Source organism: Hemiscyllium ocellatum, chromosome 13 (genome assembly GCF_020745735.1).
Source record: "Hemiscyllium ocellatum isolate sHemOce1 chromosome 13, sHemOce1.pat.X.cur, whole genome shotgun sequence".
Lineage (NCBI taxonomy): Eukaryota > Metazoa > Chordata > Chondrichthyes > Orectolobiformes > Hemiscylliidae > Hemiscyllium > Hemiscyllium ocellatum.
This window is the reverse complement of record NC_083413.1, coordinates 65,543,068-65,615,156: the sequence shown is the minus strand read 5'-3', so window position 1 is coordinate 65,615,156 and position 72,089 is coordinate 65,543,068. Positions and strand designations below refer to the sequence as shown.

The window sequence follows — 72,089 nt, the reverse complement described above, 5'->3', positions numbered from 1 at the left end:
GAGATCTAATTGCCATTAGGGGGACATGAAGTTGATCTTTCGGCTGCCATTTGGGGAATGAGTACATATTATTCATGGACATATAAGTGGTTCCAATTTTGGTTCCCTTTTTAAAATGGTTCTTGGACTTCAAGATTTTTAAAAAGAGCAAAATCACACCGATATAGGCTGTGGCAGAACCACAAACCTATTTATTGAAGTAAGCATCCTGAAATTCTAAGCTAGTTTAAATGACACAACACCTTGACTGATCTGTCCAATTTAAATTCCTCCATGATTTAATCTTCACTTCGTCCCAAAACAAAGGTCACCACTATGTATTAGAAAAAAGAATCACCCAAAAACCTCATACTTTTGCCCAATCCTTACTCAATTCAGATGCAAACTCCCTTGGTTTGAATGTTACCCTTAAACTACATTAAGCTCTCAGCCCCAGTACCCCTCAGATTTAGCTGATAACTTACAACTCTCCATGGAGTTGGTTCTGACTACTGACTGCGGAGAATCCCTCAATAAAGACAAAGCTCAATATCACCTTTGCCATTAGTATGAACACTGATCTCAATGTGAATGCATTCTCTCACCCTTCAGAATAGTGCTTCCATGACCCACATGATTTTGTGAAGAGCTGTTGACTGTAAGATTCGACTGATTTTAAGGTCCATGACTGATTCCTGAAATGAGCAGATTATTGAAATCTGAAGAGAGGTAGTCTGCAAATTTTCCAGAATTTTCAGAAAAGTTGCATCATGATATTGCGAGAGCACCTCCAGTCCCACCTTCACCCCCAATTCTGCCCTGTGGAAATGCCATCAGCACATACTTGTACAATGTCAAAGAAACTCATAATCATCCTTTCATTTCAATCCATTGTTTCAGTAGATAGAAGAGGGATCCAGTTCTGAAAACATTCCTAGAGTTCTTTGAACGGTAAGCATGCACTTTTAAGAGAAAATCGCAGCGGTATCGGGTGATTTATGTACAAGATATACAATAATAGAATTGTGGAATGGTTTCAGCACAGAAGGAACAAATTCAGCTCATTGCTAGCTATCTGCAAAAAGGAAATGAGCTGAAAATTGGTTTAAACATAAACTCACGTGTTACATGTTGTTGATAAATTATGAGTGATTAACATGCATAGTTGTTGAGTATGGGTAAGGTGCTAAACAAGCAGCATCCCACATTAAGCCATGAGTATTTTACTGAAATAGTAACAACGGTCTTAATGGCAATGGCCACTTGAACAACACCAGGTTTACATTATAATGTTCCCCTGTGCTGTACTATTCTATATTCTATGTTCTAATACAGTAATAATCACCTACATTTTTAAGTATGCCCTATATTAACTGATGTGTTAGCATTTGTTAAATATTTTCTTCAGTTTGAAACAAACCCTAATATTTGCTCAAATGCATAAATGTGGTGTTACTTGTATCATTGCATACAATTCACTCTCAGCCAATGTGTTACAATTGTCCTTTTTCCAGGGTTGTCAGAGAGATAACAATTGTTGGATATCTCTGTTCAGTAAGGCAAGTCAGAAATTTCAAATGCTTCTTTCTTTGGCCATACTGAATCCCACTTTGGTGCCATTCATTTCAATGTCTTCTTTACCTATCCATCAAATTTTAACTCTGGACGATGTTATCGCCCCAAAACTGACTGTCAAATCTACATTACCTGCTGGCTTGGGACCAATACCTTTTTTCTAAAGTTGATAACGTGTGAACTCCCAAGTAGTTACTATGAAAATAAAGCCACAGCCTTCCACAGTTTTGAACAAACAATAAATGTTACTACACACATGTTGGACAATAATGCAATCTACTATATGTACAATTTTAAAATATTTTAACACCCAATTAGAACTAAACTTAGATAAATATGGGTAACAGACACATTGTGATCAAACACCCACAGTACAGCAATAGCAAGTGAAATCAAGACGGGTCCCACTTACATTTCGGCAACCTCCACATGTTAGTGGTATGGTGAATCACTGAATCTCTTAAAAACCTGAGAAAGAATTCTTACTCATTCATTTTCAAAAGCCTAACTTTAGAACACCCTCAGCAGCATCCACAAATGTTAACATTCTGATGATTCATTTTCAAAACCGGGATGATACTCCCCTAAATTCTGGAAACGTCACTCCAGTACCTAGTCACAGACACAATTCCTGCTATCCACAGACAGTTAGCTTCATTGGACTGGTGCAATCACTTCATTTTGCTGAGTTCTGATCTTGCTGAACTGAACAAAGCAAATGTCATTTCTTTAATCCTCATGCTCAGCTGCACTGAACTATTAATAAAACTCCACCGCATCTCCTCCACTTCCCGCTCCTCCGCCCTTGAGCCCCGCTCCTCCAACCGCCACCAAGACAGAACCCCACTGGTTCTCACCTACCATCCCACCAACCTGCGCATACAACGTATTATCCGCCGCCATTTCCGCCACCTCCAAACGGACCCCACCACCAAGGATATATTTCCCTCCCCTCCCCTATCAGCGTTCCACAAGGACCACTCCCTTCGTGACTCCCTTGTCAGATCCACACCCCCCACCAACCCAACCTCCACCCCCGGCACCTTCCCCTGCAACCGCAGGAAATGTAAAACTTGCGCCCACACCTCCACACTCACTTCCCTCCAAGGCCCCAAGGGATCCTTCCATATCCGCCACAAGTTCACCTGTACCTCCACACACATCATCTATTGCATCCGCTGCACCCGATGTGGCCTCCTCTATATTGGTGAGACAGGCCGCTTACTTGCGGAACGCTTCAGAGAACACCTCTGGGCCGCCCGAACCAACCAACCCAATCACCCCGTGGCTCAACACTTTAACTCCCCCTCCCACTCCACCGAGGACATGCAGGTCCTTGGACTCCTCCACCGGCAGAACACAACCACACGACGGCTGGAGGAGGAGCGCCTCATCTTCCGCCTGGGAACCCTCCAACCACAAGGTATGAATTCAGATTTCTCCAGCTTCCTCATTTCCCCTCCCCCCACCTTGTCTCAGTCGGTTCCCTCAACTCAGCACCGCCCTCCTAACCTGCAAGCCTCTTCCTGACCTCTCCGCCCCCACCCCACTCCGGCCTATCACCCTCACCTTGACCTCCTTCCACCTATCCCACCTCCATCGCCCCTCCCCCTAGTCCCTCCTCCCTACCTTTTATCTCAGCCTGCTTGGCTCTCTCTCTCTTATTCCTGATGAAGGGCTTATGCTCGAAACGTCGAATTCTCTATTCCTGAGATGCTGCCTAACCTGCTGTGCTTTGACCAGCAACACATTTGCAGCTGAACTATTAATAGCACATGGCTTCTTCCAAGTTCCACAGCGCCAAGGGATTTTCCTGAGCCCTAACCACAAACGTAACTTCACCTCCTGACATTCTGTACTCCTCCTGGGTTCTAACAGTATAGAGACTTCTTCAGCACCATCTTTTCCTAGGGAGCCTTTTTTCCTTGCTCCCAAATACCTGACTGATTGGTAACCACCTCCAACCAATTGATAAAACTGATTGCTCACTAACCCTTGAAATGATCCTGTTGTAAACTTGCAACAAGCCCTGCTTTGTTCCTAGGCAGCACTGAATGTGACGAATATGTGACTAATGTATGGGAACTTTCAAATGTAACAAACCTGTTGGAATCCTCCATTCCATGAATGTTACTATTTTCAGAAATTGCTAGCTTACATAGTACAAATAACTTTCAACAAAATGGCTTTCTTCACAAATTGATTACATTATAGAGTTGATGTTATCAGAGTATTGAGATAGATGTTGGCCTGCCAACTAGCTGAATATGCTGGACAAACACTTGTTAGCGCTAGCAGGATATCCATTGTGAGTGTTATGCCTCATTACCATGCCACTAGCAGGATATGGGTTCTCGAAAGGCCAAATTGGCCTGCAACATGGTAAATGCACATGTTTGAGGAGTGGAAGCCCAAGCTGGAACTAACCCATACATTGTAGGGAAGCCTGTGAAAGTACCTATTTCCTATCTGGCTCAATAAACATAGTTGAATAAATGCAACAAATGACTATTCAGAACTCTGAGGCAGGGGATTTCTAAGACTCACAACCCTCTGAGTGAATAAATGCCTCTTCATTTCTGTCTTAGATTAGCAACCAGTAAGCCTGATCGCATAGCAATATGTTCTAACTCTTCAGTCAAGAAGTGTTTCTCAGCACTTACTCTATCACACCCTCTCAAAATGTTATGTGTTTGAACAACATCACCAGACATTTTTTTTCAAAACTCAATAGAAAATAGGCTTAATCTAATCAAACATTTATTGCAGAAATTACTCAAGTCAGCTTACATTGTACACTCTCTTTGCAAATACATTCTTTCTTTGATCAGGAAACTAAAATTGTGCACAATATTCCAGGTCAGTATCTACTTTTCCAAGTAGCAATCTAATTAGTCCCACTGCTTTTTCTATAGCTTTGCATTTTTTTCTTGTCAATTATAACTTCTTTCCTATTTCAATTGAGAGATATAATGACATCTACTGCCACATTCATTCAGGCAGCACATAATCTTTCTCCATTAAAATATTTCAGCTTTTCTCTTCTCCTGTGCCATTGTCTTAAAGTATTTAACAACACAAAACATTGAGCCAGCAACTTCTGAATGCCTTCTGACCTGAGAGGATTTTTGAGCGAAAATGGCAGTACCACTGCAAACTGCATCTGAGATCATAAACATCTGCTTGAAGAGATCACAATCAGTCCTTGAAAGCACAAGCTGCTTTATTGGATTTACACTGTATCTAAACACCAGCATCTATCAATAGAGGGGCTTCTGGGAATGTTTTCATTCATCTGAGGCAGAAGCACCACACAGTGATAACAGTAGGCAGTGCATATCCAAATAGCTACTTACCAAGAACACTTTTGGGAAATTCAGGTCAAAACTTAAGTTTCCACTGGTTTGTCCTAGTTACCAATATCAACCCACACATTAGGTTGTTATGTAAGTGGAAAATTGTGTGGTATTGCAAACATGCAAATGCTTCCCCCTCCAAAGAATTGTATACATACAATACCTTCATATCAGATATTGGCAGATACTATCATGTAGAGTCAGCCAGTACTAATATTTGATGGTGGTAATTTAATAGATCATGCGTTTAAGTGGATTTAGAAAAGAAGTTGTTCTAAGTTGACATGTGCAGATTGTGATGCACAGATGAAAAATCTGAGTTTCGACTCTGAATGAAGATAAATCCAAAATAACCTCATTTTCATTGTGAAAAGGGCTGACTGGAGCATTACCTCCCTTATCATAATATTTTGAAGAGTACCAAAAGCTCTCAATCCATATAATTGTCTTTCTGGAAACCTTTTAAACTTGGCTTCATATTAAATTGTTCCATTTTGAAACCTAAACAGAAGGAGATGACCACCTGTGTATGGCATTAGTGTCAAATTGCAATCTGATTTCCAAGTGGTCAGTTTCTAAATCATATTTCAATTTTGTAGGCAAAGTTCACTTTAATTGCAAAGAATTATCGACCTAGGTTTCAGTGAATATTATTCCCATGTCATAGAGTCATAGAAACGTACAGCACAGTGGGCAGCACGGTGGCACAGTGGTTAGCACTGCTGCCTCACAGCGCCTGAGACCCGGGTTCAATTCCTGACTCAGGCGACTGACTGTGTGGAGTTTGCACGTTCTCCCCATGTCTGCGTGGGTTTCCTCCGGGTGCTCCGGTTTCCTCCCACAGTCCAAAGATGTGCGAGTCAGGTGAATTGGCCATGCTAAATTGCCCATAGTGTTAGGTTAGGGGTATGGGTGGGTTGCGCTTCGGCGGGTCGGTGTGGACTTGTTGGGCCGAAGGGCCTGTTTCCACACTGTAAGTGATCTAATCTAATTCAGATCCTTCAGTTCAACTCATCCATGCTGACCAGATAGCCTAACTGAATCTATTCCCATTTGCCAGCACTTGGCCCATATCCCTCCAAGCCCTTTTTATTCATATACACATCCTAATGCCTTTTAAACATTGTAATCTACCCCTTCCTCTGTCAGTTCATTCCATACACGCACCATCCTCTGTGTGAAAATATTGCCCCTAAGGTCCCTTTTTACATTTTTCCCCTCTCACCTAAACCTATACCCTCTAGTTCTGGACTCACCCCAGGAAAAGACCTTGTCTATTTATCCTATCCATGTTTCTCATGATTTTATAAATTTCTAAGCCTCCAACACTCCAGGGAAACAACCCCAGCCAATTCAGTCATTCAAATCCTCCAACCATGGCAACATTCTTGTAAATCTTTTCTGAATTCTTTTAATAGGAGAGAGGGTAGAATTGCACACAATATTCCAAAAGTGGCCTAACCAATGTCCTGTACATGACTTTCCAACTCCTATATTCAATGCTCTGACCAATAAAGAAAAGCATACCAAACACCTTCTTCACTATCTTATCTACCTGTGACTCGACTACCAAGGAACCAGGAATGTTAACTCCAAGGTCTCTTTGTTCAGCAACACTCCCCAGGACCTTACCATTAAGTGATTTATTTTCCCAAAATGCAGCATCTTGTATTTATCCAAATTAAACTCCATCTTCCACTCCCCAGCTCATTGCCCCATCTGATCAAGATCCCGTTGTAGTCTGAGGGAACCTTCTTTGCTGTCCACTACACCTCCAATTTTGACATCTTCTGCAAACTTACCAACCATACCTCCTAAGTTCACATCCAAATCATTTCTACAAATAATGAAAAGCAGTGGACCCAGCACTGATCCTTGTGGCAAACCACTGATCACAGGCCTCCAGTATGAAAAGCACCCTCCACTAACACCCTCTGTCTTCTGCCTTCAAGCCAGTTCTGTATCCAAATGGTTAGTTCTTCCTGTATTCCATGAGATCTAGCCTTGCTAACCATTCTACTATGTCTTTTCAATTACACTTCCATTTAATGTTGTGGGTTCTCAAAGTCTTCCTTTAATGAGCTAATTGGACAATTTCTCTGATAAGATTTGCACTAAGCATTCCAATTTGAATATTGGTGGTACAGATTTAATGAAAAACCTTTTTTTGTTGTACATTTTCTTTTCAAGCAGATCAGCATGCAAATATGAACTGCAGCTGTGAGGTGCATGAAAGTGTCAAATGGTTTCAGCTCGTGCTCTACACTCCTGCTTTTATCGTTGGATTAATACTCAATGTACTGGCCTTGCAAACATACTGCTGCAAATTTAAAAAATGGACAGAAACGACAATTTATATGACAAACCTAGCCATTTCTGACCTTGTGGTGCTTATTACTTTGCCTTTCAAGATTTACAGTTTTCAGTACACTTATGTTAATAAGACTTCATGTATAGTGTTTAAAATTCTGTACAGAATCAGTATATGCATCAGCATATTTATTATTACTTGCATAAGTATAGACAGGTACATTGCAATAAAATATCCATTTAAGGCAATGGTGCTGAGATCACCAACAAAAGCAGCAGTGGTATCTGCTGTGGTCTGGATTTTTACAATTGTGTGGAGCATTAGTTTTTCAATTGTGTATCATTTTTCACACAATGAAACCAGTGGAACAGACTCAGACACAGCCTGCATTGCAAAAGCATACATCAAAAACTTTTATGTTATTCCAAGTTTAACATTACATTTAGTGATTCCACTGATCATTGTGGCTGTTTGCTCATTCGGAATTATCAAATCACTTCAGCAAAGAAACATATCAAACCCAGGAGGCTTGAACATAAGGAAAACAATGCGAATCATTGTTGCAAATGCTGTAGTCTTTATTGTTTGCTTTTTGCCTTTCAACATAACAGTTTTTGTTCAAGTTGTGATGAGCCACATGCAAGTAGATTGTACTGTGCTGCGTCAGGTGTGCCCCTTCCAGCAAATGACAGAATGTATAGCCAACATCAACTGCTGCCTCGATGGATTTTGCTTTTATTTTGTTGCCACTGAAGCATCTGAACTTTATCAAAATCAAAATCAAAATCATCAGCCAAATGGCACTGATAATGATCAGAACATGACATTTCTCTCACTGTGGAGATCTGACTAGTGGAAGAACTGCCTACTTGGAGTTTAATTCCTGATGCATCTAGAATGGTCCTTGGAAACATATGCTAAGTTACATAATTGTAATCTGCTGTTATGCTTACATTATTTGATTATAAAACTCTGAAAACCTCAGAAACTTTTCCAACAAGCATTCCTTCCTGGCTTTACATCCTTTTATTTGCACTGAACGACACGCTGACAGCTTGGTATCTAATAAAGACTGGAAGCTGACTATTGTGTAGAGTTTTACTCTGTTCTCAATCAGGCTCTAATAGTATAATCAGTATTGCAGCACTTGGTGAGAAAAGTTTGGTACCTAATGTAGAGATTGTGCTTCCATTTTTGACAGTGTGTTTACAAAAAAGGCAGGTCTTAAAATAGGATAAGAGGAAAAAAAGGAGGAAAAGGGTTAATTTTCCAGAATTGGAGGAATGCAGCATGTTTGAATATTGTGGAATGGATTTTAGAGAAAAAGGAGGATTAAACAACAAATTGAATTTGCTTGGTAAGGCATTGGTGGATCAGAAGCTGATCCCAGTCAAGGGCAGAGATGATGAATGATAGAGACTTGGTGTGGTTTGGTTTTGAATAGTATTTTATTGGAAGATGGGAACCAAAGAAGCATTGGATTGATCTGATCTGGATGTAAAGGAAGGATGAAGTCTTTAGAAGCAGAAAGGGAAGGATAAGTGTCAAGATAGACAAGGATACAGCAGGGGTAATAGGAATTGTTGGTGATAGACAGGAGATCAGTTATCTCAAACTGAAATCCAGGTTCAGTGGAATACACGGTTGACAACAGTGTGGATCAGTTTGAGAGAGTAGTTGGAAAGGGAGCTGGAGTCAAACAACAAAGAACAAAGAACATTACAGCACAAGAGCAGCCCTTCATGCCTGCACAGATTCAGATCCTTTATCTAAACTTGTTGCCTACTTTCTAAGGATCCATATCCCTCTGCTCCCTGCCCATTCATGTATCTGCCTAAATCTATCTTAAATGATGCTAACATGCCGCAGGCACCCACCACCCTCTGCGTAAAAAACTTGCCACACATATTTCCTGTAAACTTTTCCCCTCTCATCTTGAACCAATGACCCCTAGTAATTGAGTCCTCCACTCTGGGAAAAACCTTCTTGCCATCTATCCTGTCTATACCTTTCATGATTTTGTAGACCTCAATCAGCCACCTCCCCTCCCCCTCCCCACCACCACCACCACCAAACCTCCATCTTTCTAATGAAAATAATTCTAATCGACTCAACTTCCCTTCATAGTTAGTGCCCTCCATACCAGGCAACATCCTGGTGAACCTCCTCTGCACTCTTTCCAAAGCATCCATATCCTTTTGGTAATGTGGCTACTAGAACTGCATGCAGTTTTCCAAATGTATTCCCATCATCGGATTGATAGAGAGGGAATGAACAAAGTCAATGTCTTTGAGCTTCCTAGTATTAATTAAGGGTTCCAGACTGAATGTTGAACTTGTAGTCCAACAAAATAGAGTTAATGAGGGATTTGAAAAAGAGATCTCACATGATAGAACTGGAGATTATCAGTGCATTTTGAATCCTGATATCGTGTCTTAGGCAGCATCTAGATAAGAAACAGGTGCTAGTTAAGCATAAATCCTGGAGCAACCCCAGAGGAAAGTGTGTAGGTTTGGGAGGAAATAAAAACAATAAAGGAGTTTCTTAGGCTATGTCTGGATATGTAAGGGTAGAACCAAATAAAGGGAGTTGGCTGATGGGATGAAAGGCTGCAGGGGGTACAAGGGATAAAGTTCCAGTGCTTAATCACAGACACATGATATTTGGCAAGTTTCTAGGACCTTTTTCAATGTGATGGCGATGCAGATACCAGTCTGTAGGAACTGGGGCAATGATTTGCAGAATTTACTTACATAGATTTATAAAGAGGCAACACATTCAAAGAATTCACAGGAAAAGTGTAATGGAGAGAAAGCAGGCATTTACATGGGCAGACAAGTGGCTTTACTCAGATTCATCCAACACAGAAATACAGCTTTGCCAGTCATTTTGGAAGTTTAATTTATTGTTTTGTTACTGTTTTAAAAATGGGCAGCTTAAAAAAGATTTAATTCAACCTCATAGTCCTCTTCATCTTAATGCTACTCGTAAATGAATTCAGCGATGGTGCACACTATTGCTTGATGTATGAAGCCAGGAAGTGGTTTAGATTCAATAGTATCTCACCACACTGCTTATGATAAGCAGCAAAACAAACAATTTGTTTCCTCACTTTGACTCTTTGGCCTGAAGCTCCTGCTCCATCAGATGCCCTGCTTGTTTGCTGAAAAGCAGGGAGATGTTCAAGCTGATTTTCCAGTTTGGAGAACAGCAGGCCTTTCCCTGAAATCAAGTCCTCAGAGAAAGAAATCCCACTCGGCATGAAGTTCCATCCAATCAGAAGCTTGGCTGGAGAGGTGATAAGGAGGAGGGTACAGGGTGCCAGAAACAAGGACTGAGGAATGGTTTTCAACAGCCACTCCCCAACCCTATGTCCATGTATGTTCAATAATTATTAATTAAACACATCAGGGCTTCAGAGCCCAGATAACTCAGCCGGTAGCGCATCCGACTTTTAATCTGAGGGCCCCGGTTTCAATCCCTGTGAGGGTGCTGCTTTGGGGCGGTACAGTGGCTCAGTGGTTAGCACTGATGCCTCGCAGCACTAGGGACCCAGGTTTGATTCCTGCCTCGGGTGACTGTCTGTGTGCAGTTTGCACATTCGCCCAGTGTTTGTGTGGGTTTCCTCTAGGTGCTCTGGTTTCCTCTTACAGTCCAAAGATGTGCAGGTAGGTGAATTGGCCATGCTAAATTGTCCATAGTGTTAGGTGCATTAGTCAGAGGGAAATGGGTCTGGGTGGGTTTTTCTTCGGTGGGTCAGTGTGGACTTGTTGGGCCGAAGGGCCTGTTTCCACACAGTCGGGGAATCTAATTTAAATTAGTGGCAAGATAGGAAGGACAAGCTTGAGACTTCCTGCTGAGAACTGTATTTGAACAGAAGTAGGAAGGAAGTGGCACCACCCTGCCTGATTAAATGCGCTCTTAACTCCAGGCTTGCTACCGCCACTCACTGCTTGACATGTCTATGCTTCTTTTGGGAAGCCTTAAATATTTTACCCAAGATTTCTGTCTGTTGGCTGAATCTTTAAGTACTTTCTCATGCTTACAGAACATACATCCATGTCTTTGGTACCAAGATGGAGGAGAATGGTGACTATAAATATGCTTCAGTTAATGATATGCAATCTTGATTTCTTTTGTTATTGTTTTAAGCTATATTTGTTTCTCTTCACTCCTTTATGATAAAAATTCTGAATAAAAAGTGTGGTAAAAGTACAAATATGGTTCTCCTTTCCATTCTCATTCATAAACTGAAACAAATAAATGAATGACAATTTTAAGGCTAATGTTTTTTATTGTTGGAATGTATGCTCTAAAAATGTGTATTATTGAATGTACCTTCCTAGATTTTATAGGAGGATGGAGACCAGGGAAGGATGGATATCAGGCATGATCCCGAGACACATATCACAGACTGAATGTGTTAGCAGTCAGAATATGATCAGCAGAGAACCTCCCCTTCAGAGATTGTACAACCATCACCAGCCTAGATCACAAAAGTATAGACTTTTTAAGTCTCAAACTCATTCCTAGGTTACATCAAGTGACCCTCAACAACTTCGGTTTTATAGTGCAGAGACAGATGGTTAACATGCTTCTGAAGCATGGTTAGGCAGTTTTATCACTTTTCACAGGGAAAACTGAACAAAATCAGCTTTGATAGAGTAGAAAGAGAGAAACCACTTCCACTGGTAAGAATGACAGTAACATATTTACGAAAACTTTTCAAAAAATGCAGCAGGGAACAGTATTTGTTTGCACAGTGAATTGTTGTGATCTGGAATGCATGAGCTAAAAAGATGGTGGAAGAAAATTCAGTTGTACCTTTCAACAGAAAATGAGAGATATAGTTGAAAAGGAAAAATGTGCAGAGCTAAGGGGACAGAGCTGGAGCTGGCCTCATTGAATAAAGAGCTGGCACAGGCACAAAGAGCTAAAAGATCAGATGTACAGAAGGCCCCATTGCCCCAACTTTCTGCATCACAAGATTCATCATATCACTGAAGGCATTATGCGACCAAACAAATCTCTACTCACGATCTTCTGGCCTTTGTAACCCAGAACAGTTTCCATTCCATCAGAGTTCAGATGACTTGTAATCAAAGGCATACAATCATGTGGGTGAGTGACAACTCCCAGGGAGCAGAAATAATGTTTCATTGTAAGACAATTCTCATGCCTGGTTTATATAAACAAGACAAAGTGGAAGGTAATGGCTTGTTCTGCATATCCCTGTTTTACAAATCTCAGAGCAGCTTAATAACAGACTCAATAAGGCCAGTAGATCATTAGAAGCACCACGGACATCTGTTAGCAGATCAATACAGCAATGTGTTTCAACTTCATGTTTTTCTGGGTGAAACTGCTTAATGTACTTCTTATGTCTAAAATTTGTCAGGTTCTTCCTTAGTGATAAAAATCAGTGAAATGGCTGGATACTGGAGATTACTGAAACATTGGTTGGGTAATAAGGAAATTTCAGATTTGCTGTGAATGTCTGTTTTCTAAAACGCCCAGAATTTGATGTGATGGTTGGGTTCCTGGATGGGCCAGGCCAGTTACGATGCTACCCTGACAGGCAGCAACTTCATCCATTTGCCCACACCAGCCAGATTCCTGCAGTTAGTCATTCCCTCAGCCATGTGAAAGCAAACCACAAGACAATAATTGGAAATACTCCAGGAATGGTCTTCCCAAGGCTCTGTACGGTTGTACTAGCTCATCCTTGCTCTTACGCTCAAATTCTCTTACAATAAAGGCAAATATATTATTTGCCTTCCTAACTGCATGCTGTACTTGCAGGTTTGATTTCAGTGAACAGTATAAAGGACACTGATGCTCCTTTGTAAATCAATCTTTCCCAATCAGCATTATTTAAATAATACTCTGCCATTATGATTTTCTTACTGAAGTGGACAACTTCACATTTATCCACATTATACTGCACTTTCCATGTATTTGCTCACTCATTCAACCTTTCTGAGTTGCTGTGAAGCTTATAGAGCCAGACCGCACAGAAACAGACCCTTTGGTCCAAGTCTTCCAAGCTGACCAGGTAACCTAAACCAAACTAGTCCCATTTGCCAGTGTTTGGCCCATGCCCCTCTAAACCTCACGTACCTGTCCAAAAGTCTTTCAAAATGTTGTAATTGTACCCACCTCTACCACTTGCTCAAGCAGCTGATTCCATCCATGCGCCATCGTCTGAGAAAAGAAAATTGCCTGTTAGGTTTCTTTCCCCTCTCATGTTAAATTTATGTTCTCTAGTTCTAAACTCTCCCACCCTGGGGAAAAGGCTTTGGTTATTCACCTCATCTATGCCTTGCATGATTTTATAAACCTGTATAAGGTCACCCCTCAGCCTCTGATGCTCCAGGGAGAAAAGCCCCAAGCTATCCAGTCTCTCTTTATAACTCAAACCACCCAGTCTCTGCAATATCCTTGCAAATCTTTTTCTACACCCTTTCCAGATTAACAATATCCTTCCTATAACAGGGGGACCAGAATTGTGTGCAATAAACTTCTGTACATCCTCCTCACCACATCTACATAGTTGTTGTGTCATCAACAAAACCTGGAAATATTATACTTGATTCCCTTATCCAAATGATTCATACGTTGGGAATAGCTAGGCCTCCAAGTACTGAAACCTTAGAGCCCCAGCCCCACTTATCACCACAATCAACTCCAAAATCATGTATTCCCATTCCTATTCTCCGTTTTCTGTTGGCAACTGATCCTCAAATCATGCCAGTATATTATCAATCGCATGTGCTGTGATTTTGTATAATAACCTGTTATATGGAACTTTAACAAAAGCTTTCTGAAAATTCAAATAAACCACATCTACTTGCCTCCCTCATCTCTTCTGTTCATTATATGCCCAAAAGGCACCGGTAGATTTGTTAAGTATGGTTTTTCTTTCAAAAATCCATGTTGACTTTATATAGTGCTATCTGCATTTTTTAAGTGTCCTAATTTTCCCTACTAAGGTGTTCAGCTAACTGGTGCGTAATTCCCAGTTTTTTCACTCCTTCCTTCTTTAAACAGTTACATTTGCCACCCCCCACCGCCGACCTACAACATTACTCCAGAATCTGCTGAGCTTTGGAAGATGGAAATAAATCATGTCAATTATTTCCATGCCCATCTCCTTTCAGATCTTGGAACGTTGGTTATGAGATACTCGGGATTTCAGTTTTGTGCGCCATTAGTTTCTCTTGCACTATCTTTTCACTGATACAAATTTCCTTCAGTTCCTACTTCTTTACTTCCCCAGCGTTTCTTTGAAGTTTTCTTTTTGGCTTCTTCTGCGAAGACTGAACAAAGGTTATGTTTGATTGATCTGCCATTTTCTTATTCTTCATTGTCAATTCTCCCATTCCAGACCATTTGGCTTCACTAATAGCTTTCCTTTTATGTACTTCTAGAAACATTAACAGTGCATTTGAATGCTTCTCACAATGTCACTCTGAAATCCTATTCTCTCCTCTTAATCAACTTCTTGATCCTTCTTTGCTGATTTCCAAAGTACACCCAGCTCTAAGGCTTGTTACTTTGCCCAGAGACCTTAATGATTCATTTTTAGATCTAATAACTACATTGAAGTTATTTTGTTAGCAATGGTTGTACCTCTTTTCCTGTTGTGCTCTTTCACCGGAAAGTGATATATAATTGCTGCAAGCTACTGTGTGCATTTAGTCTTCAAATATTAACCCTTACCTATCAACTGTCATACTTTGTTTACAAAGTTACCGTTCGAGTGCAGCCAGCACACCCCTTGTACTTTTGTTTAGATATAGGGATTTATATTTGGATTGGAACACTGCACTTTCTATCTAATGAAGGATTCTGTCATATTATGCTCACCGTTTCCTAAAGGACATCTCATAACATATTTATTAATTAACATGCTGTCATTATAAAAGTTTAAATCTAGGATAACTTGCCCTCAAATCATTTTGTTAACATACTGGCCTAAAAATACATCTTGTATGCATTCTAGGAATTCATCTGCCAAAGTTTTGCTCAACCTATATGTAGATTAAAATCATTCATGATTACTGCATTATCCTTGTTATGTGCATCTCTAATTTCCTATTTAATGCCGACCTTTACCTCACCACTACTGTTTGGAAGCCCGTAGACAATTCCCACTAATGCTTTCTGCTCCTTGTTGTTTCTTAGCTCCCCTCAGACAGATTTCACACCTAGATTTTCTGTGCCAATATCCTTTCTCACTTTTGCATGCATTTCATCTTCTACTAATAATGCCATTTCATTGCCTTTTCAATCTTACCTGTCCTTCCTAAAGATTAAACAACTTTAGAGGTTCAGTTTCTAGGCTTCGTAATGATGTAGTCATGTCTTTGTAACGGCAATTATATGGCACCAGTGTATAAGTATTAGTACCATTAACTTGTCTACTGTATTGCAAAGCTCAGTGTTGATCAGTTATAGCACCTTTAGATTTAGTTACCTTTTCTGATATTTTTACACTGCTTTCTTTGTACTCTGGCCTTATTCCCGGCTCGTTCCCTTCACCTTCCAAATTTCCTTTCTAATGTCTATGTTTGATTTCCATCTTTGTTTGCTTCATTCTTTTGTCCCCCATCAGGGTCACATCTCCCTTGTACTGTAGTTTAAACCCACCTCATTGCAGAACTAAAAGCCCCTGTAACCTTCTAGGGTACAACTCGTACAGTCTGTATGGATCCCATCTTCCCCAGAATTGGATCCAATGTCTCAAGAATTGTAATAGGTCCCTCTTACGCTACCCCTCTAACTATTCACTCAGTCTATTCTTTTTTTCCTGGCCTCACTAGCACATGGCATTGGACATTATCCTGATATGACTATCTTTGAAGTTCTGGCTTTCCATTTAATTCCGAGCTCATTATATTCTGGTTGCAGGACCCCCTCCCCAGCTGCTCAATGAAATCCATGATCCTGATATCAGGGAGACAATGCACCATCCTGGTGTCACATTTGCAGTTGCAGAAACATCTGTCTGTTCCCATTATGATAAATTCCCTTTCACCATTGCTCTCCTAGTCTTTATTCTCTGTCCTAGGAGAGCTGTACCACTTTCAGTGCTTCTAAGATCCATACACACCGATCACTGTACCCTAGAGCTATGTGCAAAGCTTCACAACTTAGAGAGAACAATGCCCAACCGTATCCAAAGATAGACAAATACACTTAGGGGACACCTGAACAACCTGCCTGGTGCTTTGACTCTGACTGATGGTCACCCATTCCTTTCTGCCTATGCACTCTTTATCTGACCACCTCAGAGTGTGTGTTATCCTTAGAGGTCTCAGCTTGTGGATGTTAAACAGTGAATCCAGATGCTGATCCAGATCTGAACTGTGGATTTCCAGAACCTGCAGCTGGATGTACTCCTGCACACGTGGTCATTCCTGGACACTGGAAGTGTCCCCGACTTTCCACATCACACAGAAATGGCATTCTACTGGCTCATACAGGGACGAAAGCATTTTAAGCTGATGCAACATTGACTGAAGTTAGCAGCAGCTAAACAGCCAATTGCTCTCCAAGGCAACCGAAAGAGGGATTCATAAGATTTGGTCTGTAATTTTCTCCTGAGGCTCCAAAGGAAAACCAAAGTGCACAGATATGGATCTGTTAGGGTCTCCTCTCTACAGCACCAATTACAGGATCAACACAAAACCAATGGCCATTAATGGACCTCTGGTCAAAAGGAGTGAGGTAGATTGATAATCGATTTAAATATATGGAACTGTCTTTATATTGAATGATGCAATACATCCTTTGGACCAAAATGGATAAATCTGGATTAATCTGTGAAAATGTTGGTAATAATTAAACCACCTCATTGAGGAATGTATAGCATATACAACTAGTTTTGTTAATAAACTGAAAATACAGGATGTATTTAAGAGTAACAAAGATAAGGAATGTCACAAGGACAGTTAGGAAAGCATGAAGCCTAAATACAGAGGAGGGCAGGAAAGAACATAGAGTATTCCACAATTCTTCAAATTGTTGCAAAGATGGTTGGTATTTATAAGAGCACAGAGTAATATATGTACTCAAGTAAAAGTGAATCTCATGTAGAAGCTGACTCCCTATATTTGGGGAAAAAATCTGGCATTTTTCATATATCTCATGTAAAAGTCGACCCGAGTCCTTCACAAATATCAGATCACCATTTGTGAGTCACAGTATTATCCTGTACATAGATGTTACGATGAGGAAATGAATTCTTTTTGTGCTATTATGTGCTGCTGTGAAGGTTTAAAATGTGTCGGGTCAGAGTCAGGTGACAACCTCCCTTTGTGTGCAGCTCAGCTCACTGCAATTCATTGTGTTTTTTTTATTCATTCAGAGATCAATTGGGCTTCTGCTAATGATACAGTATTTCGAACTGTAGCATGAATTTCAGCCCCTCAAAAGTAGTATCCATGTAAAGTTAACCTTAAAAAAAGTCTAAGAAGTTTGACTTATACTTAATATATACAGTATATTGGAGTATAGAAGGAACACCATCACTGTAATATTTATAAAGCACAGGGGCAAAAAAAAAGTTTTGATGGAGTGTTGAAAATGTGAGAGAAGCTTGTCATATCCAGCGGGTAGTTGCATTGCACTCAGTTGTTGTTTATAAATATCCTGTTTTGGCTCATGGCCTGTTTTCAATCAATGTAAACAGATTAGCAATAGAGCAATAAAAGCCTATTTAGCTGAGAATTGACTTTGCTTGTGTATTCTTTGTGCACGTTGTATACACTGGGGTGTAGTCTAGATCTGGCAACACGTTTCATATATATTTGGCTGGCTGCAATGTTTGATTCGCCCTTACCACCACCTTCCTCTCCCACGACAGTTAATTGCACACTGACGTTATTCACATAACAACCGGACAAGGAAGAGGGAGACTTCGTCTGCAATGTGCTTTTAACTAAATACATTCAGGCTTAACTGAATAGTGCCTTATTGACGGCATTTCAATGCATCAACCAAGAATTCAGAGTCCACCCTCCTAACTTTATCTCTCAACCTCCAGTCTCAGATAGTTGTGACGATACTCCAGTGTTTCTTAATTTTAAATTGAACTCAGATATTTGTCATGTTTTCCCAATTTTGCTGCAAGTTTCTGGAGCGTGGCAATTAGATAACAAGCAGCTTCTGGCAGGATCCTGAGATATTCCCAGATGTAAATAGGATAAACTAATTCCTAGCAGGTCTGCCTGTCCATATATTTGACAGGAGTCCTAGAGAGTTAATTAAAGCTCTTTGCTCCCAAAGAGAGCACTGTTTAAATCCTTGGTGCACATCTGCTCTTTAAAGGAGTGCATTTTTTTTTAAAAGTACTCAGTATAAAGGAAGTTAACAAAATACAGCAGCACCCATCAAGATCGAAAGAGACAGTGTGGCCAAATGTAAGAATAGATGAAAAGGTAGGTGTTTAGAGGTGGGAAGTGATTGTTCCTTCAGAGATATAAGACAAAGAAAGAAACTGTGAAGTCAAGACACTACTTGGAAGAAGGGGCAAAGATCAATCGACCCATCTCTCTCTTGTTCACATTTGAAACAGTTCATTGATAGGTTGAGCAAGACCAGAGATATTGACCTAAATAGAAATTTCTTTTACTTTTCATTTGAGGAAGTGAAGAAAATTGTGACACATCTTTATAAGTTAATTTAGAGGAAGTTTGAGCAATTTGAAAAACGGCATATGTGCACATCATTTTCAAGTGCATAGTCAGCACAGTACGAAATTGAGACACAAGTGTCATGGACTACAGTATTCTGAAAATAATTGGATTCTGAACTCATGTTATGACAGACATAAGAATGAGATTGTACTTAGGGTTCATTCAGTAAAGGAAGCAGTTGCTGAATGAGATATGAAGAAATGCTCTTGTCATTGTGTTATGACATAAACCTAGAAAGCAATGTTCTCCAAAACTGACTTTAAGAACAGTAAAATTAAGACCATGCTCATGAGCAAAGGCAATTAAGCTGATTTGAAAGAAGGTCTGCTTTGAGGCCTTTTTGGATTGAGATGCAATTGATCAGAAATGTCCTTCATGAAGTGACATACTATATGTGAGATGCACATACTTCTTAGATGTGGGTGGCCCTCTTAGATGCCATTCAATAAAGACTGCATTGTGATCAGACTATTGTCTTACAAATACAGAACATAGTGTCCTCTTGTGGTGCAGTGGTAGTATCCCTACCTTGCGTACCAGGAGGCCTAGGTTCAAGTGTGGAATAACATCTCTAAACAGATTGATTAAAAAGATAGGACAGAAGTGAATCTGAGATTAACTGTCGAAGATGTGTGAAAAGGCCAGCCTGAAAGGCAAGATAGAAGAGCTGGACAAAAAGGAAGTAATGTAGAAAGTGTCAACTCCTGTTGAGTGGATTAGTAGCATGGTGAAACAACCTGAAATGCTGACAAAGTGCATCAACCTAAAATATCTATCCTAGATGTGGAGGAGGTTTCCCAGTAAGTGAAATTGGATGAAAACTACATTTAGGAAGTCCTTCAATAGATATTTATGGCGGCACGGTGGCACAGTGGTTAGCACTGCTGCCTCACAGCGCCAGGGACCTGGGTTCAATTCCCGACTCAGGCGACTGACTGTGTGGAGTTTGCACGTTCTCCCCGTGTCTGCGTGGGTTTCCTCCGGGTGCTCCGGTTTCCTCCCACAGTCCAAAGATGTGCTGGTCAGGTGAATTGGCCATGCTAAATTGCCCGTAGTGTTAGGTAAGTGGTAAATATAGGGGGTCTGGGTGGGTTGCGCTTCGGCGGGTCGGTGTGGACTTGTTGGGCCGAAGGGCCTGTTTCCACATTGTAAGTAATCTAATCTAATCTAGATGGCTGCACAAACCATTTGACATATTCACACTCCCAGAGAAATATCAACACAGAAAATATAAGTTAGTTGGTGATCTTTCTGGTGTGGAAACTATAGTGGATAAGCTGTTTTTCCAACAACGGAAGAAATCATTGTTGACCACAATCAAAATGCAATGTGCTGCTCAACAGTGCATTCCAAATGAAGCTGAAACTGACAACAGAAAGTTACCACTGAAGGTACCCAAAGTCAAGTACATGGGCCATGCATGGACAGCAAATTATCTTTCTCCAAATCTTAAAAATGTAACGATTTTAGCAGTGACCTATAGATGTAAAAGCAGTGCAGCAATTCATTAGCTTCAGCAAGGATTTAGCAATTTTTTTCCCGAATTTGTTTTTGGAGTGTGAAGCATAATGCCAACGCATTGCCAACAGCATGCAGTACTATCGGAACTCAGAACAACAGGTACATTCATTTAAATCAAGGACGTAGTGGTGGCAATGTCAGTGCTAAATAGTACAATGTAAATGATGAAGCCATTCTGCAGTGTGATGTCAACAAGATAAGACTTGGAGCAACATTAATGCAGCAAGGACAGTGAATTGTGTTTTTATCCCTGGCATTAACACAAATGGAAAATTTCTGTGCTTGCATAGGGAAAGATTGCCTTTACTTGTGAACCTTTCCATCAATATTTCTTTGGAAGAGACAAAGTGACAGTTACATTTAGCTCAACCCACTTCAAAGCATTTTGCTCAAGTCACTTTTATCTGTTCCAAAGTGTCTTCCAAAAATGTTATTCCAGTTACAGAGATGCCATACATAGATGTGATAGACAGGTAAGGAAAGCATGCTTGTAGGCTTGCTGTCAAGAGCAAAGCTACTGATAAAGAATATAGAGGATGCTGTGACAATGTGTGAATCAGCTGTTTGTTGTACTCTGAAGTCATCAGCTCAGCAAAGACACTGGAATATTGTGTGCAATTCTTGTCTCCTTCCTATCGGAAAGATGTTCTGAAACTTGAAAGGGTTCAGAAAAGATTTACAAGGATGTTGCCAGGGTTGGAGGATTTGAGCTTTAGGGAGAGGCTGAACAGGCTGGGGCTGTTTTCCCTGGAGTGTTGGAGGTTGAGGGGTGACCTTATAGAGGTTTACAAAATTATGAGGGGCATGGATAGGATAAATAGACAAAGTCTTTTCCCTGGGGTTGGGGAGTCCAGAACTAGAGGACGTAGGTTTAGGGTGAGAGGGGAAAGATATAAAAGAGACCTGAGGGGCAACTTTTTCATGCAGAGGGCGGTGCATGTATGGAATGAGCTGCCAGAGGAAGTGGTGGAGGCTGGTACAATTGCAAAATTTATACCCATTTGGATGGGTATATGAATAGGAAGGGTTCGGAGGGATATGGGCCAGGTGCTGGCAGGTGGGCCTAGATTCGGTTGGGATATCTAGTCAGCATGGACGGGTTGGACCGAAGGGTCTGTTTCCATTCTTTACATCTCTACGACTCTATGACTTCGAACATTACAGCCAAGCACCTTTCTCAAATCAAACAATCTATCCAACTCTCCACTTATAACAAGAAGCAATGACGAAAGGATAACCCAAAACCATGAAGACATACCTATTGCCTTAAGAGCAATATATTGACAGTCCAAGATAGCATTTTATGTAAAGGAAATAGATTTATGATCTCTAAAGAGTTGAAAGACGTGATGCTAAACCACATCCATGCAAGTCAGAAAGGAACTGTGCCAAGACTGAGGAAAGCAAGAGATCTACTCTACTGGCTGAGCATGGCTGCAAGATCAAGGACCACATCAGCCAGTATAGTTCTTGCGATGCAGACCAAATTAAGCAAGATAGGGAGCCACTGATGACACATTACAACCCAGACAGACCATGGAGGAAGCTGGGAATCAACTAAGTAGCTTCTTGACTACTGTCATGACCCCAGCTGATGCTAATATAGAAAAAAGTGAGATCCTAGAATGAAATTTGGCTTGATAGATCTTTATTTTAATGTGGTGGCCTTTCACTGAAGCATGAGCACACAAAGCTACAGATTTAGTTTTAGCAATCAAGCAGAATTTTAATATACAAAGAAATAAAAATAGCATAATCCAAATCAACTTATCAAAATATAACTTAGCTTCAAATGCTTCAAAACTCTCAGCCAAACAAAATTCTATCGCTGCCTTAGTACCATTACTTTACAGCTAATCAAAATCATGAGAAATTCCTTCTCTATCAAAGTAACAGGTTTGACTTAATGGCTTCCTCTCGGTTCCCTCTGTATGAATTACAAAGCCTTTTTTCTTTGACTCAGACAACTCATATCTTAGACTTTCTCAACTTCGAATAACCAATGCAGGTTTTCAATCCTGAAATCTGAAAGTTTTCACAAACTACATTGTTCAAATGAGATAACTTACTTCCTTAGCTACTTAAACAATCTCTTTTCTCTAGGTGGTATTATATTTGCATCTGACTTGTACTACTCACAAGTTTCACTGTCTGATTTTAAAACCTGAGATCTTCAAACGGTTTTGAGAAAGAAAAAAATACAATCTAAAATGATTGCATTGATAACCTGACCACAGATTGGGCCAAGTTCATCAATCCAATGTAGAATAAACAAAATCATCTGACTTGAAAATGATCATTTCATTGAAGTCCCTCCTTTTTAAACTTATACATTTTATAGATAAGCTTCAAGCATTGACATGAAAGGCTTGCCTGCAGTTATCCATCTTAAAAAGACAATAAACACAGACTCAGGAACACACAAATGAACCATTTGTCAGCAGCTACTTGGCAGACCAATGGATAGCGAAGAAAAGAAAATAGATTTGTAACAGTAAGGACCTGAAGATGCACATTCCCAGTTTCTTCCTCAGCATCGAGAGCCAACACCAGTCATGAAACAAATCAGAGAGCTATTTATTTGCTGAGAATACAAGGATTCCATAAATTACAATGCAGATGAGGATATAAGACATAAAATAAATGGTCATGTTCACATGTTCAACCATAACAATGCAAGGATCCTAAGAAGTTTTAAAAGTGTGAATTCTTGATCTTCCTTTTGTATTAATCACTTTGTCCTTCTTAATTCTATATGTGTGTATGTAGGTGTATATGTATGTGTTTGATGTTGTGTTTCTTTTTTCCCTCAGGAAATCTTTTAATAGACTCTTTAATTCTCATCTAGTGATCCTGTTCAATTGAAACTTGAGATAACTATGTGTAAAAAAGGACCAGAAATATTTTTTGCTACTGACCAATTAATTTATAGCGAGGAGAGCAGATTCATTTTCCTCACTTGTTCATAACAGTCTGATGCCAATATCAAAATCAAAGAAAATTAAGTGAAAGTGGATCGTGACATACCACATATGAAACTGAGAGTTTGTTTGTCAGGGCATCATTTTGATAAAGCGTTGAGATGATAAAGAGAGATGTGCAACCAGAGTTATTGGAAAGAGATTCGGTATATTAAAATGTCGAGAGAAAACTGGAGAAACTCTGTCAGTGTCAGTCAATAGCATTATCGTCATTGAATACACCACTATCAACATCTCAGGGGTTACCATTCATCAGAAGCTTACATGCAGTAGTCATCTGCTGAGAGCAAAGTTAAAATGACACGAGAAGACAAACCCCTGGCAAAGGGGCGGGGGGGGGGGGGGTGGGGGAGAGAGAGAGAATATACAAAAAATGGAAGACAGCTGTTAAGGGTTCAGGTTCTGAAGTTGTGGAATTCATTACTGGGTCAGTAAGGCTCTAAAGTGCCAAAATGAGAAATGAGGTGTTGTTCCTTTGAGCTTGCACTGAGCCCTATTGGAACAGGAGAAAAACACTAGCAGGAGAGCAGAGTGGCGCATTGAAATGGCAAGTAACTGGAAGGTCAGGATCATTCTTAAGGACACACAGGGGTGTTCCTCATAGTGATCACTCATTCTGCGTTTGGTCTTATGAATGTAAAGAAGGCTGCAACGTAAGCAGCAAATATAGGAAGCTAGATTGAAAGATGTTGGACACAGAAGAGGGAGAAAATTAAAGGGCATACCTTCCGTGATTGCATGCAGGAGTGAGGAAGTATAAGGACTGATGGAGGACCGTGACAGGGTGTCACTGAGGAAACAGTCCCTCTGGAATGCTGAGTGTAAGGGAAGATATATTTGGTGGTGATATCCTTGGGAGATGGTGGAAATGGAAGTGGATGATCTTTTTAAATGCGGAGACTAGTGGTGTGGAAAGGAAGGACAGGGGGAACACTATCATTGTTCTGGAAAGGAGGGAAAGAGGTGAGGGCATCAGTGTGGAAAAATGGATTGGTCACAGATGAGGGCCCTGTCAAGCACATTGAATGGTGTGGTCTCCTCGATTAAGGATGGCCCCGATGGAATTTGCCGGATGTTACCAGCCCTGCTGGGTTTCTCCAGCATTTTCTGTGTTTGTTTCAGATTTCTAGCATCTGCAGTACATTATTTTTATTTGAGTGACAAGTTGAGGCCAGTAAAAATGGTAAAGACCCTACAAATTATTTCTGAAAGGGTTATCAACTTCACTGCTTGGTTTACATAGATGTATGATTCTTCCTTCATGGCGATCAACATTTACTGAAGATGGTATCAGTCAACACTGTGCATGCGTATTCCTTCAAGTGACAATATTTTGAGTCAACATAAACTGCTGTGTCACTAGACTTTGATAATATTTTGTTTCTGCTGCGGTATGTGAGGTTTTCAAATTGCAGTATAAGTTTCAAAGAACTGAAACAATAAAATGCCACGTAATATCAATCTACATTTGAACAAGATTAATGAGCTCTTTCTTTCTATCCTATAGTCACCAATCATTAAAATTACTTCAAATAACTGAGATTTCAATTAGTTTGTCAATTAACTTTCAACTATGAATATTTCAAAAAACTATAACTGAATCAAAAGTTTATTAAAATAGTGAAAAAGTTGGTGAATCACATCTCTCTGCATTCAATGCTGTATTAATGAATATAAATTTCTTATTTGAGAGCTTGGAAAATGTTAAAAGTCACGGGAGAAATTCACATTTCACCTCAAAGTAAAGGAAGTTGGACTGGTGTCTCTGAGGATGAAGTCATCTTTGTTTTAAGTTAAAAATCACACAACACCAGGTTTTCGTCCAACACTAGCTTTCGGTGTTCCATATTATTTTATCATTTGAATACAAAATAATTGATTTCATCTGGCTTCTAGTATTTTTTAATATGCAGAAGTCTTGTAAGGCTATTTATAATTTTTCAAATTTGTAATAGGGGGAAACCGTATATAATGTCGTAGATCAAATTGAACAAAACTGTTGCCAAATGCACTGAACTTTACAATCTGACTTTACAATCTGTCAAGTTTAGTCAGAATCAAATGGACAACTTTGCAGTCCTGCTCTCATTAACAGTGACAGGTTCAATCAACATATAAGAAATAGACACAGGAGCGCGCCTGGGGCCATCTCAAGCCTAATCTGCCATTCAATAAGATCTGATGCTTGACCTCATCTGCATTTTCTTGTCCCGTATCCTTAATTGTCTCAGATTCCAAAAATAGAGTTCATCTTTTAATGTGCATAATAACAGAGTAAACTGAGCCATCATAATCCTCTTAGCTGAGAATTCCAAAGATTCAAACCTAAAGAAACTATGACCTCTTGTTCTTGAGGTTTTAGGCAACCAGAGAATTTGGACTGTATGTATCTACCATGCCAAACCTTCACAGAATCAGACTTTGTGTTTCAATGAGATCGCCTCTAATTCTCTTGAACTCCAGAGACTAGAGACATTCCAATCAACCTCTTCTCTCGTGCTAGGAGTCAATCTCGTGAACCATCAGTATATTCCTACAAAGTCAAAGGCATGGAGAACAAAAATTGCTCACAGGTATTTTCTCCCCAAGTCCTTGCAGTTTGTAACTCAAAATAGGTTTCAAAGAATTCTTAGTGTGGAAACAGGCCATTCAGCCCAACAAGTCCACACCGACCCTCCAAAGAATAACCCACCCAGACCCTTTACTCTACATTTACCCCTGATTAATGCACCTACACTGTACTCCCTAAATACTATAGGCAATTTAGCATGGCCAATTCACCTGACTTGCAGATCTGTGGGAGGAGACCAGAGTACCCAAAGAAAACTCACGCAGACATAGGGAGAATGTGCAAACTACACACAGACAGTCGCTCGAGGATGGAATTGAACCCGGGTCCCTGGCACTGTGAGGAAGCAGTGCTAACCACTGAGCCACTGGACCACCCAGACTTTTTTCTGTCAACTCTCTGGCTCCTCGGATGCTGCCAGAGCAGCTGTGCTTTTCCATTTTGTCTCTGATCTCCAGCGATCCGCAGTCCTCACTTTCTCCAAATTGTCATTTAAACCCAATTTATTCACTCCCATTGACTGGAGGACCAGTCCCCTCCAGCTGGGTCCTTCAGTCCCACCCCTCAGGTTCAGTAGGACAACTTGCCAAACTATCAGTGAGAAGCATATTATCTAGAGAAATAGTGGTGACTCCACAATGTGTTCTTGCTACAAAATGTACCAGACTGTATATTGTGTGATGGACCAGAGCAAACTCCCTCAATACAGATTAAGAAGATAGCCTAGATCCTAACATTTTTTCATTTTAAAGGTAAGTGTGAGGCATTGCATTCCAGATACAATTTAATTAGTCAAACTATTCGACTTTAAGCAAAGCACACTTTATTTTTACACAAGTTAGACATAATAAAAAATAAAATAAAAGACTTGGATCAACTGTAATTCTGTTGAAATGCTTACCAAAATAATATATATATGAACCACTACTAATTAACTGTTCCAGTATAGTAACATCCCATAAACACACCCTTGGCAAAGGCAAATTCAGCAAAATAGATTGTCTCACATGCGACTCTAGCAGCAGGAGGAGAACCCCAGCTTTTAGCTGTAACAGAGAGAGGCATAAGGGCTTCCACATCCAGCTTCAAGACCCCAGCAAATGCAGAAAACTAAAACTAAAAATCCTAGTTCTGTGGGAGTTTGACCTCACCAATTCAGGCTGCTTCTATTATTCCAACTTTCAAAAACCACCAAGGCCTGACAAACTGTTGAATTTGAGTAGACTGCTTGTCACCTGTGACTCAACCTTTTTTTTAATAAAAAGAGGAGAAAATACACCTCTTAAAGCCACTGTACTGTCTGTGCATTTCAACTAGGCTTATGTAAGAGAGTGCTGTTTAAGACCTGTGTGGAATTTACTGGTCATGGCCAGAAAGCAGTGGCCACCCTGCTGCAACCATTTTCAGGAGGTTCAATTGGATTAAGCCCTAACTGGGCACTTACCTTCACATCATTAGATTGCAGGACTCAGAGAGGAGTTGTCCCCAGAAATCCTAGCACAGGGTAGCTACCCCATCTCTGAGAGTTAATGGCCAATTAGTCTCATGAGGAGCAGTGACTGCTGTGTGCATGGCATCCTTCAAGCTCAAAGTAGTCCTCTGTGTATGGAAATAGCCATCTTCTGGTCTAACTAGCAGAGTCCAGCTGAGTTGCAACTATATACACTTACATGATTTCAACCTCCATTGGTGCAGAGGTAACATCGGCTCCAGTGGGGATTCTCAGTTGGAGATGAGCTACTCAGTTAGAGGGAGCTCAGACGCCAGCAATTACTTGGTAAGTTGCCTTCATTTCAGCGTTTCTGCTAGTTGCTAGTGAAATACCAGAGGTGGCAACAGAAAGAGAACCTGAAATGAGCCTTTCTACCATGAATTAAACAGAACAGAGACAGGAAGCCGGCAGAATCTCCGCCCTGCAACTTCCTGCCCAATCACCCCCACCTCTGAACACCAACCCACCATCCTGAGATTGCATTAAATTGTACCCATGTCAATTAAAGTCTGTACTAAGTAATACCTGGAATAGTAGATTAGTATGTTATGTATGTAATGGAAATTCTAGTTGACAATCACAGGATGGTCAACACAAAAAGCTATCTAGAATATCGATTACCCAACTACAGAAATATAAATGGTATGAAAGCTAAAAGTCTTTCTCCTGAATTTTTAAGACTGAGCATTATGAAATAGAAATAATACCACTTTGGATTATACAGCAAACTTTATTTTAGCCAGCTCCTTATGAACTGGCACTCTTGATAAACCAACAAAAATTATAGAACATAGAACATAGAAGGATACAGCGCAGTACAGGCCCTTCGGCCCTCGATGTTGCGCCGACCGAATCCTACCTAGCCTATACTAGCCCAATAACTTCCAAATGCCTATCCAATGCCCGCTTAAATGACCATAAAATCACATTATCTACCTCAAATACTGCAAAGTTTTCCATATTATTCCTTCTAACTGTTATAACCTTTTAAATTTATTTACTTCAGTGTAAACATACTTGTTCAATTAATTGGCCACACAAAATATCAACAAGTGATTCAATTTTGAGTCAAGTTCTCCTCAAATCTGTGATCTCTGCAACGTCCAAGTAATCCGTTGAAGATAAGAGTGAAAAGGCTCTCTGATGGTAAGTTTTATTTAAGGCAAAGTTGCATTATTAAATGATTTGCGATTTACATGAAGTGTAACAGTGATATGTATACCCCCTGCATTATGCTTATATTATTTGGTGTGTGCTTTTAAATCGATTGTGGGGAACTCTTGATTATCCAGCATATTTGAACAATAAACACGTTTCTAGCCTAATAGATGCTCGGTAATAAGAAGTTTAAGATACATAGTTTTGTTACTGATTTTAATGCTGACCTGAGAATTGAGATCATTCAAATTACAGTGAAACATTGTCGGGTGAATCTAACAAATTGTTAATAAGACAAATAGCAATTATTGTTAAATAAGGCTTGTTGTGCATGATATATTTGAAATTCTGATGTGATACAATTTAGGATGTTGCATTATAGCAGCGTAAAACTGATACAAAAACAAACAACAGAATCAAAGAGGTAAAATAGGAATCTGTAAAGAGGTAACAATAATGTTATCAAATAATTTGTTTTTCTTGCGTCATATTCTTCAAGTAGAGATGCAATGTGAAACTGGAAGTTATGAATAAATAAACTATAGAATTTCTAATTCTGTTAAACCTTCAAACCAGTCTTCTGTTTTAAGAGTAATTTGATCTTGACTTTTCCATTTTTGGTATTTTAATAAGGTTTATGAAATAAAGACCCCAATACCTTACTGAGTAAATGGCTGAGAGTTCAACAGATCAGCATGACCCCATGTGTGATCCTCCTTAATGCTCCATGCTTGCTGCAGTCAATCAGCAGCTTCCAAAGTAGACTGCAGTTGAAATCAATATCTGTAGGTGAAGGTGAAACTAAATAACTTGTTCTGGACTTCTTAATGAGTCCTCTAGGTATCCCAATGTCTTTTGGGAATGTAGGAATGTTTACGTGATCCTTTGAGGACTTGCCCCAGCCTTCAAAACATACCACATCCTACAATATTTTCCATGCGTTAGTTAAATTCCCCATTCATGGGCATTGTACAATTCAACTATAGTTTGAGTATTCGTTTTAAAACAATATTATTTTATGCATTTTCTCTTGAGGTGGGAGTGTTTCATAGGATGCTTCAATGTCACTGTGCTGACACAGTTCAATACTTAGACTCAAGAGAATCACTTCAAAATAGCTAAGAAAGTACAAAGCAATGAAATGTTTACATCATAAAATACATCTTTATCTGTTAACTTCTGTACAGAGTATACAATAAATAAAACAGCAAAACATAGTTGCAACAGCAGAATAGTCATACAGACCACACACAGATGAGCATGATTAAACAGTTTGTGTCCAGCTAATTCTGATGTGGAGCTGCCAGCATTGGACTAGGGTGGACAAAGCTAAAAATCACACCCCCAGGTTATAGTCCAACAGATTTATTTGGAAGTACGTCTGAATAAACCTGTTGGACTATAACCTAGTGCTGTGTGATTTTTAACTTCAGCTAATTCAGCATTCCTTAAATTTTGAAAACATGCAGCTTAACTAACATTCAAAGGTTGTTTCGAGTTTTAGGAAGATTCAATTGTTTTATTTAGATACACAAGTTTTTGTAGTTTTTAAAAAAAAACAAAGTAAAAACAAGTTTTGATCTGGTTAGTGTGAAATAATTCAGTTGAAGTAAAATCAAATAATCAAAAGTCTTCTCTGGAAAAGAAACTCAAAGGTTGAAAATGAAAATAAATCTGACAGTACATTGTGATTTTGTTGAATAAAAATACATGCCAAGTGTTGCAATTCTCAGGAGAGTCTTAGTATTTATCATCTAAAATCTACCTCAGCAGTTGTGAGGCATTTTCAGATGTTTTGAGGTGGTGAAATGTTTTGTGCATTTGTTCATGCATTTCTACAAATTTATTTTAAAAATCAGATTTTTTAAATGAATAAACCTTCCTGAGTTGACTTAATGCCAATAAGAACGTGTTCCAAATTGTTCATTTGGATGTCCCTGTTGAAGTAAAATTAATTGATTAAGGCATGTTAATGGCCCAGATTTTGCAGTCAAGATGATGGGGAGGGAAATATAATCCCTCCCTTTCCAGAGTGAATCAGACAGCAACTTCCCCATGAGACTTTAGATGAATAATGAAAGATAAAATCAGGATATTTCTGCCTGGTCAGTTCTCCTCCCTGACAGGTGCCACTGCCTCAGTAGCTTGTCAAGAGAATCATCAATCAAATATAGGAAAGATGGGCTGTTGTGGCACTTAGCTTCTGGATAACAAACAAATGTACATTAAACAGAAAAAAAATAGGGCTCGCCCAATCGAAATGAACATGTGGAAGAGGATTTGGTTAGTGGTAAAAATTGCAGATCAAAGCCATGGAAGATTGGGGTATCCGGAACAGAAGTGATTTGGAATGGAAACAAGCTACTTGAAGAAGACTTACAGAATATACAGGAAATCAGAAGCCAGAGGTAAATGAGAATAGTGAGAGATTGGAGACCTGAAGCAGTTTGGTGGCCAGGAGCAAGGTCATGTCAGGTTAACACCACAAAGCAATATTGCAATCCATGTTAAAATGCTGACAGGCTGAGCACCGTGCGGAAAATTAATTTCAGGTATGCAACAACAGGAAGATCTATTACATATCCCACCTGGGAATAGATGCTGCTTTAAACTCTGTAAAGAGACTTTCATCAGCAGATTAACAGCATTGCAGTAACAATTGTGTGGTACTAGAAAAGTGGAATACCTAACTGGGGTATTCACCTCTGTCCACACAGTAAACATTGTAAATCTAATGGGAATACACAAAGTGGTTTGATACTATCTCAACATCAGATGGCTTAATGTAATGATATAACTCAGTTATTCATACAAAAGCTGTTAAGAGAAATTAGGAAAAACAAATCAGGGCAGGACTTATACATTTAATGTTAAAGTCCTAGGGAGTGTTGCTAAACAAAGAGACCTTAGAGTGCAGGTTCATAATACCTTGAAAGTAGAGTCGCAGCTAAATAAGATAGTGAAGAAGGCATTTGCCTTGTTTTTCTTTATTGGTCACAGTATGGGAGGTCATGCTGCGGCTGTACTGGACATTGGTTAGGCCACTTTTGGAATATTGCGTGCAATTCAGGTCTCCTTCCTATCAGAAAGATGTTGTGAAACTTGAAACGGTTAAGAAAAGATTTAGCAGGATGTTGCCAGGGTTGGAGGATTTGAGCTTTAAGGAAAGTTGAATAGGCTGGGGCTGTTTTCCCTGGAACATTGGAGGCTTATAGAGGTTTATAAAATCATGACAGGCATAGATAGGATAGACAGACAAAGCCTTTTCTCTGGGGTGGGAGAGTCCTGAACGAAAGGGCATAGGTTTAAGGTGAGAGGGGAAAGATATAAAAAAGCCCTAAGGGACAACTTTTTCACTCAGAGGATGGTGGATGAATGGAAAGAGCTGCCAGAGGAAGTGGTGGAGGCTGGTACAATTGCAGCATTTAAAAGACATTTGGATGGGTATATGAATAGGAAGGGTTTGGAGGGATATGGGCCGGGTGCTGGCAAATGGGACTAGATTAGGTTAGGATATCTAGACAGCATGGAAGAATTGGAACAAAGGGTCTGTTTCTGTGCTGTATTCTCTCTGACTCTATGACTCTAAGAGAATCCAGAGGAATAGGAAAGGAAAGTAGAACTAATTCAGGATGAAGTACAAAGATGGCACCACATATATAGAAGGCAGGCATAAGTCAGAAAGTAAGTAATTACTTAGTTTTTAGTTACTTGAAAAGAATGATGATATACTGATGATAAAGGTAACATGACAGCTCTGTTTAATCTTCCCATTGTACTTGGAAACAATGTCACCTTACATACAGTAATCAAGTTGACAAATTACTGCATAAGAAATTTGCTGTTGTACAGGGAGGCATTCACAGTCATCAAGATTTGCTCTCAGATTTGATGACATTTTAACCCTATAAAAGGTAATTAATTATAAATCATGTCACATAATTAGTGTGCGTATAATCAGCATCTTTACTGCTCACTTACTTCTATATCAAACAATATTTACCAACGTCCAAAAATCACGAGTGGAAATAGACCTTCAAACCTGCCTTCTCTTCGTGTTGACTGAAGCATTGTAACTGGACACTTGACATTTCCTATGCCCACTACCATACTGTCCCGTTCCCACCCCCAGGATCTTACCTGCAGCCAAACCATCTCTTCAGGGAAGTGACACACAGAAGAAATAGGGTCAATCAGGGAGATAATCTGAAGAGCTCTATCCTCCCCAGCACAACCTGCCTTCCCTCCTGAGGAAACCATTGCTGATCCTGTGGATTACTTAATTGCCAATAGTAGGCTGGAAAGCCACAAGTTCGTGACAGTGATTTTGGTTTATTGCGGCGTCATAAGCACCCAGAAAGTGGCATTTATTTCCTCTGAAAAAAGACTGTTCATCAGCAACGTGTTACCTTGTTATCAATGACACTCTAGACAGGTTCAACCTTCTGAAATTTCAGGGAAGTACCTCAGCTCATCTCAAAGTTTCTGCTAAGTCCTGTCTGAAATAAGGGCTTCACCATGGAAAGATTTATAAATATGGAAGGATTTCTGATACATCATAAAAAGCACAGCCATCAAACAGATGGTGCATTCAATGATTCGTTTATTTTTGCATAGTCCTTGAAAATCAGGTTAATGAATCTGGTGAATGCTAATTTTGGTATTGTATTAATAAGCACCAAATTGTTCTGGGGTGGAATGGTGGCTCAGTGGTTAGTGCTACTGCCTCACAACACTAGGGACCCAGGTTCAATTTCAGTCTCAGGTGACTGTCTGTGTGGAGTTTGTGCATTCTCCCTGTATCTGTGTGGGTTTCCTCCCACAATCCAAAGGTATGTAGATGGGGGTTGGCCATGCTTAGTTGCCCATAGTATCCAGAGATGTACAACCTATCTGGATTAGCACGGGAAAAGCAGGGTTACAGAGATGGGATAGACCTGGGTGAGATGGGTTGGTATGGATTCAATGGGCCAAATGGCCTGCATCCACACTGTGGTGATTCTATATTATATTTCTTTTATACAGCAAGCAGGTCAATAGGAAAATGAAGATAATATTGGCATTTAAGAAATCTTTCTGTATGAAGAGTTTCACTATAACACTAATGGATTGAATATACGGGTCTATGAAAGCAAGTCTAAGAGACTGAAAACAATTACAAAATCCATAATTCATCCAGCTTCACTGGAATGGCCATTGTGCAACAAAGGCTCAGCCAGTAAAGGAAATTACTAAGAAGTCGTTAACACGACTGAAAACAAAACTTAATCTAACAATAATGAACTCAAATTCTTGTATTCTACATGGATTCTACACATCAAGGTGGTTTCTGCTGAGCTTCCTCCATACCTAATCATCTTTTGTGTTACTAAATCTATAACACCTGCACCCTTCTGATAGTTACTGTCTATGTAAATATCATTCTGAAGCAATATGATCTAAAAGTAATTGGGTTAGTTCAATTAACAAAACAAAAATTAAAGGCAGTAAGTAACAGCAGCGTCTATTATTAACCATTTATTGAGCCTAAGATGCTGACAGCTTTCTCACAGTGATTATGATCAGGCTGAACAATACAGACACTCCAAGGACTGCAGCAATTACAATGGCGGATATTGCCCCAGGTCCCAGTGATCCTGCAAAACAAAAGGAAGCATCATTTTAGCATAGACGAAACAACATGCCTTTAGTTTGCATCTATCACAGTGTTAGGACACCCCAACGTGCTTCACAGGCAATGAACAACTTTGGAAACTTTGTCAACGTTGTAATGTCAGAAAGGTGGCAGCTGTTTTGTGCACAGAGGACTCTAACAAGTAGCCAAATCATTACATTTATATGATTTCAGATGTTGATTGAGAGACAAAATATTGGGCAGGTCAATCTTCTTAATCTGGGGACAGATGGGCATTGGTTTAATACTACATCTAAAAAAACAGCACCTCTTACAACGAAGTACTCTTTCAGTTCCCCATCACAGTGTTCGCCTATCTGGGGTTTGAACCCAAAACTTTCTCACTCAGAGTGTTATACAGTGAGCCCGAACGGGTACATGAAACAATAATAATGATAAAGCTGTTGGACTTAGAGGATTATTGCATTAATGTTTTTTTTTCCAGTGTTGGCACTGTTATATGAATTACTTTCTCTGACCGCCTTCCACTTCTAAGTTGTTTCTTTTGACTTTTGCATATCCCACCTCGTCAATACTTCTCTGTGATGAGGGGTAAGATTTGAGCAAGCTCAGTTCGAAAGGTTATTTTCATCACTTCAGTACTCTTGAAAGGAATTTGCCCTGGGGGAAAACTGTAAATCCCTTCCCAATTCCAGTTGATAAAACACCTAAAGTAATCTCAGCAAAGGCAGTTTCAAGAAGTACTATCTTAATTGGAAACTGTGTCGCCAAATTATTTTCTCCTCAGGCAAATAGAGCAATAGAACTGTTCATCATTTTGACAATGTTATTACTCACAGGGAACATGTGCATCATCTTTTTATTGTTGCAATATTACGTATTTGTAATTAGATAACAACAGTTTTGCAAACCAATCTTAATTAAGCTAACTCTCCTATACTTGACTCTTCACTGTAATCACCAAATCAAGCGATTTGAAAGATATTGTATTTTTATTACTTATATAGAAAGATCAATAATTTTATTTATTGTGTCATTTATTCTGCTATTAGTACTAAGACTACATTCAAAATTCATTCAGATTCCAGGGATACCTTGTCTAGTACTCCAAAAATCTTGGGTCATGATTAACTGCTGGAGTTAATGGAGCACGGTGGCTGACATGAGCTTGATTTTCCATGGCATATTTAAGAATGATGCCGATAGTAAGAACTGATGACATTGCAGCCGGAGAAACTGGGCAAACAACTGTATATGTCTCTAACAAAGCTGATTTCGGGGTTGTGAAATCAACAACACAAAGAGACAAGTTTCTATTCGAATGAATGAATTCCAAATGGAATGGAAGAAATATGGAGAGAGAAAGAAAAACTGGATTCAAAGAAAAGAACGCAAACAAAACATAAAATAAAAGCCTATTTTTACAAAAAAAATCTATGATTAAAACATGAATTAGTGAAATTTCAAAGTTCATAAGGTATAATTTCATTGTCAGGGTCGGCATTAACACATATGACATTATTAAACAGTACGTGGGGTGAATTGGACAACACACCTTTCTTTCATGAGTTCAGTTTATTTCTAACATGGAAGGAACTTCCCTCCATGAAATTCCTTTTTAAAGGTTTATATCTGGCTTCACAAAACTAAGCAACATATTTCTGACAGTAACTTTTACATTTCTACTTTAACCTTGCATCTGCTCTTGTCTGAAGCTGCTGAAACAAAGTTGGAGAAGCCACAGAGGTAGAAGTAGTTAGTCTCTATCTATGACATTTGTCCATAATTAATTGAGCACCATTAGCCCCAGTGTTATTTTGACAGCAAATTGTGGACTATTATTCTCTACTATTTTTTAATTTATTATTCTAGGTTACTACCTTATCTTGTAACACCAGAGGTAATTGTACAATTTGCGCTAGATATGTAAATTTGCAAAATTATTCATGTTGATTCTGTGGAAATGTACATGTTGATGTGCCTTTAACACCAGTGTGTCTCTCTAACTGATAGTGTGTTGGCAAAACATGATCATTTACAACCTTGATGGTAATAATCGTAGGACCGAGTGTTGCAGAAGCTTAGATTTACACTTCCAAGCCCTGAGGTTGCAACTGCACAGAGTGGAGAAATAAAGTCTTCACCGTGTGCTAATTTTTCAGAACCTGCGTAAAAATGGTTTAGGGAAATTTTAACAGTTTCCATCAGGTAAAACAGGAAGCACAAACTGTTTCCAATTGAACAGTAAATTGGCAAGATGTTGAAGTGAAGTTAAAAAAAAAATCACATGAATACCGTAAGGAGTTTTTTTTCCTGAGGTTGAAGTCGAGCCATATTGTTGAATAAATGAAGCAGTTTTTTTTCAATATCTAGTCATTCTAAATCTAAGCTGAGTACTCCGCTTTGGTACTGAATTATCAAAAAAGGAACTGAAATTGATCATTTCTACTTGCTAACTTTGAAATCCACAAACTTACTGTTAGTACATTGCAAAAGATCACTGAATTAGATGTTACTAAATCCAAACAATAAAAGTTGTAGAAATTTAGAAAAGCTTCTCAGCAAATAATGAGGACTTACGGTACTCCAATTTTAACCAGCATATAATATTCGAATCCCATCAAGGGGTCTCTCAAGATAGCAATAAAAATATTGTGCGCATCAAAATATGGGAATGAATGCTAGTGGTTTTAGGACAGGAAGAAATAACAGATGGGGAGAACAGAGTGGAGTGTGTGCAAGACCATGACGGAATTTAAACAAAAAAATCTGAGTTTTAACATTGAGGCTGGGTACCAAAGGGCCAAGTAAGCATTCACATGAAAAAATGTAGACAGTAGAATTTTTAATGTATCCTAGGGCCTGAGAGTAACCCAGGGCACTGAATGGTGGCCATCCCAGTAAACATTCCAGTAGTCTATCATGGGGCTGGCAAACATTCTGGGCGAGAGTTTCAGTGACAGGTGCACTGGAGCAAACGTGGAGAGGACAAGGCAACAGAGGTTCTTGAGATGAAGATGATTTTGTCTGAAAAGCTTAACTTGAGATCAAATAGCATTCCATGGCTATAAACAGAATGGTTCAACCAGATGTGGTGGTCTGGAAGAGAGAAGGAATTGTTGGCCTGGTGACAATGTTTATTCAAAGGGCTTCAGTTTACACGTGCCAGCACGTGTGTTCGGGAGAGTGCGGTTACTCAACAAGCAAACTCTGTTTTAACTATCTGCACCAGAGATTGTATCAGAATTTCTTTTATTATTAACAGTTACTGATTGAATCCATCCCCGGATCCACATTCGAGACAAGTATCAACACAATCATCTTCAGCTTCATAATTTAACAAGGTCACATCGTAGATTCACTTTTACATGCTGCAATCTGGCAATTTTTTTTAGCTGCTGGCCTAGATAAGATTTGAAACACAGAAGTGAGGTTCCATTAATACAAACTCATGCCTAACCGCAGCAATATGACAATTGGTGCAGCAATGCACTCCATAAAGATGTGTGGGCTCTGAAACAAAGTGCATTTCATTATGACTGGCATAGTTTACATTACTAACTGCTCACAGTGTGGTTTCTTTTACATTGGGAAGACCAAACACAATCTGGGTAATTGTCTTGCAGTACACCTTCACTCAGTCTGTACCCACCGTACAACTTGCTGCTTGTTTGTCATTGTAATTCTGCATTTTAGTCTCATGCTCATAATTCAATCTTCAATTTGAATGCACATTTCAGGAAATCCATCTAATCTTCCATTCAGAGAATTTACAGCCTTTTGGATCAACACTGAGTTATAGAGTCATGGAGAGGTACAGCACAGAAACAGACCCTTTGGTCTATCTTGTCCATGCCTACCAGATATTCCAAACTAATCTAGCCCCATTTACCAGCACTTTGCCTGTATCCCTCTAAACCCTTCCTATTCATATATCCATCCAGATGCTTTTTAAACGTCGTAATTGTACCACCCTCCACCACTTCCTCTGGCAACTCATTCCATACATACACCAACCTCTGCGTGAAAATGTTGCCCTTTAGGTCTCTTTTAAATCTTTTCCCTCTTACCCTAATATATGCCCTCTAGTTCTGAACTCCCCCACCCCAGGGAAAATATCTTGACTATTTATCCTATTCATGCCCCTCGTGATTTTATAAACCTCTATACTATCACCGCTCAGCCTCCTTGTCCACTGTAATTTTTGCCTATTGCCAGCATGTTTCTTGGTTTCGTGCTTTTGGCATTAGACAGATTAGCTCTTAATTCTACCATTGACACTTACGCTAGACTAATACCTGTAACTTTACAACAACACCTAACTTTGCTTTTTTTTTCCCAGTGACATATTTGCCATTTAACCATTCCATTCTCTAACCCGCCTTGCCCTTCCTTCCTTTTTGTTCTACTTGACCATTCCCCCATTTTTTTGAACAGCCTAAAATATTGCTAAAATGTTTCTCTTCAGTTCCAAGGAAGTCATATGGGACTTAAAACGTTAATTTTGTATCTCTGTCCTTAGATGCTGAGCTTCCCAAGCATTTTCTATTTCTATTTTGTATTTCCACCATCTGCAGTATCTTACTTTCACTTCTTAATATTGAACATAATCATTGCAAAAAGGAGACATACAGTCAAAACCATGCATCTTGCACTCATTAGGATAAGGATGCAAGAAAGCAGTCTTGGAAAAGGAATGCTAATTCAAACCACATGAGGAAAGAGCCCTAGTTAGTTTAACCAACTTAAACACAGAAATATAATAAAATACTTAACTGTTTGTAGGTAGACTCAGATTGGTCAAGGCGTTCCCATGGGGAGTAGAACACAGACTGACATTTTCCCTAACCTTCTTTCCAATGAAAAATATGCAATGTTCATACAAATTCATTTCACTTATAACAAAGTGGGTCCTATTATATATGGTGTATGTAAATATATCAGACTGCAAGCTTACCGGGTTTCCTGTGTCACTTGTGGCACAGATCACTGCTGCCCAATGGCAGAATCATATCTAATATTGAACATGATGTTCTGAGTCTTGAAAGCACTGACTTACTGAGCACAATCAGCTTTTTAGATTAGATTCCCTACAGTCCACACCGACCCTCCGAAGAGTAACCCACCCAGACCCATTTCCCTCAGACTAATGCACCTAACACTATGGGCAATTTAGCAAGGCCAATTCACCTGACCTGCACATTTTCAGACTGTGGGAAGAAACCGGAGCACCCAGAGGAAACCCACGCAGACAGTCGCCTGAAGCTGGAATCGAACCTGGGATCCTTGTGCTGAGGCAGCAATGCTAACTACTGAGCCACTGTGCTGCCCTTGCTGCCTTCTATGAATTTTGAACAGGATGTGTTGCTACCAGTTGGTAGATGTTTGGCCTGTATACCTGCCATCACACTGGTACTGAAACACATATATCACATTACTCATTTATGCTGGATAAAACGTGCTTTTTGGCACGATGGCAGCATCCTATTAGTGGAGATATTCACTTTTGGGCTTACTGCAAGACAGCTAACTTCACGTTGTCTGTAGATGTTTGAGATACCTTCTCCTACCAAGCAATCTGAGTAAGACTGGGCACCATTCAGGGTCAAAAGTGACGGCCAGCTGCCCTTTTATGAATATTCATGATACACAGACAGAGATAATTTGATCAGGGTCACCATTATTACACAAGATGGTAACCATGAGAAGTGTTTCTTTGATTAAATGACTATTAATCTCCTACCCCTTGCATACATTTGAAAAGTGAATGACGTTAATGCAACATTGAATCTGCAGCTGCATCAAAGAATGTCCTTGTACAGCTTGATAACCTCTATCCTGTGTTTATATGTTCCATTTCAAGAGTTCAATCAGTTAAGTTCCTTATTCTTGATGTATCAGTTGAGAAGTTTTAAAATGGGTTCACTACAACTATCCAATTTCAGCATGTGTTTCACTCGTTGATATACAAGCTGAAATTTCTGCTACTCCATGCACTCCAAGATCAGTCTTACTGGCAACCCCATGAATATGGACAGTCATCCGTTCACCATGTAAGCTTGATGCTGGGTTAGACCACGTGAAAAGCACACGTGACATCACTCCGCCCCCCCCCCCCCCCCTCCCCACGTCAGTGCTGACGCCACCCACACAGCGACTTCCGCAACCCCCCCGCACCCCCCCCCCCACTACTGCCATTTAACTCCACATGTGAAAAGTGTCCTGCAGCAGGCAAGGCTCAATCATTCTCAACCAAGATGTGGAGCAGCCACTGTTGAACTGGGATAGACAAAGTTAAAAATCGCACAACACCACAGGTTATAGCTCATACTTCCAAATAAACCTGTTGGACTCTAACCTGGTGTTGTGTGATTCTTAACTTTATCCTCAACCAAGCCACACTTGCAAACCTCAGAATGCCAACATTAAGATGTGATTCTGCTATTGGGCAACATTTACTAAATAATTTAGACCGTGCTAAGAATTAAACAGGAAACAAGTTTAAGTCTACCAGTTGAGCTCACAGTCTGATGTACTAATACATGCTAGAGGCTATATTTATTAATATAGAGGACCCCATTTCATGTAGGCAAAAGGAACTTTTATATATATATATTACACATTTTTAATAGGAAAAAGGGGTCAGGAAGACTGCAAATCTCTGCTTTAACCCCCATGGCAACATCCTGACCAATCAGAGTCTACTTTGTTGATTAGCAAATTAAGATTGACAGTTAACTGTTGTGTCTCCACACCAATGATAGCCCAACAAGTCAGCATTCACTCCTCATGCTAGACAAATTGGTGTTCTTTCTTCAAGACTGGTGTCTTGACTCCTCATCCTGATAAGTGCAAGACAAAAGAAAATTGACTTTGTGTCTCCTGTGTGCATGGTTTGTTTTGCTTTTATTACAACGAATAATCAATTTTAAAAATGTGAATGATGATTTCCTATTCTTACCTCTCTCCACGGGTTCGGAGTCATCTGGAAAATATCCATAATCTGAAGTCATTGAACTATCTTCTACAGAGTTTCCAGGAGTAACCGTCTCAACCGCACCTCCTCCTGAGGATATCTCCAAGGCTTCATTAGGAGGGACCAGAACAAGAGGTCCCTGTACTTCTGAAGCGAGACCTGCAAGCCACAGTTTTTTCACAAATTCAGTTTAACATTTCAAAGATGCAACTTCTCTCAAACCTTCACCTTGCTGAATTGAAAAGTGCCTGCTACCACTGATTTGTACTTGGCAAACATACTTACCTTTACATTTTATAATCATTCAAAAAAAAAACTTTACTTATGACACACAGTTTTTAAAAGGAGAAATGTCTCTTTGTAAACAGAGTTGTTTTGATTGGTAGGAACCAGTGTAGAAATTAAGTATCTTGATGTTCATTAAGTTCAAATGCGTACGTCTCAGAATTGCTTATTAGTCACGAAGAGAGTTAATCTCCCTGTAATGCACTGAGTGGTAAATTAAAATTTATACTTTCCCCTCTGAATTAATACACATACAGAAGCCCCTGAGCTGGCTCACTGTATTTTTCTAAAACGAGTTTAATGCATCTGGGCAGCTAATCAAAACACATCAGCAATTAAGTTGCTGAATCCCTTTATCAATTGTACATAGAATTAATCATGTAGAATTACATAAGAGCAGAACATTCATCCTAAACTACACATGAGCCTCCTCTACACACTCAAGTTCAATAATGGTCCATTCCCTTTTCCCATTAAACCTCCTTTTGAATTCATTAATACAATCTGCTTCACCCACTGTCTGTGTCAATGCATTCCAACTTTCTATTTCAATAAATTCTCTCTCAATTCTTTATTTGACCTGTCAGTGGGTAACTTGGTTCAGGTTTTCTGAAGAATGGAAGAATTCCCTTTTATACAATAAAAGGGTCCAGATTTGTGACAGGATATTCCTTTCAGGGGTCCTTCACATAAGGAAAACCACCCTTCTATTCTGATAGCTCCCTTGTAGGGTAGAAGGAAGACAAACCATATCCCTTTCTCACTGCAGTCAGTTGCTGCATTCTGAAATCTATAAAGTTCACCATTCACTTTGACAGCACCCAAGAAAGGCAGAGTACATTAGGTAACAGCATTTGGAAGGTAGGGTGCCAGGTTGGTAAAGTGCCAAGGATTTAGAAAGCCAGTTGAGTTGAATGACAAGTGGGTATGCATGCCAAAGGATGCCAGATAGGCAGGGTGTCAGGGTACAAGATGTGGCAGATGTCAAGAGCAAAGCAGCAAGTTTAATTGAAAAACTATTTGAAACGTTAGCATGGGGTAACGTTAGCATGGGTAATGGGAGTTCTCCTTATGTGCGATATACATTAATCCATAAGATCTCTTGATAAATCAAATTGTCCTGCAATACCATAAAGTGATGCCGTTTATGTAAGTCAGGTAGTTGTCAGATATTGGATCTTTTGGGGTTGGGGTGAGAGGAGGTTGGTATTTGTTCCCGGGCTGGAGGGAGGGCATTAGTCATCGGATCCTGGAACTGCGAGGGGCAAGTTGTGCTGGTGACAGAAGGGGCACTGGGTCTGCCAGTGGAGGAAGTTGGTGAAGTCCAGGAGTGGGGGACAGGGGAGGGGTGGGCATAGGTCTGGAGGCATTGGAAAGGTGTCAAGTTCTGCACTGGGGAGGAGCGTGGTCATTGAATCCCAGGTATGGAGGGAATGGGTTTGGGAGTACAGCATTGTTCAGGTCCTAGGGTAGCACTGGTGTGGCACTCAAGGTATGGGTGTTAGGGGGCTGCAGGAAGTGTCATTTTGAGAGAACAGGTGATGAGAGGTAAGTTTTGGGTCAATTGAATGGTTAGTTGGTGTTTAACATTCTAATCCTTCCTGAGTAATTATTAGCTGCAATAGAGTCTTTGAATCTCCAACTTAAAAGAAGAATTTAGAAGGGTTGCTCTGTGTATGTTATGGTGGGGACTCTATGGGGTCCCAATTTGGCACTCTCATCTGTACTTCAGAATTATGTGGCCGTTGGAAAGTCCAGACCCTTATTGTTATGACTTCATGTTCTGAACTCATCAATTTTAAATAATTCTTCACAACCACCCTACTGAATTCCTTCATTACATTAAGGACCTCTGTCCAGTCTGTCCTAATGCTCTGATTTTGTTTCTGGGGTAAAGAGTTCCTGCCATTCAATCACTCCAAATACTTTCATCGACAATGTAAATTGCCCATAGAATTATTGGCCAAAATTCAGTCCACTCCAGGAAACATCATTCACACTCTCATACTTGGTAGATGGTGTTAAGCAGTTTGAAATTCTGTTCCTATGAGCTTAATTTGCTGGTGAACAAATACAATTCTGTCAAGGTGCAGCCCCATTCTGGAGTCAGTCTCCCAGGTCATCCACAAACTTGGTTTCTGATAAAAGTCCCTCACAACCATAATGCCACGTTCACTATATTGTACATAATCTGATGTAAACCACATTTGGAACAATTCGAATTAAAGGAATAAATCATTTTACTATGCCACCTATGGTTGATCAAGAAATACACATGAGAAACAGGAAACTGGAAGTTGGATATTCTTATAGAGAGTCATACAGCACAGAAACAGACACTTTGGTCTAACCAGTCCATGGCCGAACCATAATCCCAAACTCAACTAGTCCCACTTGCCTGCACTCGACCCACAAACCCTCCACACTGTTCTTATTCATGTAGTTATAAAAATGAATCAAAATAACATCTTATACTACTGAAATGTGATAACTGTATGAAATCTAGAAGTAAATCTAGAAATAAGCCTGGATCTCAAGACCCACACTGCTTTTAGTCCACCATGTTCGAATTTGATATACGAAGAGATCTTATGGACTAACATATATTGCACACAAGGAGGATACTCAGCCCATTACCCTTGTGCTAACTTTTCAGTTTTTCAGCTAGTCTTACTGCTTTGCTCTTTATCATCACCCACATCTTTGCTGCAGTTCAATCAGTGAGCTGAGAGTGATTTAAAATGATTGCCAACCCTGTATTCCATTCCAATGATCATCCGACAATGTTTTGTATAATTCAAACAAGAGAAACTGCAATTTAAACCTAAAGAGGATTCAGCTCTCCATCTGTATTCCCAGATCGGATCTATTTTGCAATGTGCTGCAGTTAGGTCTCTATTTCATGCAAATGATTTACATTTACTCAATAATAAAGTTTATACACACATGGACATCTCTATAGAAATCCTATAGACACTCCTACTCCTCATAGTAGTGGTAAGCAATCATTCATTGTCGAGTACTTTTCTTGCAAGCAAGTATATTTGTGATGCTAATGCATCAATGCATTCAATCTTAATAATGATGACAGTTGCTTTTTAACTGAACTCAATGTGGAAAATAGGTACTTGCTGAATCTTTCACATACATACATAGCAGTCAGATTGTTCTTTTCTAGTACTGTCTGTCTTCAATCAATGTGAACAGCAAACATGTTAACCACAATAGAACAGAAGCCCAGCAGTTTCCCATCGGAGTACTAACCAGATCTGACAATTTAGCTGAGATTAAATAACATGATCTCAAAGTATATTACAAGCAACAAATTGTATTCTGTTATATCTTGACCATACCTGATTATAGTCTGAAGCACTCTCAACATCATGTATCAGCTTTCTTTAAGGTGGGTATAGCATAGAGAATATGATTTTCTTGTTAAAAGTAAGTCTGGTACAGAAATTGGGTATGGTCAGAAAGTTAAGGTCACGATGATCATGGGGGACTTCAATATGCAAAAGGACTGGGTGAATAATATTGCCAGTGGATCCAAAGAAAGGGAATTCATGGAATGCTTACAGGATGGCTTTTTGGAACAGCTTGTGATGGAGCCTACAAGCGAGAAGGCTATCCTGGACTTAGTGCTATTTAATGAGCCAGACCTTAAAAAAGATCTTAATGTGGTAGAGTTCCATCTATAGTTTGAAAGAGTGAAGGCAAAATCAGATGTAATGATGCTACAGTTAAATAAAGGTAATTACAGGGGCATGAGAGAGGAACTGATGAAAATTGACTGGAAGCAGAGCCTCGTGGGGAAGACAGTAGAACAACATTGGCAGGAGTTTCTGGGTGTAACTGAGGACACAGTACAGAGGTTCATTCCAAAGAAAAGATAGATTATCCAGCGGGGTGGAGGTGGGCGGAGGGCAGGGGGAGAGAGGGTGTTGGTTATCAGACAGACATGGCTGACAAAGGAAGTCAGGCAATGCATCATGGAAAAAGAGAGAGCCTATAAAGTGGCCAAGAGCACTGGGAAATCAGAAGATTGGGATGAATACAAAAACAAACAGAGAATAACAAAGAGAGAAATAAAGAAGGAGAGGATCAAATATGAAGGTAAGTTAGCCACTAATATTAAAAATGATAGCAAAACTTTCTTTCAATCCATAAGAAACAAATGAGAGGCTGCTCCAAATTGATGCAGGGTGAGAGATAAGGAAATAGCTGAAGAACTTAATAAATACTTTGTGTCAGTCTTCACAGTGGAAGACATGATAAATACCCCAACAATTAAGGAGAGTCAAGGGGCAGAGTTGAGTATGGCAGCAATTACAAAAGAGAAAGTACTTGAAAAGCTAAAAGGACTAAAAATCGATAAATCTCCTGGCCTGGATGGGCTATATTCTAGAGTTCTGACGGAGGAGGCTGAAAAAATAGTGGAGGCGTTGGTTGTAAACTTTCAAAAGTCACTGGAGTCAGGGAAAGTCCCAAATGGTTGGAAAATCACTGTTGTAATCCCCTTGTTCAAGAAAGGATCGAGATGGAAAATTATAGGCTGATTAGCCTAATCTCGTTTGCAGGTAAAATTCTAGAATCCATCATTAAGGATGAGATTTCTAAATGCTTGGAAATGCAGGGTTGAATTAGAGCAAGTCAACATGGATTTAGTAAGGGCAGATCATGCCTGACAAACCTGTTAGAATTCATTGAAGAGTAGCAAGTAGGTTAGTCCAGGGAAACCCAATGGATGTTATCTACCTAGACTTCCAAAAGGCCTTTTGTAAGATGCCTCACGAGAGGCTGCTGAGTAAGGATGAGGACTTACGGTGTTCAAGGTGAGCTACTGACATGGATTGAGGATTAGCTGTCTGACAGAAGGCAGAGAGTTGGGATAAAAGGTTCCTTTTCAGAATGGCAGCTAGTGACAAGTGGTGTCCCAAAGGGTTCAGTGTTGGGGCTGCAATTGTTCACTTTCTACATTAATGATCTGGGTGAAGGGACCGGGGGCATTTTGGCAAAGTTTGCTGATGATACAAAGTTAGGTGGACAGGAAGGTAATACTGAGGAGGTGGGGAGGCTACAGAAAGATTTAGATAGTTTAGGAGAATGGTCCAAAAAATGGCTGATGAATTTCAATGTGAACAAATGTGAGTTCTTGCACTTTGGAAACAAGAACACAGGCATGGATTATTTTCTCAACGGTGAGAAAATTCATAAAGCCAAAGTACAAAAGGATCTGTTAATGCTAGTCCAGGATTCTCTAAAGGTTAATTTGCAGGTTGAGTCCGTGGTTAAGAAAGCAAATGTAATGTTGTCATTTATCTCAAGAAGGTTTGAATGTAAAAGCAGTGATGTGGTACTGAGACTTTATAAAGCTCTGGGCGAAATTTAGAACATTGTGTCCAGTTTTGGGCTCCACACCTCAGGAAGGACATACTGGCACTGGAGCGTGTCCAACGGAGATTCACACAGATGATCCCTGGAATGGTAGGCCTAACATACGATGAATGGCTGAGGATCCTGGGATTGTATTCATTAGAATTTAGAAGATTGAGGGGAGATCTACTAAAAACTTACAAGATAATGCATGGCTTAGAAAGGGTGGGCGCTGGGAAATTGTTTCCACCAGAGGGGGAGACTAGGACTTGTGGGCACAGCTTTAGAATTAGAGGGGGTCAATTTAGAACAGAAATGAGGAGACATGTCTTCAGCCAGAGAGTGCTGGGCCTGTGGAATTCATTGCCAGTGGAGGCCAGAACGTTAAATGTCTTCAAGGCAGAGATTGATAATTTCTTAATCTCGCAAGAAATTAAGGGCTACAGGGAGAGTACAGGTAAGTGGAGTTGAAATGTCCATGAGCCATGACTGAATAGTACAGTGGACACAATGGCCGAATGGCCTTACTTCCACGGTCTTATATTTTCTGGTTCTTGATGGTGAAATAGTGCCACCTGCTGACATTGCCATGCAATATCATAAAATAGACAGCACATTCTTTCAACACAATGGGGATTGCACAAGCCCACACTGCCAACACGAGCTTTAGACTGCCCAGGTGCAAATGCATTGTACCATCCTGACTTCCCCACCTTGTCCTTCCATCCTGTAGCCCCACCACCCTCCTCTCAACACCAACACCAAACAATGAGCAGAATAAGTCAGATTGCGTTATAAAATAGATCTGCCTGCAAATGTTTAAACAAAACAAAAGTCATTTGAGAAGAACAATGTGCCTCACATTTGTGAATTGATAATATATTGGAATACTAAGGAACTATACTGTCCTGTGCATATTCATGTCAGCACATGACTTACACTGCACAACAGGCTCTGTACCAAACTAAAAACCTACCATTTCTACAGCTTGGGGAGATTTGTGAAATACATTCAGTATCAGTTCCAGTATTTGTGTCTAAACGTGTTGACTATTTCTAAACTCTAGGAACTGTAAGATACATCAGAAGATATGTGAGCTAAAACCAAGCATTACAAACAAAATAAATGCTGAATTAGTATGAGAAAGGCAACCTGAAACCTGGTAGAGGGAAAGAGAAAGTCAAAATCATGTGAAAGTGAAATTGCCATCACTAAGGTGATGAATAAGTAGCTTCAGCACAGAACAAATTCGCAGATTGATGTTGTGGAGGCGTTTGAAAATTGTAGCCAATAGCGCAAGTTAATATTCGGAACCTTTCTAAGTCAGTGAGGAAGGAAGGCCTTGGTACTCTCTTTACTGGGCAGCACAGAAAGGTTTCAGTTGTTTCAGTAGCTGGAGCATACATGAGGCTGACATCTAAAAGCCCAGACAAAACCTTCGAGAAAGTCAGCACATATAAACAGCCAAAGTCAAACCTGAGGAGCAGGAGAATCGATATTTCGGGTGTGAGCCCTTCATCTGAAATTCCTGACCAGCTGTGTTCTGTTGTCAGATCCAGAATAATTAGAGCCAAACTATATGGAGGGAACTTCACCAGATGATATATGAAGGCCACATGCAATGGAGAATTATAAATTCAGAGCCTGATCAGTTCTATACATGACAAATATCATCAAAGAGATATGGTGTCTCCACACAATTAATACCAGAGATATACAAATTCACAGCAGAAAGAGAATTTGATTTCAAATATTTCCAAACATTGGGAACTGATCCATACACCATCTAGAATGGTATCACATAGTTGCAATCTATTCAAAGTCCTCTTGTATCAACTAGGTGCTTCAACAATCAGGGTCATCAGCACGTTTTGCTTTCAAAGCACGGTTTCCTGGAAGAGAAATATGGGACAATAGAACCCAATAAATGTTCAGAGAATTTAAGGAATTTGTTGTGCAGCGTGGGTTAAGCATCATTCCCTCATCATCACATGAGCTAAGGGGGCATGGTTTCTCAGAAAACGTGTCCAGATGATTGAGACAATCCTCGTACAGTGTTGAGAGACAAGACAAACTTTGTCTTGTCATTCCAAAAAATACCTTACAAGGCCAATGTGAAACCACCCATAGAACTAAATACCAGGCAGTCCAAGTTTGCCAAGCAAGATATATTGTGGGAACAGCCAAGAGAAATAAGACAACTCACAGATGTCCCAGTAGAAGGTTACCTCAGATTACAACGGGACCTTGATCAGATGGGCTGAGGAGTGGCAGATGGCATTTAATTTAGATAAATGTGAGGAGCTTCATTTTGAAAAAGCACATCAGAGCTGGAGTTATGCACTTAATGGTAAGATCCTGGGGAGTATTGTTAAATAAAGAGACCTTGGAGTGCAGGTTCATAGTTCCTTGAAAGTGGAGTCGCAGATAGATAGGATAGTGAAGGCGGTGCAGGGTATGCTTTCTTTTACAGGGCAGAGCACCAAGTATAGGAGTTGGGAGATCATATTGCAGCTGTACAGGACATTGGTTAGTCCACTTTTGAAACACTGCTTGCAATTCTGGTCTTCTTCCTATTGGAAGGATGTTGTGAAACTTAGAATCATAGAGATATACAACACAGAAACAGACACTTCGGTCCAACTCATTGATGCTGACCAGATATCCCAACCCAACCTAGTCCCACCTGCCAGCACCTGGCCCATATCCCTTCAAACCATTCCTATTCAGATACCCATCCAGATGCCTTTTAAATGTTGCAATTGTACCAGCTCCACAACTTCCTGTGGCAGCTCATTCCATACATGTCCCACCCTCTGCATGAAAAAGTTGCCCCTGAGGTCTCCTTTATATCTTTCCCTCTCACCCTAAACCTGTCCTCTAGTTCTGGACTCCCCTAACCCACGGAAAAGACTTTGTCTATTTATACTATCTCCGCTCCTCATGACTTTATAAACCTCTATAAGGTCACCCCTCGGCTTCCGACACCTGAGGGAAAACAGCCCCAACCTGTTCAACCTCTCCTGTTAGTTCAAGTCCTCCAACCCTGGCAACATCCTTTTGGCAAATCTTTTCTGAGCCTATTCAAGTTTCACAACATCTTACCAGTCATCCCTTTACCTGTGAAAATCTGCCCCCAATCAGCTTTTGAAAGTTCTTACCTAATACTGTCAAAATTGGCCTTTCTCCAATTTACAACTTCAACTTTTAGATCTTGTCTATCCTTTTCTATCACTATTTTAAAACTAATAGAATTATGGTCGCTGGCCCCAAAGTGCTCCCCCACTGACACCTCAGTCACCTGCCCTGCCTTATTTCCCAAGAGTAGGTCAAGTTTTGCACCTTCTCTAGTAGGTACATCCACATACTGAATCAGAAGATTTTCTTGTACACACTTATCAAATTCCTCTCCATCTAAACCCTTAACACTATGGCAGTCCCACTCTATGTTTGGAAAGTTAAAATCCCTACCATAACCACCCTATTATTCTTACAGATAACCGAGATCTCTTCACAAATGTGTTTCTCAATTTCCCTCTGACTATTAGGAGGGGGTCTATGATATAATCCCAATAAGGTGGTCATCCCTTTCTTATTTCTCAATTCCATCCAAATAACTTTCCTGGATGTATTTCCATGAATATCCTCCCTCAGTACAACTGTAATGCTATCCCTTATAAAAAGGCCACTCCCCTTCTCTCTTGCCTCCCTTTCTGTCCATTTGTATCCTGGAACATTTTGCTGCCAGTCCTGCCCATCCCTGAGCCACGTTTCTGTAATTGCTTTGATATCCCAGTCCCATCCTCCTAACCATGCCCTGAGTTCATTTGCCTTCCCTGTTAGGCCTCTTGCATTGAAATAAATGCAGTTTAATTTATCAGTCCTACTTTGTTCTCTGCTTTGTCCCTGCCTGCCCTGACTGTTTGACTCACTTTTGTTCTCAACTGTACCAGTCTCAGATAGATCTCTTTCCTCACTATCTCCCTGGGTCCCACCCCTTCCCTCCACCTTACTAGTTTAAATCCTCGAGCAAATCTCCCTGTTAGTCCCCTTCCAATTCAGGTGTAACTTGAAAGAGTTCAGGAAAAATTTATAAGAATGTTGCCAGAGTTGAAGGATTTGAGCTATAGGGAGAGACTGAATAGGCTGGGGCTGTTTTCTCTGAGGTTTCAGAGGCTGAGGGGTGACCTGATGAAGGTTTATAAAATCAAGAGGGGCATGGATAGGATAAATAGACAAGGTCTTTTCTCTGGGGTGGGGGAGTCCAGAACTAGAGAGCATAGGTTTAGAGTGAGAAGGGAAAGATTTAAAAGGGGCCTAAAGGGCAACCTTTTCACGCAGAGGGTGGCACATGAATGGAATGAGCTGCCAGAGGAAGTTGAGGAGGCTGGTACAATTGCAACATTTAAAAGGCATCTGGATGGGTACATGAATAGGAAGGGTTCAGAGGTATATGGGCCAAGTGCTGGCAAATGGGACTAGATTATATTAGGATATCTGGTCAGTATGGATGAGTTGGACCAAAGGGTCTGTTTCAGTGCTGTACACGTCTACGACTTCAATAAACATATTAAGTCCTTGAACATGTACAGGATCCAATCCTGTGAATCTAGAATCCAATTAGCGTTGTTGCTCAAGCAGAAACTCCAAAGCTTTGCATCTGACCAAAGAGGTCAGCAGATGAGAGGAAAGTGAGTCTGTACTTGACCTACATTCCAGCTGGTAATGAAGAAAAGGTCATCAGCACAACACATTGACAACACATACAAGACAACATGAACAACACAGCCACCAGGAAATGCAAGATCAACAACATTTTTATATCTTGCTCCTGATGTTGTTAACACATTACCTGAACAGTGTGCCAAATTATCACAAGGGCAGTGTATATCGAATCCACAAATCAGAGGCCCATATCAGACATAATGTTTTTGAGAAAAGAGTACAAAAGACTTTTTAACGCAGTCAGTTTAATTATAAAAGTCAATTGTTAATCTTTCATTTAATCACGATATGTACAGAAACATTAATGACTGTAACAGTTATATTGATATATCTAAAGCACATAACTCTGGATATGAGGCCATTTTTAATGTGAGCCAAGTTGGTTTTCTTAAGGGATTGAGCACATGACCATGTTCAGCACATGTGATCACATTCTGGCACTCATTACTTCCATCAGTAATCCCTTCCAAAATAACCCAAAGACAGGCATCATGTTATTAGACTTTATAGTTGCCTATGATAGAGTGCAGAACACTGGTCTGCTTCTAAACCTGTCCTGAGTCATGAGAGTTATTGAAATGTTCCTTCTCAACAGGCGATTTCCGGTCCGGTTTAGACAAAGAAGAAGTGCACGAAGAAGATTGGCTGATAGACTAATGCCATGGGCTAAATGCTATCCCGACACTTTGCAACATACACAGCAACATCCATATCTGACATGTTCCTTTATGCTGTTGACATCAATTGTGCCACTCAAGGTGTATGCTCTTGCTTTCTGGACTACACTAGACACAGTTGATAAACTATTGTAACCATACGATGCCCCCCATTGAACCCTTGTAAAACCATATCTAATGCAGTCCATCTCCACAATGTCAGTATCAAAGAATGATCACATATCTACGCTGATGGTCTGAGACTAAAGTAAGATTCCAATCAAACACACGATGGAATGACACTAGCTCTTCAAGGAACAAAGAGCAAATGTCAAAAACAGAAACAACTCATTAGTCTAACTTGCTCGATACAAATGAAGTAATATTTTGCCTCTGGAGATCTGCATTCACTAAATAAATTCGATTGTCAGATAGAGACATTTCTTTTAAATAAAGAGGGATGCTATCTTGCTATGTCATTCAAAATGAGTAAGAAGCTAAATTGTTATGCATATGTATACCGAAGTATCCAGAATGCCAAATTACTTATTACTAGTCAGTGTACTGAACAAACAATGTGTCATTCCACAGGACATGGCGCGATCTGGAGAATACATTGATGTCAGCTCCTCTATCTGCATAAAACAGTGTGATAATTTCAAACTTCTGGAAACATTACAACCATTTTTAGTTGGTAAGACTCACCAGGGGTTGTGTGGGCTAGTAACAGTGATTTGTCTTGAATGGAAAACATTTCTTTTTTATAAAAACAAAGGTGAGAGGCATGTTGACTCTTTTTCTCCAGATTTCATTTCAAATATGGTATAGAACAGTCTTTGTGGTGTTATGGTCTTAACCGTTGACACTTGTTCTGACAAAGTGAAAGACCCTCAAGTAGGAGTACTGGCATTCGCAAAATAATGGAACTGACCATTTGGAACAAGCTTTTTGACTGTCTGCATGAAATAATCTTTTCAGTGGCAGGCAGTACAACTTCTGATGGAGAACAGATGAAGGCAGTGTGTATCCACAGTCCATAGGAGGTTGAGAGGTGACTTTATAGAGTTTATGAAATCATGAGAGTTATAGATAGGGTGGGGAATTTCAAGACTAGGGGGCACATTTTTTAAAGGTGCGAGGAGAGAGATTTTAAAATGAGGGGCAATTTTTTTTTTTTACAGAGCAAGTAGTCCGCATGTGGAATGAACTTCCTGAGGAAGTAGTGGATGCAGACACGGTTACAGCATTTAAAAGACACTTAGATAAACACATGAATAGGCTCGGGATATGGGCCAGGACAGGCAGGTGGGGCTAGTCTAGTTTGGGATTATGATTGGCACAGACTGGTTGGACTGAAGTGACTGTTTCTGTGCTGTATGTTTCTATGACTGTGACTCTATGAAAGAAAATGGTGTGACAGGGGCACACTTACTAGGCCTTATGCCAGAGGAGGTCATTCAATTCAACGTAGTAGAGGTCAATTCTGATCAGTTCCTTCACTGAGTGACACTAATACTACCAAAGACCAGGTTTGGGAGAAGTGAAGGAGAAGATGGCATAAAGGAGATAGATTTTACCAGAAACCAAGCCAAGAAACTTGAAACATCCAATCCAAGCACTGGTATGCAACTGATACTCAGCAACAATTGACCCAAAAGTGAACAAGAGCATGACGCAACTCACTAAAGCTAAGATTATCGACTGGTAGGATGAAAGGTGAACAGACATTACTGAGAAGTGTCACTATTATCTGGGTTTATGTATTACATATGCAGAGTGTAATTTGGGAAACTTAGAAAGAAACACTATCAATTCTACACATATGACATCTAGAATATAATTCATTTTGAGAATTGATTAGCAATATGGAGAAAAACCCAGGAGTTTAATTCAGATAAAGGTGAGGTGCTGCGTTTTGGAAAGGCAAATCAGGGCAGAACTTTTACAACTAATGGTAAGGTCCTGGGGAGTGGTGCTGAACAAAGAGACTGTGGAGTGCAGGTTCATAGCTCCTTGGAAGTGGAGTCACAGGTAGAAAGAGTAATGAAGAAGGCAGGGTTGGAGGGTTTGAGCTATCGGGAGAGGCTGGGGCTGTTTTCTCTGGACCGTCAGAGGCTGAGGGATGACCTTGTAGAGGTTTATAAAATAATGAGGGGCATGGACAGGATAAATAAACAAAGTATTTTTCCCAGGGTAGGGGTGTCCAGAATGAGAAGACATATGTTTAAGGTGAGGGGGAATGATTTAAAAGGTACCAAAGAGGCAACTTTTTCAGAGGGTGGTGTGTGTATGGAATGAGCTGCAAGAGGAAGTGGAGGAAGCTGGGAGAATTACAGCATTTAAAAGGCATCTGAATGGGTATATGAATAAGAAGGGTTTAGAAGGATATGGGCTAAATACTGGCAAATGCGACTCGATTGGGTTCAAGTATCTGGTCAGCATGGACGAGTTGGAGCGAAGGGTTTGTTTCCGTGCTGTACAACTCTATGACTTTGTGACATTAGTTTCCATCTTATAACTGGGACAGAGCAAAAAAAAAATCACAAAAAAAACTTCTCTCTTTTGGCACTAATCTTCCTTGTGCTTTCACCTGGAGGTACCCCACTGTACAAAGGGTAATAAAAGAGAGTCAGAAGGGGAAATTAGCAGATTAGAAATGGACAAAATAATTGCAAGCTACTTGGCATGCTATCAGTTTTTCCTTCTTATTTTTAGTGCAGACATGTAAACCGAGTTGTTTATCTGTTTGTTCAGTCCAGCTGCGAACCAGAATGAAAGACTGAGTGACAAAAGCAGGTCTGTCCAAGTTCCTGGCAAAGGTTGTCTAACATCTTGAAGCTAGATTCCTCAGCACAGGCTGGAAACCTCAACATATTTCACACTCACACAGTGGCCATCAGATGCAGAACTAGAAAAACAGAGGCTCAGTTCTGCTGCTCTTGAACTCAGTGTAGCATGAGACGTCTGAAACCAAGAATGTTAAAATTACCAAAGCACAGTTGGTACTTCTATACACTTCCCAAAAGAAAATATACTTACAATATATGCTAGTCTATTTGAGTAAATCAGATTCAACCTGAAGGCTGGAAACATACTAGAATATGTGGGCCCCTTTCCTGTGTATTCAGCTAACCCACATAGCCCTTTCTCCAATGATCCACCTCATCCCAAAAAGTCCAAAAGTTTCCCAAACTGCTTTGCTTGTCCCACAGTAAACAGTTTCACCAATGCTAACTTTCAGCAACTTCAATACCCTGACTGTGCATTTCAGCCCTTGTTAGACTTCCCGCCAAACAGAGATTTTCCTTTGTACATGGACTGACATCTTTATGGGCAACTTGATTTAACCAGATATTTGAAACTCTCGGACAACAAAAAAAATTTAGTAAAACATTCTACCAGGCTAGAAATTTCTATTTCCAGGGTCTGTCCTTGCAATAGAAATCTGATGATTATATTTGCACTGTATTTGAAGTAATGTGTCAGAAGACAGTATAAAAATTGGTCCATTCCACGCCAGATAATTAAGTATCTATTAAAATATAAAAGCGGCCAAGCATTTGACGGCTCCATTGTGTTACTGCAGGCCATACAGCTGAAAAAGTAGTACTCACAAGGTGAATTTTCATCCCTGAACTTGAATACTACTGAATGGCAAAACACCACTTTTCACATCTTTGAAAGGTTTTGTTTTCCTTGAAACACGATCGGTGAACTATGAAAACGCTCCTCTTGTATCTTTTCATTTCTCTCTTAAACAGATTCCCCATTATCCAGATGAGCTCCTCTCCTTCTGTCCTGAAACTAGCAGTGAAAGATGGAGTCTACCTATACAGATCCTGGGAGCCTCTAGTATCTTGACCATCCCTTTATTTGAACTTAGACATGGAAACTTTCAAATGCAACTTTCTGAGTGGTACCTGAGCACAAGTTCTTAACACTGAGTTTGCATTTTAAAAAAAATTGCCTGAGAGTTTAAAACATTGATCAAACCAAAGAAAGGCTGAACCCTTTGTATTAATGCTGTTTCCGAAAGTTTGCAAATCTGATTCACATTCTTTGCATTGGAAAGGTCTTCAGGTCAGGAAAACAATAGCTCGGCAAATCTCCACAAGGACTGTGAATAATGGCTACAGTTATTTTGCAGCTACATGTTTCATAATGTAGAGTGTGAAGTATAACCAACAAATGAAATAATCTACTCACTGCAAATTCCATGCAGATGTCCAAGAACATAGCTACAAATAATTACGTGTATACGCTTGAAGATCTGTGCTGAGCTCTGTTGTTCAAGTAGCCCAGTGGAGAGCACTGTTGCCTTACAACGCAAGGGACCCAGGTTTGATACCACCCTCGGGCGACTGTCTATGTATGGTTTGCACATTCTCCCTGTGTCTGCATGGTTTGCTACCATTGTGTAAAGATTAGGTGGAGCATTCATGCTCAGTTGCCCTTAGTGTTCAGGCATGTGCAGGCTCGGTGGATCAACCATGGGAAATGCAGAGTTACTGGTGTAGTTTTCCAATATTGACTCTCAGGGATAGAGTAGGTTAAGCCTGAGTCTGGATCAGAAGCTCTTCAGAGAGTCATCGTGGACTTGATGGGCTGAAAGGCCTGCTTCCACACTATAGGGATTCTATGATCCTACCACCTCAATTCAATGAAGCAAGGAGTGAGATTCCATTTTCTCCCAACATTAAAATACAGTATTCTGTAAACGTTTAAAGAAAATCAAGCATATTGTTAGGCACCTTGGGCTGGATTTCTATGCATTTGGTGCAAACTCACAACAGCTTCAGATGCTGCTGATCTGCACATGTTCAGGCACCAGGTCAGGGTCAGGTTTAAGAGATTGATGACAGCTTTTGCTTTAATGTGTCCTGAAACTATTCACACATGTGAAAGAAAGTTTAAAATATGATCTATCTGAAATTGTTTGTAAATGTTATCACAGGATCACTACAGTGTGAAAACAGGCCATTTGGCCCAACAAGTCCACACCAACCCTCTGCAGAGTATCCCACCAGATCCATTCCCCTACCGTATTACTCTCCATTTCCCCTGACTAATGCTCCTAACCTACACATCCCTGAAAACCACAGGCAATCAAGCTTGACCAATTCACCAATGCACATCTTTAAGACTGTGGAAGGAAACCAGAGCGCTCGGAGGAAACCCATGCAGACATGTAAGCTCCACACTGATAGTCACCCAAGTTGGAACCTATCCCTGGTGCTGTGAGGCAGCAGTGCTAACCACTGAGCAATCATTTATGATTAGCTTTGAACATCTAAAAAAAAACTCGTATATGCTTTAATGCAGAAATACTATTTTAACCTGTGAAAAGTTATGCCAGTAAATTACTATAAACACTACCATCACGAAAAACAAACACCTGCAGATGCTGCAAATTTGAAATGAAAACAAAAGGTGGTGAAATAATCAATAGATCAGGCAACATCTGTGGACAGAGAAACAGAGTAAGCATTTCAGTTTGATGGTGTTACATTATACCTGGAAGATATTAGGAAAGTGCAGTTTTTAAGCAAGCGCAGATCTATAGAAAAAGGGACAAATATAGAACAAAGATGAAATAAAATCATAAAATACTGGAAGCAATTCAAGAACTTCAAAGAGAAGGAAAGTATGAAACAAGAGGAACATTGTGTGCTGGGTGGAAGGGAGTCGTGATTAAATGACAAAAATGATAATCGTGCAGGGCAAAAGGAAGTGATGACAAATTAGATTAGACTTACAGTGTGGAAACAGGCCCTTCGGCCCAACAAGTCCACACCGACCCGCCGAAGGGAAACCCACCCATACCCCTACATTTACCCCTTACCTAACACTACGGGCAATTTAGCATGGCCAATTCACCTGACCCGCACATCTTTGGACTGTGGGAGGAAACCGGAGCACCCGGAGGAAACCCACGCAGACACGGGGAGAACGTGCAAACTCCACACAGTCAGTCACCTGAGTCGGAAATTGAACCCGGGTCTCAGGTGCTGTGAGGCAACAGTGCTAACCACTGTGCCACCGTGCCGCCCAAATCTAGACAGAATGGAGAAATATAAATGATTACAGCAGAACAGCAGAGGAAAGACACATGTAAACTCTAGCAAAGAGAAGTCTTCTAATGTTCAAGGTGACAGGTGAAAGGTAAATAGACCCCATTGCTAAACACTCCAAGCCCAGAACCTCCTGTAATGCCAGTGGCTCTGACACAGAGATTCTCCAATCCAGCACCTGCTGGCTGAAATAAAAATTGAAGCAGTTAGGTTAAGGTCTAGCACTTTGCCTTGAAAAAAAATCATTGCCTGTTTGTAGTTTATTTCCCCACTCCTTGGCCCAATATGCCCTTCAAACACCTCCATCCCCAACATTCCCAGATCAACCAACAGGTAATTCCATCTAATTTTCAGGTACAGACAATTGGTTGTTTTATCTACGAATGGTACCAGAATGAAGGGTTTTAGATAAGAGGAAAATTTAGAGAAATTGAGCTTATTCTCCCTGGAGTAGAGAAGATTAAGAGGTAACTTTATTGAGCTGTTCAAAATTATGAACAGTTTTGATAAAGTAAAGAAGGATATTTTGTTCCACTAATTGATATATGTCAGTAAGCAGGGGGTCACAATTTCAAGATTGTCAGCAAGAGAGCTAGAAGTGAAATGAAGAGAAACATTTTTACTCAGAGTGTTGTTAGGATTTGAAAAACGCTGCCCAAGAGTGTGGTAGTGGCAGATTCCATAACTTTCAAAAGAAAGCAAAACACACATTTGAAAATGATTAGATTAGAGGGTGAGAGAATGGGACTAGTTATGTAGTTCTTTCAGAAGCCTGTACAGTCACAATGAGTCAAATAGTCTCCTGTAGTGTAAAATTCTATGGTTCTATATAACAGATATGATGAACTAAACTTTCAAATTCTTGATGTGTAGGTGTTGGCACATTGGACTTGCTATTGGGGCTGTTGTAATTTTCCAATATTAATTCTCAGAATGCGCAGAGCATTGCATGAGAAACAAAACTGGTACAGTGAGAAAACATCCAATTCCCACATCATTGGCAGCATCCGCTCTCCCAAACATCCATGTTGCTTTTCTAACTGCCTGCATTATTATGTAGCATTGAATGGCTGGGACAAAATTCTGGAACTGTCTCCTGAACAGCACTGCAGAACTACCTACAATAAATGGACTGCAACAGTTCAAGAGGCAGCTCATCACCACTTTCTCAGGGGGCAACTCAGGATGAGCCAGTCATGCCCTCCTCCCTTGAATGAATTTTAAAAATCAAAACACTTTGTATTCAAAGTAAAATAATCAAAAAATGGTTTGAAATTGCCTTGAGGTGGCTTGTGGAAGGGTATGCCACTGTTCTTCAATTATTCAAAGTAGAATTGTTATATTCTGCATAAATGAACAGATGTGGACTTGTTTTTCAGCTTGTTTCACCAATGTCAATTGATGCAGTCATGAATTTTTCAAAAAAAAAATGCACCATTCAAGCAACCAACCATTTCTGCTCTCAAAAACACAGGAAAAGGGAAGAGTTGAATCATACCCTTCACATCTGTGTTGGTCAGGCTGAGAAATAAATATAATACGTGTATAAGTATGAAACACTCCTGGGAAAACTTAAAATTTAAACTGACTTCAAATGTTACTTTTTATAAATCTTTCTCAGAAACGGTCTCACTCAGGAACATTCTTACCAAGATTCCAACATTGCTGGGAAGTTAAAAGGCACAAAAGAATCAATGCTGCAAAACAACTTTGTACTCAGGAATAGAGTGTGTGGCCAGTCTATCATTTCCCATTGATCCCCATTATTCTAAAGAACATTGCTGGCTTGCAACTAGAATGTGTGCCCTTCCTATACAATTTTTTGTACTTCTTGATTTTTTGCAGTGATTAATTCTTTGTTTAGTTAATCAAAATTCCCAATATTATCACATGAAAATTAACTTCATCCACCGAACGAATTTTCAATTATAATAATTGTATCTATATTTTCATAAAATTTTGATTCATATGATCTATTATGTAGGACATTATGCAACATCCCAAACATCTTCAATATTAGAATAAACCTTCCCTTCTCCCCCGGGGTTGAAATTTAATGCTGAATGAATGTCTTGATAAAGCTTTAGAGAGGAGATGAAATTTGAAGGAGGGCTGGGAGATATATTTAGCAATAGGATAAAGTCAGAGGAGTCATAGGGTAGAGTAGATGTGTACAATATAAGTCAGACTAAGATGGGTTAGTGCGCATATGTGTAACTGCCTATCAGATGGTAACAACATGGCGGGAGGAACACAAAAAAATATTTTCTTGATCAGTTTGCAGTCTATTAAGAAGGGAAAAAGTACTGGATTCAATTATTGTGAATGAAATGAGACAGACAGACTGCTTCAATGGGGGAGCATTTGGAGAACAGTGATCATAACGGGTCTGCATTTTCTGAACAGTGGTGAAGTAAAGATGAAGACAGCTTCCCAAAAAGATCTAATGGACTGTGTGCCATAGATTTTTCCTTTACTGTTATTAATTTCATTCTGGCATCGACGATGGTAAATCTCTGGTGTCCTGCCACACTGACATAACAAAGCAAGCTAAACAGGCAATCATCTGAAAAATCTCACAAACAAAAACCAGGAAATAACAAGTAGTTTTATTTATTTACTGTTAACATTCTTACAGGAGGGGAAATTCTGACATATGTATGGGATTAAAGTAGAAGCTGAAATATTGTAAGCTAAAATAGAAATTCTAAACATCTATGAAATTGTTGGTATTGAATGAAGAAATATGACATTCTATAAATATAAAATTAACTTTCCAGGGCTATAACTCTGTAAAGGTAAAAACACTATTACATCTCATTCAAAGACAGTATGCAATAAAGGATAGCTCCTAGAAAGCATGACAAGGACAACATGGACACAATTGTTTCCCTTTTGTGCTGTTATAATCTACCATAACATTCTATATAATGCTCCTTCTCCTTCTTCTTAACCATTCAGAATTTGACAGGCAATGCACATTCAATATTAGCAGGCCAGGGCAGTGCAGATACCATTAAGCATTGCACAAGCCATGTAAAGATATGAGCGGAGTAGTTTTCAGTTCCATCTGAAATCAAGTTGTGTCAATCCAGAGATTAAGTTTTATAAAATATCAGTTTATGGCAAACTATACTGCATGCACGGTTTGCATACATGGAGGGAGCATCTCGTTTATGAAGGAGTGAGAATTTAGATTAGTTTTACTTCTTTAAATTTTATTTCGGAGCAATAGACTTGGGAAATAAGAAAAAAAAATGAACTTCTTCCAACTAAAAAAATATGTTTTTAATTCCAGCTTCAGTCTTCATAGCTTTCCTTCTTTGTGGTTTTCTGTAGCAGCTAATCATTCATGATTATATCAAAGCTGTATTCTGTTCCTATTTGGCCATCATTCCCAGGGCTTTAAATACTTGAGTGAGAAAGTTTAATTCAGGAGAGTTTGAAATATTTCCAAATGGCAATGAAACTGGCAAAACATCTTCAGCGATGATTCAGATCTGTATTTAAGTTTGTAGCTCGGCTTAATCCCTTGAACTTATTTGAAGATGCTATACAGAAAATCAATGTCACTTTTTTAAAAAATGTACTATAAAATATCAAATAAACTTTTAAAGTCATCTACAGTATTGGGAGTATGGGAGCAATTTTCTCCTGCAGATTTGTTCAAAGTTAGCCAGTTCATTCCCTCTTAAAAACACCTTTCACAAATACTGTTTTTAAAGGAACTTCTCAGTTTATTAAAGATTGAAATATCTCAATGTAAATTGCTAAAGAATTTTAAAACATAAGATTTCTAGCTGTGCAATTAATAACTTCCTATGTGTATACATAGCTAAATGTGCACCCAGTCCTAAATCCTGCTGTTGTAAAGCTACTAGCATTGAGTATAGCCTGTGAAGTTGAGATGTAGGTGCCAGAGCAATGTACTGCCTGGAAAAAGATTTTTATTTTTGCACTCTCTTATGTAACTGTATAATTTCCTGCATTAAGTGAAACATATACTATGATCACATGGATATACAAAAAATTATATATTAGAGTTGAGACTATAGGATCATTGATCGATGCACTAGTACAAAGAGAACTGAAGATGGTACTAGCTGCATCACCTAGATAAGTCAATACATCAGAAATGGAATAATAATCCTACCTGATAGTGCTATCAGAATGGTGGTCCCTAAAATAGTCCATGGAAGCAGGTTCCAACGTCTGCACTGGGCCATTTTGTTTCCGAGAGTGAAACTGATGTCTTGTGTGGTCAAAGTAGTTTTAAAAAATGTGATCTGGGAGATGCTTGCTTCTGACACATATAAGGGAGCCTTTCTACGCTGCACCAAAAAGAGCACTGAGCATCTAAACCCATAACCCTAGCTGAAGCCCACACCTACCTCCCACATACCAGACAAGTATGTTGATAAATGAAGTAAAAGGAAATTATGGCATGCTATTTGGCTGATTTCCTACAAAGCTCTTAATATCTTCTCCTCTAGAGTGGTATAGAAGAGATTTCACGTAGGATTAAACTGAATTATAAATAGTGAATTATTTTAATGTCTCCTGTACACAATACTTTTATATTTTACAGTAAACAGTAAGATCACTTGCCTTTCATTACTATCAGCATTAATGCCCTGTGCCCCATATCCTTGCATTACTGTCTAGTGTGCACAATTGACAGAAGCATTTAACAATTAACCTGTTCTTGCAACAGTTTGTTTTCTCTTAAAATTGAGAATCAGCGTCATTTAGTGTTTTTCCTTCTTTCACGTAGCTCAGTAACCCATCTAAAGTTGAACGCTAAGAGCTGTTCCTTTACAAACATCAACAAGCCACATTATTTACATTACCTAAGCTCCAGATACACAAGTATTATTGTAATGCTTATTTTGTACATAAATTGAGCAATATTCATGCATACTAGTGCCATTCTAGTGCTACAAATTATTTTAGTCTCATTTCTAAGCCTGGAGTTTAATTATATTTATGCTACTTGGAAGAGATTTAGTTCTCAGCCTTAAGTTTGTGTATCTTTGGTCTCAAATTGCTAACATGAATAAGTCTTGGGGATGGAGGGAAATGTATAAAAGAACATTTAAGTTTTGCTCTCCACATTTTCAGTTTAGCACTTGCAGGATTATTGTTCAAAACTGTGTTTCAAAATTCCTTTCACCTTCCTTTCAGAAGGGAGATAGGAGAAATAAACAGGTGCTTATAATAGTATCCTCAGTTTCAATTTTCTGTACTGAAGTTTGTTGTACTTTCCTGACCAGTGTTGATTCAGCCCTAAAAACAGATCTATTCTGGCGAGTTGAAACTGAATTTTAATCTCTCTTTAAAGCCTTAGTTAAATACACAGTTGCTGAAAATATAATGATGTTAACATCTTCCTCAGTGGAGTGGACCAAAACAGGGAGATAAATGGGACAGATGGCATTTCATCATATTCTACCACCCACTTTACCCACCCCACCATTTACCTTGATAAAAACACACAATTTCTTTATTAATTAAGTTGTGACCTGAGTGAGTGGGGTATCATATGAAAATAGCCTGTTAAAGGCTGAGTTTGTTTTCATCGGAGTTTAGAAGAGTAGGGGTAACTTGAGTGAAGTGTATAAGATCTTGAATGGTTTTTAACAAGAAAGATATGGAAAGGACGTTTCCTCTTGCGGGTCAATCCAGACCTAGAGGATGCTGTTTAAAAAAAATCTGAGCCATGCTTTTAGGACAAAGATGACGAAATTAATTTTCTGTCGGAAGGTTGAGAGACTTTGGAGCTCTGTTCCCCCGAAGACAGTAGAAGCACGGTAATTGAATATTTTTAAGGTGGAAATAGATGGCTTCTGTTACAGAAGGTAATGAAAGATTATTTAGAGTAGACAAGAATGTGGAATTCGAAACTCAAACAGATCAGCCACCATCTTATCAAATGCTAGAGCAGGCTCAAGGGGCCAAATGATCTACTGTTTCTATTTAATCAGTTCATATGATCAACTTAACAACACAAATAGTCATATTTTAAAATTGCTAAATTAACTTCAAGTAAATGACTAACAATTCACTCAGCCCTTGCTGCAGTATTATATTCAAACTGTCATTTGCCTGTATTATAATGGGACATTGAATAGTAAGACAACGAAATTAATAATACCTTTAAAATGCAAATAGACACATATCAACAGAGATTGACAATTTTAATGATGCAAACAAAGATCCAATTGTGTGTGTTAAATTACTGGTGAAACAAGACACTATGTGTAAAACATTAAATTCAACACAGATATGACCTCCTAGATCCAGGTCACTGAGTACAAAGAGCAAGAATTGAAACGCAATATAAGAAGGAAATAATCTCACTGTTTCCAATTTTGATAAAACTCATTAAAATAAAGGCATCTCTTTCTTATACAATTGTGAATGGGTATTATTATGATCCTTGTATAGACTGATCACTTCTAAAAAGAGATTTGAATTCCCTGTTACCAGCTCAAAGGATCACACAAAAAAAACTTATATTTTAAGACTAGTAGTGTAATGAACACAATAAAATCAACATTAAATGAACATGAAGGTTTGACCAGCCATAATCTTACTGAATGGCTGGGATCAGTTGGCTTATTCCTGTTCTGATTTCTTATGGCCTTATGGTCTCATTATTTAATAGGCAACTCATACACTAAAGTGCAAGATAGATTAACCAATTACAACCAACAATTTAATGCTGTATGTATGCATTGTACTGCATTCTCGGCAGAATAGTAGTCTTTAAAGTAACACAGCCAAAGTTATTCCAAGCTTCGAATGAGCTCACCCCTCCCAGTTTCCCTCCATCATAACATTCAGGGACCATCAAAAATTGTTTCTCCAAGTTTTGCAAGTCCCAGAACTGATTGCCAGCAGCAAAGCCAATTTTGTTGACCCCTTTGCCATACCAGAGCAAAGGAGACATCCCATGTGCCTTTGGGGAAATGTTAGGATGACGATCCCTATAGGAACTGGGTTTCACTGACCGGGGATACATGCTAAAGTATATTTCTGCCAATAAATGATCTTGTGATCAATTTATCTTAAAGGTAAACAAAAGAACAGCAGGTTCACTTCTAATTATATTGTTGAGTGAGAGATTCAGTTTCAAGCAGAGTTTTTTGAGTGCTTTTTGGAATTTTTTTTGGCTTAAAGCAAACTAAAGTGAAGAAAGCAGCTCTTTCAAGAAGGATTCAGTTGAAATTGTGCAGGAAATGTGAGACAAAGTGCAGATCCTTATAGGGGTCGGAGAGATGTGGGGATTAATGAAATCTGTGGCTAAATCAGACAAGAACTGCAATAACATTTTACGTGGCACCTTATTGACTGCCTTGTGGAAATCCAAATACTCTATATTTACTGGTTCCCCCCAATGCACTGTGCGTGTTATATTCTCAAAAAATAATTTGAGAATCAGCAAATTTGTCAAACATGATTTCTCTTTTACAAACTATGTTGATGTTGTTTTCATTATGTTTTTCTAGATGTCCTACTATGCATCTCTGTTTTTTAACTGAGGTATTATATTGACTATTTTCCTGCCTATTTGAATCCTTCCAGAATCCAGTGAGTTTTGGAATTTTGCAACAAATGCCTGCATGATGTTTGCATGTCAGATACAGGCCATTAGGTCCTGGTGGCTGGTCTCCTTTGCTCTCAAAAGTTGGTTAAGTAGCTGTCCCTCACAACAGAAACTATTAGATGATCTACTTAACCATTCTCTTTGGAGGTGTTTATCGTATTATCCACCATGAGGGGATGCATAGTATTGGCTTAAATAATGCCATCTCCATTTCAAATCTCCAGTTACGTCTGACCAAGGGGCCCAAATTTATTTCAACTTCATTTGCTTTACATGCCAGTATGGTTTTTTTTTTGCGGTTTCTTCTCATATTTCTTGTCAATTTACTTTCATAATAAATTTTCTCCATTTCTATTAGGATTTTAGTCATTGGCTCCTCATTCCTAAAAAAAATCCCAAACCTCTGGCCTGCCACGAGTTTTTACTATCTTGTTTGTTTTTGTTTTGGATTGGATACTCCCCCTTACCACTTTTGTTAACCATTGGTGGTTAACCTTCCTCACCAAGTCCCTCTTTTTGACCAGAATAAATTTTCGCTGAACGTTACAAAATATTTGGTTAAACGCCTTCCGCTGCTCACCCAGTGACTTTTCTCTTGTCCTATTTTCACACCCACTTTCGACACCTCTTTCTTCATATCTTTGTAAATTTATTTAAGTTGAAACAACTGGTTTAAGGCCAGAGTTGCTCTGTCTCAAATGGAATTTGAAATTTTACAATGTGGGGATTGTTACCCCTCCAGATGCTTAACTACTATTAGTCAGACCCCATTTCACAGTGGACTAGATTTCTAAGGACTGGCAATCTCACACAGGTTGCCACTCTGCCTTTCCTTATGAAGGGAGCTCTGCATTTCTGAAAGGTAATTCCACTGGCTCTCTCATGCACATGGAGCCATACTTCCATCCTGATAATTCTTTTGTAGCCTAGAACTGACAGAGGAAGGCAGATCATTCCCCTTTATCACAACAGCCAACTGCCATACCATGGCAGCTTCTGTCAAACCCTAAGTAATCAAGTGTGATGTTTGGATGCCACGAGGGTAAGGTACCAGGTAAGTAGGATTCCAGTTGGGCTGTGTGCTAGCTGAAGGGGGCTAGGATATCAGATAAATTGGCAAAAGAGAGTACTGCAGATGCTGGAGATCAGAGTGGTGCTGGAATAGCACAGCAGGTCAGGCAGCATTCGAGGAGCAGGATAATTGATGTTTCGGGCAAAAGCCCTTCCTTCACCATCCTCATTCCTGATGAAGGGCTTTTGCCTACAATGCGATTTTCCTACTCCTTGGATGCTGCCTGACCTACTGTGCTTTTCCAGCACAACTCTAATCTTGTCAGATAAATAGGAGTAGGTACCAGATTGATCCGCTAGCATCCATGCAGGGCGGGGGGGGGGGGGGGGGGGGGGGGGGGGGGGTGCAGGCTACCAGGAGGCAAGGTATCATGTGCAAGGATCCCTGAAGGACTTATGCCCGAAACATCAATTCTCCTGCTCCTCGGATGCTGCCTGGCCTGCTGAGTTTTCCCAGCACCACATTTTTCAACTTTGCAAGGTATGATGCTGTGTTTAGAATAGGTTAGGGTGGGTGGGAGAGCCCTGCTCCTTGGATGCTGCCTGACCTGCTGTGCTTTTCCAGCTCCATTCTAGACTCTGATTTCCAGCATATGTAGTCCTCACTTTTGCTTGGGTAGGACAGCTAATCAGGGAAGAATATCATGCCCAATGCAGAGGCTAGCTGTGGTTTCACGTCTGGTCTATTCTGGGTTTGTGCCCATAATGACCGGGGGAAAGGGTTGGTGCTAGGGTCCAGGTCAAGTTGGCTCTGGGAGTGTTGGGTCAGATCGGTTTAGAGTGGTATTTGGGTCCCAGGGAAGGAATCACCTCCCTGATGATATTACTTCAGAGCTTGGGGCATGTGGGATGGAAGTATGGATTCTGTTTCATAGTTGCTCATGAGTTACCTATGTAATCAATAGTCTAAAAGTTCCTGAGTATTTTAATTAATTTCATCACAACCATTCAAGTTCTCCAATTTGAGCAGAAAATGCTGGGTGTTCCATGCACAATTTCCTGATTAAGCTAGGGTTTCCGCAGGGTCCCATGCACAAGTTCCACCCACACTGGGATGGACGACTGTCTGGCCAGAGGAAAATTGGGACATTACGGAAATAACTCCACGAAGCCAGTATCCAGTCAGCAAGACACCCTTTATTTACACATGCATAGTACTTGAAACTCTGTGCTGTACATCTCTATGACTCTGGCCTGGCTTCCTCAGAGCCAGCTTTCAAAGTGAACAGAAATTCAGACACTCCTGTTTATTTCTTTTTCACACAAAAATGGCGAGTCCTTCCCACACTGATCTCGCTCCTTCAAAGACAATCAGAACATCTCTGACACTCCTGTTTGTCTTTTTTATATCCTGTTACCAAGTCACCCTTTATTTACACATGAAGAGTCTTTGACACTGACCCAGCTCCTTCAGAGTGATGCGGTAGTCCTTATTTTGCCCAGCACCCACGTCGTATGCGTGCAGGTGTAGGACACAGTGGAGGACACTTTTTTTCTGAACTCCTGTTTTTTTTTGCTTTACCCCCACACTACCGCTGAACTGCAGTCGTGCTTATTTTTCCCCAGCACCTATGTTGTGTGCAGGTGTGAGACACAGCGGAAGACACTCTTGTTTATATTAGGGAACTCATTCTACGATGTAAACTTCGCTGACAATTAAAACCACTATAATTACCTTGGAAATAACTGACTGTTTAAGATAGCAGAATTGTTAGGAATTATGTTGAGTTTGATGTAGTAAAATTCTTTTCTTTTAAACCTTAAATCTGGTCACTTCATTCTTTTCACAAATACCTGGGTTTTTGCAATCCAAAACAAAAACAATACTGGCTTCTACCGAAATCCAGTGTTCTTAAATCTGCACTGGCCCCTCTGTTTGACCAGAGAGTAAGCTCCTACCAGCATCCTGCCTAGTGCCTCACAAAGAAAATACCTCCACTGTCCATATTACTGCTATTTTCCTGTCTTTCGGGGGCCGTATCTGTTTGTTGTCAAAGTCTTTGGCAACAGTTCAGCTGCCTTTTTCATGTCTCCAGATTTACAAAAGCAATTAGCATTGTGTTTTTAAATCGGGTTTCATCTGGAATTCCATTCCAATGCCAACTGGATCACATGAACTTAATATTGGGCAGAAACTCTCATGCCCCCTTCACTCCATGTTACTTTCAAGTAAAAGAGCTTAAATGTAATCATCTTATAAAACCTCACATGCATTCCCAATGTTAAAACCACCCAGAATTGAATATTTTGTATTTCATCAGATAATGACAAAAGATCAAACTTTATTTTTTAACGATTTGTTGTTCAATAATTAAAGTCTAATTCCCATGTAACCTTACCAACAAGTATTGTCTAAGTTAATAAAAAACCTCATGTCCAGCCATTGCTGAGAGTCTCAGCTTTCAATGTTCCAGTCCGCTATTAAGTGTACTGATTGCCGTAGAGTTGTTAATATTTGTTTTAATGGCTAAACGCTATGACTGATGTAACAAGACAGTGGAATTTCTAAAGGTTTGCTGCACAGTCCTGACATACATGTGCCATAAATGGGCGCAGGCTTGGCTTGTATCCGTGTTCAGACGCTTACTCTGACTTTAAACCAATTGGCTCAAATCTTTACTGAAAATCTATGAAATTAAATAATTAAAAAATGGATAAATGCTAAGAATTTGCCTCCACAATCCAACTGCTCCATTTGCACTAAAATTGAGGGAGGAAGACAAAAACCAGAGAGGAAATTGGCCCTGTTTTTCGTAGGAATGTAGGAAATAAGGTCATCATGGAATCATAGAGTAGGCCATTCAGACCTTCGAGCCCGCTCCCTCATTCAATTAAATCATGGCTGATCTTCTATCTCAATGCCAATTTCCAGCACTGTCCCCATATCTATCATCTGAAAAACAATTGATTTTTCGGTAACGCTCTAGATACCAAACTGTGAAGCTCAGGACTTTCCGAAAAAAACTGATCAATTTTTTTTTAAAAATCATGTGCTGCAGTGACAACAATGAAACATATGAAGTGCAGTCTCGTGAATACATTCTCACTATTGAGCTATGTTCAAGCAATGAATTCTGCAAATGTGTTGCTGGTCAAAGCACAGCAGGTTAGGCAGCATCTCAGGAATAGAGAATTCGACGTTTCGAGCATAAGCCCTTCATCAGGAATAAGAGAGAGAGCCAAGCAGGCTGAGATAAAAGGTAGGGAGGAGGGACTAGGGGGAGGGGCGATGGAGGTGGGATAGGTGGAAGGAGGTCAAGGTGAGGGTGATAGGCCGGAGTGGGGTGGGGGCGGAGAGGTCAGGAAGAGGATTGCAGGTTAGGAGGGCGGTGCTGAGTTGAGGGAACCGACTGAGACAAGGTGGGGGGAGGGGAAATGAGGAAGCTGGAGAAATCTGAATTCATACCTTGTGGTTGGAGGGTTCCCAGGCGGAAGATGAGGCGCTCCTCCTCCAGCCGTCGTGTAGTTGTGTTCTGCCGGTGGAGGAGTCCAAGGACCTGCATGTCCTCGGTGGAGTGGGAGGGGGAGTTAAAGTGTTGAGCCACGGGGTGATTGGGTTGGTTGGTTCGGGCGGCCCAGAGGTGTTCTCTGAAGCGTTCCGCAAGTAAGTGGCCTGTCTCACCAATATAGAGGAGGCCACATCGGGTGCAGCGGATGCAATAGATGATGTGTGTGGAGGTACAGGTGAACTTGTGGCGGATATGGAAGGATCCCTTGGGGCCTTGGAGGGAAGCGAGTGTGGAGGTGTGGGCGCAAGTTTTACATTTCCTGCGGTTGCAGGGGAAGGTGCCGGGGGTGGAGGTTGGGTTGGTGGGGGGTGTGGATCTGACAAGGGAGTCACGAAGGGAGTGGTCCTTGCGGAACGCTGATAGGGGAGGGGAGGAAAATATATCCTTGGTGGTGGGGTCCGTTTGGAGGTGGCGGAAATGGCGGCGGATAATACGTTGTATGCGCAGGTTGGTGGGGTGGTAGGTGAGAACCAGTGGGGTTCTGTCTTGGTGGCGGTTGGAGGAGCGGGGCTCAAGGGCGGAGGAGCGGGAAGTGGAGGAGATGCGGTGGAGGGCATCGTCGATCACGTCTGGGGGGAATCTGCGGTCCTTGAAGAAGGAGGCCATCTGGGCTGTGCGGTGTTGGAATTGGTCCTCCTGGGAGCAGATGCGGCGGAGACGAAGGAATTGGGAATATGGGATGGCGTTTTTACAGGGGGCAGGGTGGGAGGAGGTGTATTCCAGGTAGCTGTGGGAGGCGGATAATACGTTGTATGCGCAGGTTGGTGGGGTGGTAGGTGAGAACCAGTGGGGTTCTGTCTTGGTGGCGGTTGGAGGAGCGGGGCTCAAGGGCGGATAATACGTTGTATGCGCAGGTTGGTGGGGTGGTAGGTGAGAACCAGTGGGGTTCTGTCTTGGTGGCGGTTGGAGGAGCGGGGCTCAAGGGCGGATAATACGTTGTATGCGTTCCGCAAGGACAAGGATATATTTCCCTCCCCTCCCCTATCAGCGTTCCGCAAGGACCACTCCCCTCGTGACTCCCTTGTCAGATCCACACCCCCACCAACCCAACCTCCACCCCCGGCACCTTCCCCTGCAACCGCAGGAAATGTAAAACTTGCGCCCACACCTCCACATTCACTTCCCTCCAAGGCCCCAAGGGATCCTTCCATATCCGCCACAAGTTCACCTGTACCTCCACACACATCATCTATTGCATCCGCTGCACCCGATGTGGCCTCCTCTATATTGGTGAGACAGGCCGCTTACTTGCGGAACGCTTCAGAGAACACCTCTGGGCCGCCCGAACCAACCAACCCAATCACCCCGTGGCTCAACACTTTAACTCCCCCTCCCACTCCACCGAGGACATGCAGGTCCTTGGACTCCTCCACCGGCAGAACACAACTACACGACGGCTGGAGGAGGAGCGCCTCATCTTCCGCCTGGGAACCCTCCAACCACAAGGTATGAATTCAGATTTCTCCAGTTTCCTCATTTCCCCTCCCCCCACCTTGTCTCAGTCGGTTCCCTCAACTCAGCACCGCCCTCCTAAC

General features: G+C 40.2%; 1 protein-coding gene across 1 annotated transcript; it reads right to left on the bottom strand.

Annotated features, from left to right (window-relative positions):
• Positions 1-34,137: 34,137 nt before the first annotated feature.
• Positions 34,138-62,674, bottom strand: LOC132821592 (protein SNORC-like). The gene is made up of 3 exons (XM_060834264.1): positions 62,519-62,674; positions 41,241-41,414; positions 34,138-34,280 (listed from the first exon to the last, which is right to left on the bottom strand). Exons 1-3 carry the CDS (start codon positions 62,589-62,591, stop codon positions 34,171-34,173), a joined length of 357 nt encoding a protein of 118 aa, XP_060690247.1. The 5' UTR covers positions 62,592-62,674; the 3' UTR covers positions 34,138-34,170.
• Between the last annotated feature and the right edge of the window lie 9,415 nt (positions 62,675-72,089).

What these genes read in the sequence shown, in the direction of transcription:
- LOC132821592 (XM_060834264.1), bottom strand. Translation starts at nt 62,591, where the DNA reads ATGGCCCAGTGCAGACGTTGGAACCTGCTTCCATGGACTATTTTAGGG. An exon ending in CATTCTGATAGCACTATCAG is followed by an intron (nt 41,415 to 62,518) that starts GTAGGATTATTA and finishes TGTGGCTTGCAG; the next exon opens with GTCTCGCTTCAGAAGTACAG. An exon ending in CTCCGAACCCGTGGAGAGAG is followed by an intron (nt 34,281 to 41,240) that starts GTAAGAATAGGA and finishes TTTGTTTTGCAG; the next exon opens with GATCACTGGGACCTGGGGCA.